The sequence below is a fragment of the Lithobates pipiens genome, unplaced genomic scaffold, assembly GCF_037356315.1.
Source record: "Lithobates pipiens isolate NorthernLeopardFrog02 unplaced genomic scaffold, aLitPip1_a1.2 Scaffold_8, whole genome shotgun sequence".
NCBI classification, from domain to species: Eukaryota; Metazoa; Chordata; class Amphibia; order Anura; family Ranidae; genus Lithobates; species Lithobates pipiens.
Window position 1 is genome coordinate 630,465,816 of NW_027507903.1, and position 72,089 is coordinate 630,537,904.

Genomic DNA, 72,089 nt, shown 5'->3' on the forward strand with positions numbered 1-72,089 from the left:
GCACTAACATCAGCACTGTGATAGAGTGCACTGACACCAGCACCGTGATATAGAGCACTGACACCAGCACCGTGATGTAGAGCACTGACACCATCACCGTGATATAGAGCACTGACACCAGCACCGTGATAGAGTGCACTGACACCAGCACCGTGATATAGAGCACTGACACCAGCACCGTGATATAGAGCACTGACACCAGCACCGTGATACAGAGCACTGACACCAGCACCGTGATACAGAGCACTGACACCAGCACCGTGATATAGAGCACTGACACCAGCACCGTGATATAGAGCACTGACACCAGCACCGTGATATAGAGCACTGACACCAGCACCGTGATAGAGTGCACTGACACCAGCACCATGCTATAGAGCACTGACACCAGCACCGTGATATAGAGCACTGACACCAGCACCGTGATAGAGTGCACTGACACCAGCACCGTGATATAGAGCACTGACACCAGCACCGTGATATAAAGCGCTGACACCAGCACCGTAATAGAGTGCACTGACACCAGCACCGTGATATAGAGCACTGACACCAGCACCGTGATATAGAGCGCTGAACCCAGCACCGTGATATAGAGCACTGACACCAGCACAGTGATATACAGCACTGACACCAGCACTGAGATAGAGAGCACTAACAACAGCACTGATACCAGCAACTTGCTACTGGGCCCCAAAAATATGACACCGCTCAACCTCTTCAAACAGGAGGGTACGGGCCGGCAGATTGTGTCGCCGCTGAATGTCAGCACAGCGAGTCATGGCCATGTAAGATCTTCTGAAATGGGCCTAGATTTTCATTGCCTGCCGCAAGATGTCCTAGACCCCAGGGTATTTGACAACGAATCACTGCACGACCAAGTTTAAGACGTGTGCCATGCATGGCACGTGCGTAATTTTGCCCTGTTTCAATGCGCTAAGCACTTTACCAACTGTCAAATTGAGTGGTGTTAGCCACTGATCTGCCTGTGAACGCAAAGCTGAAAGGAGTGCCGTGCCAGTGTGGCTCTTGGCTTCCAGGCACAACAGACGCAGCACGGCATGGCAACGTTTCACCTGGCATGTCAAATAGGTTCTGGGGAGCTTGGGCGGCGCAGCGGAAGAGACGCTAGCAGCGGAAAAGGAGGAGTCAGCCGAGAAAGAGAGGGAGGAGGATGGAGTAGGAGGAGGAGAAGAAGAGGCAGGCCTGCATGCAATCTGTGGCGGTAAAACCAAATCTACACGGGTGCCAGGGGGTAAAATGCTTGACGGCCATCAGAAGGTTCACCCAGTGGGCAGTAAAAGTGGTATACCTTCCCTGCCCGTGTTTGCTAGACCACGTGTCTGTAGTCAGTTGTATCTTGGCACTGCTGAACATGGCCATATAGCTCTGGGATGCCCTTCTGTGAGAAATACTTCCTTTCTGGGACCTTCCACTGTGGTGTTCCAATGGCCACAAATTTTCGAAAGGCCTCCGAGTCCACTAGTTTATATGGCAGTAGTTGGCAGGCTATCAGTTCTGACAAGCCAGCCGTCAACCGTTGGGCAAGAGGGTTATCCGGTGTACTAATTTTTTTTACGCTCGAACATTTGGCCCACGGAAGCCTGCCTTTTTGCAGAAAAATGTGAGCTTGGCGTGATGGAAGGTGGAGTGGAGGACAATTGTGAGGAGAGAGGAGAAGGAGAAGTAGAAGACAAGGCTGGACGGTGAGAGCCTGGGGTGTGGCTTTGTGTGTTCCGTTGCTCACACTGGGCATGGTGATGGCAGCTCATGTGCCTTCTTAAGGTGGTCGTCCCTAGGTGAGTGTTCGGCTTACCGCGACTTATGCGTTGACTGCAAAGATTGCAGATGGCAACAGTATTGTCAGCAGCGGACACGTAAAAAAAAAAGCCCACACTGCGGAGCCATGTGCCGGCATCCTGGGAGCTCCAGATGTGACCGTACATGGTTGATGCCTCGCTCCTGATACAGTCGCAGTCTGCTTTGTCCCTCCTGTGCAATCTAAGTTCTTCCTGCTTCCCCTCCCTATCTGCTGGTCCATATCTCCCTCTGAACTCCCCTCCTCTTCCTCTCTTGTGGGCACCCACGTGACATCACTAGACACGTCATCATCGACGTCACCTTCCCCACCGCTATAATTAGGGATCTCGGAGTAGGCAGCAACAGTGGGGACCAACCTCCTCCTTGGGCTGATCTGGGTACTGTCGCCAGACTGCTGAGTGGCGGTTGTTGCTACCTCCTCTTCCTGATCCAATGCCAAGAGTGGCTGCGCATCGGAAATGTCTTGATATGGATCGGAAAATAATTCCTGTGACTCAAGCTGAAGGTATATGGTGGTGGTGGTGTTGGTGTTAGTGTCTTTGGGGGTGCACAATCAGAGCAGAGAGTGAAGAAGAGGGTGCAGATAGAGAGGATGAGGAGGGTGCAGAAGAGTAAGGCTGAGTGAGCCACTCAACCAAGTCTGGTGTGTCCTTTGACGTAACCGCACGCACCTTCTGCAATTTGCCACTTTTGCTCAAGCCTGTTGCTCCTGCCCTACCCCTACCACCCCTGCGGAAGGCCTGCCTCTTCCTCTGCCTGTCATTTTTTAAATTACCCTGTGACAAAAGTCTCTAGAGAAGTGCAGTATGTATGTGAAAGAAGGTATATAACACCCCGCTTCAATCTGTTGTTTTTGGGGGCCACTGGTCTATCACACCAGTTATAATACTTTTTTTTTACTGCGTTTGTCACTCTTTGTAGTATCGCTGCAGAACCACTCAGCAGTCACAATGCTGCACAGTGGAAACGCACTATACTATGCTTTCTATATGTGCAAGTATTTTATAGGTGTATTACACAACTATATACTGCACACCAAATAGTACACCTATACCAGTCCTTATAAGGACCTTTGTGGAACTAGTAGCTAGTGATTAGCAGACTGTACCTCAGTCCCCACACTGATAAAGGACTGCTGCAGAATAGGCCAGCAGTAGTGCACCACAACCCTATATATTGTGGACCTATACCAGTCCTTATAAGGACCTCTGTGGAACTAGTAGCTAGTGATTAGCAGACTGTACCTTAGTCCCTACACTGATAAAGGACTGCTGCGGAATAGGGCAGCAATCTGCAGTAGTGCACCACAACCCTATATATTGTGGACCTATACCAGTCCTTATAAGGACCTTTGTGGAACTAGTAGCTAGTGATTAGCAGACTGTACCTCAGTCCCTACACTGATAAAGGACTGCTGCAGAATATGGCAGCAGTCAGCAGTAGTGCACCACAACCCTATATATTGTGGACCTATACCAGTCCTTATAAGGACCTTTGTGGAACTAGTAGCTAGTGATTAGCATACTGTACCTTAGTCCCTACACTGATAATGGACTGCTGCAGAATAGGGCAACAATCTGCAGTAGTGCACCACAACCCTATATATTGTTGACCTATACCAGTCCTTATAAGGACCTCTGTGGAACTAGTAGCTAGTGATTAGCAGACTGTACCCCAGTCCCTACACTGATAAAGGACTGCTGCAGAATAGGGCAGCAGTCAGCAGTAGTGCACCACAACCCTTTAGATTGTGGACCTATACCAGTCCTTATAAGGACCTTTGTGGAACTAGTAGCTATTGATTAGCAGACTGTACCTTAGTCCCTACACTGATAAAGGACTGCTGCACAATAGGGCATCAATCTGCAGTAGTGCACCACAACCCTATATATTGTGGACCTATACCAGTCCTTATAAGGACATTTGTGGAACTAGTAGCTAGTGATTAGCAGACTGTACCTCAGTCCCTACACTGATAAAGGACTGCTGCAGAATAGGGCAGCAATCTGCAGTAGTGCACCACAACCCTATATATTGTGGACCTATACCAGTCCTTATAAGGACCTTTGTGGAACTAGTAGCTAGTGATTAGCAGACTGTACCTCAGTCTCTACACTGATAATGGACTGCTGCAGAATAGGGCAGCAATCTGCAGTAGTGCACCACAACCATATATATTGTGGACCTATACCAGTCCTTATAAGGACCTTTGTGGAACTAGTAGCTAGTGATTAGCAGACTGTACCTCAGTCCCTACACTGATAAAGGACTGCTACAGAATAGGGCAGCAATCTGCAGTAGTGCACCACAACCCTATATATTGTGGACCTATACCAGTCCTTATAAGGACCTTTGTGGAACTAGTAGCTAGTGATTAGCAGACTGTACCTCAGTCCCTACACTGATAAAGGACTGCTGCAGAATAGGGCAGCAGTCAGCAGTAGTGCACCACAACCCTATATATTGTGGACCTTTACCAGTCCTTATAAGGACCTTTGTGGAACTAGTAGCTAGTGATTAGCAGACTGTACTTCAGTCCCTACATTGATAAAGGACTGCTGCAGAATAGGGCAGCAGTCAAGTATAATATTTTTTTATATTTGGAAGAAAGAATATTATACGTGTACAACCCTATGTACTGTACTACACCTATACCATACCAGTCCTTAAAAGGACCTTTGTGGACCTAATAGTAATAGCTAATGATTAACCACTTGCCGACCGCCTCACGCCGATCTACGTCATCAGAATGGCACGGGCAGGCATAAGCACATATATGTACGTCCTTTGCCTCCCGCGGGTCGGGGGCCCGATCGGGCCCCCGCCCGGTGCCTGCGGCGGTCGGTTTTCGTTCGGGAGCGATCCCGGACGAGGGGACGGCCATTCATTCATGGCCACCCCCTCGCGATCGCTCCCGACGAATGGAAATCCCCGGTGACATCACTTCCTCTCCTGTAATGTAAACACAGGAGAGGAAGTGATGTATTCTCTCCTCCGTGTCGGTATTTTTCGTTCCGACACGGAGGAGAGCGGATCAGTGAGTTGCACCAACACATCCCACACACAGTAGAACATGCCAGGCACACTCACACCCCCCCTTTACCCCCCGATCACCCCCCCAATTACCCCTGCCCCCCAGTCACAGTGACACCAATGTCATTTTTTTTTTTTTTTTTTTTTTTTTTGCATTGGTGTCATTTGTGACTGTAATAACTGTTAGGGCAGTTAGGGTTAGCCCCCTTTAGTTCTAATGTACCCCCCTAACCCCCCCAATAAAGGTTTAACCCCGTGATCACCCCCCGTCGCCAGTGTCACTAAGGCTGGGTTCACATTGCAGCGGTTTATGAGAACGAATGTGATTCGCACCGCACTGCAGTGCAAATCACATCCGATCTCTGTGCGATTCGAGTTCAGCCATTCGCCGCACCCGCCGCACCCGCCACACCCGCCGCACCCGCCGCAAATTCGCACGGGACCCTTTTTTTGGCCCGCAGCAGAATCGGATCGCATGGGTGTTCACACCATGCGATCCGAGTTTGCAGATCGCACTGCGATATGCGAACTGATCTGGGGGTGTCAGTAACATTTCACTGACACTCCCAGCAGTTCGCATAGGGCAGTGTGAACTGCCGCCGGGAGGCATGCGATGCGGGAACCCGCCGCGGATTCGCGGCGTTTCCGCATCGCTCCAGTGTGAACCCAGCCTAATAAGCGATCATTTTTCTGATCGCCGTATTAGTGTCACAGGTGACGCTAGTTAGGCAGGTAGGTATTTAGGTTCGCCGCAGCTTTTTATAGCGCTAGGGACCCCCATATACTACCGCATAAAGCCCCCTGATTGCCCCCTAGTTAACCCTTTCACCAGTGATCACCATATAACTGTTACAGGTGACGCTGGTTGGTTAGTTATTTTTTTATAGTTTCAGGGCACCCGCCATTTATTACCTAATAAAGGTTTAACCCCCTGATCACCCGGCAGGTGTCATTTGTGACTAATAACTGTTAGGGCAGTTAGGGTTAGCCCCCTTTAGTTCTAAGGTACCCCCCTAACCCCCCCAATAAAGGTTTAACCCCGTGATCACCCCCCGTCGCCAGTGTCACTAAGGCTGGGTTCACATTGCAGCGGTTTATGAGAACGGATGTGATTCGCACCGCACTGCAGTGCAAATCACATCCGATCTCTGTGCGATTCGAGTTCAGCTATACAGATAGTATGGCTGAATTCGTGTCGCACCCGCCGCAAACTCGCACGGGACCCTTTTTTTGGTCCGCAGCAGAATCGGATCGCATGGGTGTTCACACCATGCGATCCAAGTTTGCAGATCGCACTGCGATATGCGAACTGATCTGGGGGTGTCATTAACATTTCACTGACACTCCCAGCAGTTCGCATAGGGCAGTGTGAACTGCCGCCGGGAGGCATGCGATGCGGGAACCCGCCGCGCATTCGTGGCGTTCCCGCATCGCTCCAGTGTGAACCCAGCCTAATAAGCGATCGTTTTTCTGATCGCTGTATTAGTGTCACAGGTGACGCTAGTTAGGCAGGTAGGTATTTAGGTTCGCCGCAGCTTTTTATAGCGCCAGGGACCCCCATATACTACCGCATAAAGCCCCCTGATTGCCCCCTAGTTAACCCTTTCACCAGTGATCACCATATAACTGTTACAGGTGACGCTGGTTGGTTAGTTATTTTTTTATAGTTTCAGGGCACCCGCCATTTATTACCTAGTCTCACTAGTGTACCCCTAAATTTAGGGGTGTCTACTTTCTAAAATGGGGTCATTTGGGGGGGGGGGTTTGTGCCATCTTGGCATTTTATGGCCTTCAAAACTGTAACGCCCTTAGAAAGCCTGAAGGCGGTGCTTGGTTTTTGGGGCCCCGTACGCGGCTAGGCTCCCAAAAAGTCCCACATATGTGGTATCCCCGTACTCAGGAGAAGCAGCAGAATTTATTTTGGGGTGTCATTTCACATATGCCCATGGCATGCGTGAGCAATATATCATTTAGTGACAACTTTGTGAAAAAAAAAAAAAGTTTGTAATTTTCCCGCAACTTGTGGCAAAATATAAAATATTCCATGGACTCAACATGCCTCTCAGCAAATAGCTTGGGGTGTCTACTTTCTAAAATGGGGTCATTTGTGGGGGTTTTGTGCCATCTTGGCATTTTATGGCCTTCAAAACTGTAATAGGTAGTGAGAAGTGAACTCAAAAAATTACGCCCTTAGAAAGCCTGAAGGCGGTGCTTGGTTTTCGGGGCCCCGTACGCGGCTAGGCTCCCAAAAAGTCCCACATATGTGGTATCCCCGTACTCAGGAGAAGCAGCAGAATTTATTTTGGGGTGTCATTTCACATATGCCCATGGCATGCATGAGCAATATATCATTTAGTGACAACTTTGTGAAAAAAAAAAAAAAAAAAAAAAAGTTTGTAATTTTCCCGCAACTTGTGGCAAAATATAAAATATTCCATGGACTCAACATGCCTCTCAGCAAATAGCTTGGGGTGTCTACTTTCTAAAATGGGGTCATTTGTGGGGGTTTTGTGCCATCTTGGCATTTTATGGCCTTCAAAACTGTAATAGGTAGTGAGGCGTGAAATCAAAAATTGACGCCCTTAGAAAGCCTGAAGGCGGTGCTTGGTTTTCGGGGCCCTGTACGCGGCTAGGCTCCCAAAAAGTCCCACATATGTGGTATCCCCGTACTCAGGAGAAGCAGCAGAATTTATTTTGGGGTGTCATTTCACATACGCCCATAGCATGTGTGAGCAATATATCATTTAGTGACAACTTTGTGTAAAAAAAAAAAAAAAATTTTTTTTTTGTCATTATTCAATCGCTTGAGGCAAAAAAATAAAATATTCAATGGGCTCAACATGCCTCTTATCAATTTCCTTAGGGGGTCTACTTTCCAAAATGGGGTCATTTGGGGGGGTTTTGTACTGCCCTGTCATTTTAGCACCTCAAGAAATGAGATAGGCAGTCGTAAACTAAAAGCTGCGTAAATTCCAGAAAACGTACCTTAGTTTGTAGATGTGACAACTTTTGCGCAAACCAATAAATATACAATTATTGACTTTTTTTTTACCAAAGACATGTGGCTGAATACATTTTGTCCTAAATGTATGACTAAAATTGAGTTTATTGGATTTTTCTAATAACAAAAAGTAGAAAATATCATTTTTTTTCAAAATTTGCGGTCTTTTTACGTTTATATCGCAAAAAATAAAAATCGCAGAGGCAATCAAATACCATCAAAAGAAAGCTCTATTTGTGGGAAGAAAAGGACGCAAATTTTGTTTGGGTACAACATTGCATGACCGCGCAATTACCAGTTAAAGCAGCGCAGTGCCAAAGTGTAAAAAGACCTCTGGTCATTTACCAGCAAAATGGTCCGGTCTGAAAGTGGTTAAACTGACTGTCCCTGCTACACACAGTGTCCTGTCCCTCCCTGCACTCACAAAAGACAGGCGACTGCAATCACAAGCACAGCAGTGCACTGAACCCTATATACTGCACTACACATGTACCATACCAGTCCTTAAAAGGACCTTTGTGGACCTAATAGTAATAGCTACTGATTAAACTAACTGTCCCTGCTAAACACAGCGTCCTGTCCCTCCCTGCACTCACTAAAAACAGGCTGCTGCAATCACAAGCATAGCAGTGCACTTAACCCTATATGCTGTACTACACCTATACCATACCAATCCTTAAAAGGACTTTTGTGGACCTAATAGCTAGAGATTTGTGTCACTGCAGTCTCTCCCTGCTCCACACAGCAACCTCTCCCTATAGTGACATACAAAAGAATGTAAAATGGCCGCTGGATCGGGTCTATTTATAAGTTAGGGGGAGTTTCCAATTGTCCATGTGCTGAAATGTCTCAATTGGCTGTCCTGTACCTCATGATGGATGTGTCATCATGGGTCAAAGTTCTTTCACACTGTAAACACATAAGTCCACCGGGCGAACAGCGACAATAGTCCGCCGATCGGACGAATCGCGAACAGGCAAAATTCGCAGCGAACCGACCGCCGGGCAAACCGTTCGGCCCATTCCTAATTGTAAGCCCTGATTGGCTTAAGCAGTGAAAGCTTCAGCCAATCAGGGCACAGACCACTGTCATGATTGGACACTGTCATCATGACTTTATCCAATCATGGCTCATTCCCATCCCACAGTATAAAAATATTCTTTCAATGGCAGCCATTTTCAGCATGATTTCGGCGTGGAGAGAGATAGAACAGGACTCTGTTCAGTGGTATTAGTTAGTGTGCTATACTGTGCTTTTTTGCTTCAATTGTCAGTTTAGAATATTAGGTTAGTGTCAGTCGAGGGATAGTGTGAGTGTAGTGAGGAGGACCATCATTCAGCTTTGCATAGTGTGCAGCTAGTGTAGGGACAGCTCAGATAGTTTCACTGTAGCGAAGTGTGAGACTGAGTCAGTAATCTTTACATTAGTGTATAGCTAGAGTAGGGACAGTTTAGGTAGTGTCAGTGTTGTGACAGTTGAACATTGTCTATTTGATTGCATTACTACCAGTTTACTGTGTGTTACTGCCAGTTTAACAGCATATAGTTCTGTGTGTGTTACTGTCAGTTTAACGGCATGTAGTTTTGTGTGCGTTATTGCTTGTTTAACGCCATATACATTTCTGTGTGTTACTGCCAGTTTAACGCCATATAGTTTTGTTTACGTTACTGCTAGTTTAACGCCATATCATTTTGTGTGCGTTACTGCCAGTTTAACGACACATAGTTCTGTGTGTGTTACTGCTAGTTTAACGCCATTTACTTTGGGGGGGTTACTGCAAGTTTTAAACCTTATAGTTCTGTGCGTCCCTGTACCTTTAGCACATTATATTGCAGTATATTATAGTGTATTCGTGGAATGTGTTTGTGTCTTGTGAGTACACAAATTAAAGTGAACCAAAAATCACTTTACATTGATTAAAGTGCATCCACATACAGATTTCAACTTCTTCTTTACATTTGCTAATAAGCATCGCCCCCTTCCTCCCAATAAAGTCTGGGAGGACAGCAAGGTGAGGCAAACGTTCCCATGGCTATGTAAGGGGGGCAGCAACAAATGTGTCTACGGGCAAATGTGGCAAATGTGGTAATTTGGACAGGGTATAATCCCCAATTCTCATTAAATTAGTAGGTACGATGCCTGGCGGGTGTGGAGATGCGACTCGCTGTACATCTTGCGGCATGTATGCATTTCTTGATCATCTGATTGAGGGCAAATACTCCTGTGCAAAATGTAAGCACATTGTCTCCCTGAAAGCCCAGGTTCTGAATCTAGGGGAGCAACTGCCCATACTAAGAAGACCCTCCATACTAAAGGAGAGCCGGGAATGTACCCGACAGGTGCCGGAAGGGGCCAGCAGAGAGGCGGGTGGGGACAAAGAGGTGCAGGCACCAGAAAAGAGTAGATGGGTGACAGTGCACTGATGGTCTAGCCATTCATTATGGCGGATTCCACGGGCATTCAAATTTCCCACAAACGCCCCATAATGTTCAGTATTCGACGAACAGACAAACATTGGGCTCATCCCTAGTTGTAACTCTTATGAAAACTCAATAAAATTTATTGAACCAGAAATATTCCAGGAAAAATACAGCATTATGGCCACTAAATGGAACTTATGAAACAATCATATTATGGGGATGAGTGATGTGGTTTAAACATTTCTTAAGTGTAGTGTTGATAAAATGGGTAAAAGTGTTTCTTATGCAGCATTGTCATTGTCACACATGACATTGTTGGGTAAAGATGGCATGGGGTTAGCCACCTCTTGGTCTAAGCCTGGAGATCTGCCAGAAGTTTGGCCCAGTGTAGCTCCTGTCCCCAAAACAGCATTGCTGCATTTAGCTTGGGATGTTCTGTAGGCTCTGGGATGCTTGGGGGGACTAATTATTCTGAGTAGCTAGATGATGGTGCTAGTGAGGAGAAGGCTATGCAAGTGACTGTACAGGACACAATTTGCAACCACCTGCTCCAGAGGTGTTCCCCATCCTGCATCCTTCCCAGCCATCAGTATATTGACCCAGTGTACCATAAAGCATATGTATGTAGCACCCTGGGGTTTAGGCAGGGAGCTCCTCCCAAATGTACTTGTCAGGAGTAGTTATCCCAGTCAATTGATAGAGATCTATTGATTTCTCCCTACGTTTGGCCTTATTGCACTTTTCTCTTCCACCACTAGGTGGCCAGGTACTTGGTGGTACTAGATATGAGAAGGGCAACCCAAGGTCAGGTTATGGATATATGGGGTATCTCGGCCAATGGGCAGGGGTTTTCTTGGATCCCTTGGCCTGCTGGGAGAGCCTATACATTCGGGTGAGCTCAGGTGATCTATGTTCTGTGCCACCTGGATGGCTGTCTGGGAGGACATGTGTCGTATGCCCCGGGCTACTAGGCCGAAGATTGGCCTATCCCAGCGGCATACAGCTTCTAGGTTGTGTGAGGGCCTATCCAGGAGTAAGAGAGCAGTGTAGGGTTGGTATTGCAGCTAGCAGTCCAACCAGAAGTGACGGTTCTGTCAGCTGGAGAACCTGTCAGTGGTCGGAGGTATAGGGTAGCTGTCACCACAAAGGGTACAATCACCTTTACTAGGAACCACAGTGAGTAACTGAAGCAAGTACTGGAACCATATTCCCACCTGAAAGGGTACGGTGGAGAATCGGGAAACTTCAAGCGGTGATCAAGTCAGGGACCCAACACGTGGAGGAGATGCTTGCAGAGTAGCCTTGTGAGTCATGTCAGGGACCTCACCAATTAGCAAGGGTGAAGCTTGAGAAGTATCTGGGGTGCTAGAGACCCAGCAGAGAAGTGGGGGTGACGCTTAAGGGGATACCACCGCAAACCTTGGAGGAGCTCAAGGAATTCAGAATCAGTGAATGAGTGGGTTTAGTGAGAGACCGGGAGTTCAGTGTTGAAGACCTACAAGAGGCAGTTGTAGTGAAGATGAAAGGACTGTTACATTTGAGTTAGGAACTGTTAAAGATTGTTACCATAGGAGACAGCATTCCTGCAAGTGCAGATGTAGTTTCTTGCTGGGGCCTTTCCCTTCACTACTGTTCTCTTATTGAAGTCTCGGAGTCTGCCAATTGAGTTTGCAACTATCATTTTTTTTTCACAATCAAAGTTTATTGAAAGTTAACATAACATACAGTTGACTTTTAAGATTTGTCAAGTAGAATACAAAGAAAAAAAATAATGTAATTTTACACTTTAACATTGCTCAATTTACAATTGGTGGTATAGTAATAGTGCATTGGTTGAAGGAAATTTGACTTGTTGGGAAAAAAAGGGTAAGTTAGGGGTAGAGGATAGGGCAATAGAAATATAGAGGAAGAATAAAAGAAAATAAACTAGGGTTACAGGATGATTGGTCATAGTAGATTAACTTAAATCGTAAAGCAGTGTCAGGTATATATAGTATTTGAATGGACAGATAGTATATGCTTATATTTTAGGACTGTGGTGTTGTTACTCAGGACTGGGAGTACCGGGGGTGTTGTTTTTATACATTTGCTGTTATGAACTCATCTGAGTGTGTGAAAAGCCACCAAGGTTGCACATCTTATTGAAATTGATGCTGTTTTCTTTTTCCATTGCTAGTATTTCTTCCATTCTGTATATATAATGTACTTTGTCCAGCCAATCCTTGACTTTCAGAGTGTGGTGAATTTCCAGTGTAGGGGGATAAGGGTCTTTGCTGCAATTTAATAGGTGCCTGGTGAGGGTTTTCTTGTATTTACTTAGTGTGTCGGAAGTAACATGAATTAAGCAGGCTGCAGCATTTAGATTTAGTGTGGTTTCAGTGATGTGTTTGATCCAATTTATTATTTTTTGCCAGTAGTCAAGGATTGGGGGACAATTCCACCAGATGTGTAGGAATGAACCTATGTCTGTGCCATATCTCCACCATGGGCAGCACAGTGGTATAGTGGTGAGCACTTTCACCTAGCAGCAATAGGGTTGCTGGTTCAAATCCCGACCACGACACCATCTGCCTGGAGTTTGCATGTTCTCCCTGTGCCTGCGTGGGTTTCCTCCGGGTACTCCGGTTTCCTCCCACACTCCAAAGACATGCTGGTAGGTTAATTAGACCCTGTCCAAAAAAATTGGCCATAATATGTGTATGTCAATGTTGTAAGTGTGTCGGGACTCTACAGGTTAAAGGACCGCATAAATAGCCACAGATGGACACCGGTGGCAAGAAAAGCACCCTGAGGCGATTCAGTTTGTATAGGTAGTGCTATACAAGTCATTCATTCATGTATCCAGGGTTGTTGGGAACCATTTCCTGGTCTTTTGTGGTGTCACATATCCCTAGCTTAATATTTTTTATGATATTTCTTGGGATTTAGTGAACATTTGTGGGCTAAAATAAATGCCTTTTTCCCATTGAGCATCAATGATTTTGATTCCCAGGTCTAATTCCCATTTTCCTCTATGCTTGTTACTGGTTTTGTGTTTTGACTGGTTCAACCAGGTGTATGCAAGGGAGGTTGTTTTAGCACCCAGGATCTTTTGTAGCATAAAGATTCTAAGGGTGCCATGGATAAGCAGTATGAAGCCTTCTGTTTACTATTCAGCAGGAAATCTTTCAATTGCATGTAGAATCAGAAGCCAGGAAATTTTTCACCATACTCTTCTTAAAGTGAATCTAGTGTTCCGATCCTGTTTCCAAGGAAACAGCGGGTTACTAGGAAGTTGGAGCTATAGTTAGGACTCTGAAGTTTTCTGTGATATAGGCCAGGGATTAAGTCAGGATTGTTGGCGTTTGGTGTTAGTGGGCCTGTCATTGAGGCCAATTTGTGCGGAAGGACTATCTTATGCAATATGTCTATCATGTTTGTAATCAAAGGATGTTTTATGTTTCTGGTTGATTTAGAGTGGATTGTCCAAGGGTAATAGAGTAGCTGTTGTTTATTGTGTGTACTAATTGTACCCAGTCTTTGTTATTACTGTGGCAGTGCCAGTCAATGAGTCTGGTAATGTGGGTGGCTTGATAATATTTTCTGAAATCTGGGAGGCCAATGCTTCCTTTATTTTTGGGGAGGGTAAGCCCGCGGAAGTTTATTCTGAGATTTATATCTGGCCATAAAAATCATCTTTGTAGTCCTATAAGTTTAATGAAAAATGAGTTAGGTATTTATATAGGTAATGCATTAAAGAAATACAGTAGCCTTGTGAGAATTGTAATTTTCAGTATTTATGCTCTACTGAACCATGAGAATAGTTTTGGGGTCCATTTTCTGAGGTCTTTTGTTATTGAGATTAATAAAGGTTTAAAATTGGTTTCATGGATGGATTCAATGTTTGGTGTAAAGTTAATCCCTAGATATTTGAGAGAGTTTTGTTCCCACTTATAGGTGCACTTTCTTTTTTGTCAAGTGTAATTGATCGGGGTAGGGTTAAGTTAAGTGCTTCAGATTTGGTTTGGTTGATTTTAAAGTTTTAGATATATCCAAATGTTTTAAAAATGTCATTGAGGTTAGGGATCGACATGTGGGGTTGTATGAGGAAAAGCAAGAGATCATCTGCATAAGCAACTATTTTGTATTATCTTTTATTAATTTGGAAACTGTAGATGTCAGTGGTCAATTGATAGATCTGATAAATGGTTCTAGTGTTAGGATAAACAGAGGAGGTGACAAGGGGCATCCCTGATGGGTACCATTCTATATGTTGATTGGGTTTGATGGAATATTATTTATTTTGATTTTGGCTTGGGGATTTTGATAAAGGGCCCTTATCCAATTTAACATGTTGTTTCCTAGGCCAACATAAGAGCATGTAGTCAACATATAGTCCCGCGAGACTCTATCAAAGGCCTTTTCGGTATCTGTGGACAGAAAAAGGCCCTTGATCTCGGAGTCCTTGGCGTAGAGGATTGGGTTTAATGATTTTATTATGTTGTCTCTGGCTTCTTTCCCTGGCATAAAACCCACTTGTTCTGGGCCAATGATTTTTAAAAGGAGGGGTTTTATTCTGTTTGCAAGAATTTTAGCTAAGAGTTTCATATCCACATTGAGGAGAGAAATAGGTCTGAAGTTAGTGCATTCTGTGTGGTCTTTGTCTGGTTTGGGGACTACTGCTATGTATGCCATTAGGAAGGAGTTGGATTTTTTTTTGCTTTGTGCTAAGTAGGCATGAACCGAAACACCCCCTGGTTCGGTTCGCATCAGAACTTTTGAACGGACCGCAAATTCGTACGAACTTTAGAACCCCATTGAAGTCTATGGGACTCGAACGTTCAAAATAAAAAGTGCGAATTTTAATGGCTAATATGCAAGATACTGTCCTAAAAAGGGTTTGGGGACATGGCTCCTGCCCCAGGGGACATGGGTCAATGCCTAAATTTTTTTAAAACTGTCCGTTTTGGCGGGAGCACTGATTTTAATGATGATTAAAGTTAAAAAAAAGTGAAATATTCCTTTATGGGGTGTCTATAGTATGCCTGGGAAGTGCCACGTGTTTCCCGTGTTTAGAACAGTCCCTGCACAAAATGACTTTAACGGAAAGAAAAGTCATTTAAAACTGCTTGCGTTTTTAATGTAATATCTAGTTCCGACAATATGGATGAAAATAATTGAGAGAAATGGCATGGGTAGCCCCCCCCCCCCCCACCCATTACCAGCCCCTTTGGGTCTTGTACAGATATTAAGGGGAACCCCGTACCCATATTAAAAAAAGGAAAGACATGGGGCCCCCAGGCCCTATATACTCAGAACAGCAGTATACAGGCGGTGCAAACAAGACAGGGACTATGTAGGTTTGTTGTGTTAAGTAGAATCTGTTTGTAATTTTGAACTGGTACATTTTTAAAGTTTAGCTCCAGTCAAAAAATCTATTTTTAAGCTTTTTGAAAAACATAGGGAAGGGTTCTCACCCCTGTATAATTTGTTTTGCCGTCCGTCTTTTTTCATCTCACTTCCTGATGTCTCCTTCCGTTTGCAAGTAGGAGACGTTTGTAAGTTGAATGTTTGGAAGTAGGGGCCTGCCCTATATGCTCTGTAGAAATGGCGGAACAAGGTGTTGGTGTTGCCACAACATTGTAAGCCCTCAAAGTGACTCTTGGTGGGCGCTGGAGCGCCCTGCTTTGAACGATTATATCAAGAATTGTAATTGCATGCCATTGTTGAACAGTGGTAGAAAAATTGGGCCTTTGGTGGTTGTGGTGCTGCTGCTGGTGCCACAACACTATAAGTCCTCACAGTTACTCTCGGTGGGCACAGGAATGGGCCCTGCTGTGAAATATTATATCAAGAACTGTAATTGCATGCCCCTGTTAAACAGGGGCAGAAAAATTTGGCCTTAGGCACTGCTGCTGGTGCCACCACACTGCAACCTCTCCCATATACTCTAGTTGTAGTGCAGGAATGAGCCCTGCTGCAAAGCATTGCATCAAATATTGTAATTAAACATCCCTGTTAAACAGGGGCTGAAAAATTGGGCCTTAGGCACTGGTGCTGGTGCCACGACACTGCAACTTCTCCCATATACTCTAGTTGTAGTGCAGGAATGAGCCCTGCTGCAAAGCATTGCATCAAAAATTGTAATTAACCGCCCCTGTTAAACAGGGGCTGAAAAATTGGGCCTTAGGCACTGGTGCTGGTGCCACGACACTGCAACCTCTCCCATATACTCTAGTTGTGGTGCAGGAATGAGCCCTGCTGCAAAGCATTGCATCAAAAATTGTAATTAAATGCCCCTGTTAAACAGGGGCTGAAAAATTGGGCCTTAGGCACTGGTGCTGGTGCCACGACACTGCAACTTCTCCCATATACTCTAGTTGTAGTGCAGGAATGAGCCCTGCTGCAAAGCATTGCATCAAAAATTGTAATTAAATGCCCCTGTTAAACAGGGGCTGAAAAATTGGGCTGGTGGCACTGGTGCTATGACACTGCGACCTCTCCCATATACTCTAGTTGTAGTACAGGAATGAGCCCTGCTGCAACACATTGCATCAAAAATTGTAATTAAATGCCCCTGTTAAACAGGGGCTGAAAAATTGGGCTGGTGGCACTGGTGCTGGTGCCACGACACTGCAACCTCTCCCATATACTCTAGTTGTGGTGCAGGAATGAGCCCTGCTGCAAAGCATTGCATCAAAAATTGTAATTAAACACCCCTGTTAAACAGGGGCTGAAAAATTGGGCTGCTGGCACTGGTGCTGGTGCCGCGACACTGCAACCTCTCCCATATACTCTAGTTGTGGTGCAGGAATGAGCCCTGCTGCAAAGCATTGCATCAAAAATTGTAATTAAACTCCCCTGTTAAACAGGGGCAGAAAAATTGGGCTGGTGGCATCACCCAGAACCAAAAATGTTCTTCCGACATATCAGCGAAGGAGAAAGAGGATAGACAATCAACATAACAGGACAGTCACTCAGCATCAGCATAGGCAGTCTTGAAGGGATGTGATATTTCAAAATAAAATTATTCAGTTACATCAGCTTCAGGTGCTTGGTAGCTGTGGGTGATCCAAGACTGATTCATCTTTATGAAGGTCAGTCGATCAACCGAGTCGGTGGACAGGCGCACCCTATGATTGGTAACAAAGCCACCAGCAGCACTGAAGGTGCGTTCCGAAAGAACGCTGGATGCAGGACAGGCCAGTAGCTCAATTGCATACTGTGCAAGCTCTGGTCAGTGATCCATCCTCAAGACCCAGTAAGCCAGAGGATTTTCGGTGGGAAAGGTGTCCAAGTCTGACCTTGCCCCTAGGTATTCCTGCACCATGTAAATTAGACGCTGGCAATGGTTGCTGGAACCGATCATACCTTGGGGCTGCGGACTAAAAAATTGTCTGAACGCATCGGTCAGACGGCCACCTTCTCCACCGCTCCTTCTGACCGATGCCTCAGCAACACGTTGTCCAGGACCAGGAGTTTGTAACCTCCCAGTCTCTGGGAACGCGTTGCACAGATCTTTCTGCAAGGCCTCCCGGAGATGTCTCATCCTCTGCTCCCTCTGCAATGGCAAGATAAGGTCAGCAACCTTACCCTTGTACCGTGGATCAAGGAGAGTGGCTAGCCAGTAATGGTCCCTCTCCTTGATCCGAAGAATACAAGGATCCTTCCGCAGGCTTTGCAGGATCAGGGAGGCCATGCAGCGTAGGATAGCTGAGGCATTCAGTCCTCTGGGTCACTAAGGGCAACACGATCCGCAGCTACCCCCTCCCAACCACGTACAAGGACACGGGTTTCTTAGGACTGCAAATCATCCCTACAAGACTGCTGCTGCTGCTGCTGATGCCCAGTGCCAGCCTCCACAGCCTGACACAATCCTCCTCCTTGTCCTCTTCCTGTGTGATGGGTGGAACAGCAGGAACACTGTCTGGATAAAGGGGGCCTTGAGAGGCAAGGAAGTCCTCCTCTTCCTGCCTCTGTTCTGCCTCAAGTGCCCTGTCCATTATTCCACGCAGCGTATGCTCCAACAGGTGGACAAGAGGTACAGTGTCACTGATGCATGCACTGTCACTGCTCACCATCCTTGTGGCCTGCTCAAACGGTGACAGGACAGTGCATGCATCCCTGATCATGCCCCACTGGCGTGGTGAGAAAAAACCGAGCTCCCCTGACCCTGTACTGGTGCCGTAGTCACACAGGTACTCATTGATGGCCCTCTGCTGCATGTGCAGATGCTGCAGCATGGCCAATGTTGAGTTCCACCTGGTGGGCATGTCACATATAAGGTGGTTCTTGGGCAGGTTCAACTCCTTTTGGAGCTCAGCCAGCCGAGCACAGGCATTAAATGATTGGTGGAAATGCACACAGACTTTCCTGGCCTGCTTCAGGACATCCTGTAAGCCGGGGTACCTGCCCAAGAACCGCTGCACCACCAGGTTAAGGACGTGAGCTACACAGGGCACATGGGTCAGTTGTCCTGCATCCTTCCCAGCTGCCAGAAGAGTGACCAAATGGGCCGTGAAAGACAGGTAATATCCCTGCCCATGCCTGCTGGACCATGAGTCAGCGGTTATATGCACCTTACCGCTGTCCAGCGAGGCAAGGACATTGCCTTCCACATGCCGGTAGAGAGCCGGATTCGCCTTCCGTGAGCAAAAGTGGCGTTTGAGGACCTGCCACTGAGGAACCGCACATTGTACAAACTCACGGAAGGGGGCCGAGTCTACCAACTGAAAAGGCAGCAGTTGAAGTGCTAGCAAATTAGCCAAGCTAGCATTCAACCGCTGGGCATGTGGATGGCTGGGAGTGAACTTCTTTCAACGGTCCAGCAGCTGGGGCAGGGAAAATTGCCTGCTATAATCAGATGTGGGTGTACTGCTAGCAGAGTGCCCGGAAGCACTTGGCTGTGACACACCTAATTCTACACCTTCATTCCTCTCAGAGCAGGTTTCAGAGAGGACTGAAGGTCTAGTGGGGTTGGAGATCCCAGCTGATGAGGAGCAAGGAGAGGTCCGCTTTGTTCTTTGGTGTGGATCTTTGAGGTACAACTGACTGCAAGCTCTATTACAGAAGAGCAATATAGCTAGCTATATAGGTGGATATAATAGTGTATACTGCGGTCAGGGCACGCAGACAACACGCACAATCTCCTACAACTGACTGCAAGCTCTATTACAGAAGAGCAATATAGCTAGATATATATGAGGATATAATGGTGTATAGTGCACTCAGGGCACACAGACAACACCCACAAACTCCTGCAGATTGCTAAAAGCTCAATTACAGAAGAGCAAGAACGCTAAATCGGACGATAACGAACGGTGTATACTGTGTTGAAGGTAAACAGAGAACACCCACTAACTCCTACAGATGCCAACATACTACACAAGGCTGCCGCGCAGGCGGCCTTATATAGTGTGGGGCGTGTACTACACAGCCTGAGCTATGATTGGCCACAGGCATCCTGCCTGTGGCCAATCATGGCTGTCCTCGCTGCTGGCGCTGTGATTGGCCAAGCATGGGGGGTCACAGTGCATGCTTGGCCAATCATGAGCCAGCAATGCACTGCGATGGCGCAGTGCATTGTGGGCCGTGAGCGCCACACGAATTTGGCGCGAACGGTCCATAACGTTCGGTATTCACCAAATGTGCGAACAGCCAATGTTGGTGTCGAACGTATGTTTGAGTCGAACATCAAGCTCATCCCTAGTGCTAAGTAGTTAAAGGCTGATATGAGGTGTTTAGAAAGTAGTTGTGTTTAAATTTTGTAATATTGGGATGTGAATCCATCTGGGCCTGGACTTTTCCCGGGTTTTAAAACCTTAATTACTGCTTGTCTTTCTGCAATGGGTTCTTCTATTTTTCAGGAATTCTTGAATTGTTTCTTCTTTCGTATGCATTATGTGTGGGGGTTTGTGTTGGGTTGTAGGTCGTATAAGAAGGTCCCTTCTTTATTATGTATGGTGTGGATATGACCCTCAAATGTAAAAGAGGGTAGATAGATTGGGGTTCTGCAGAGGGGAGGAGGTTGGTTCTTTGAGAACCGTTTGTGAGTTTTAGCTCAGAAAAAACACCCAAGGGGTTCCGAGCTAGCTAGCGTTTTTGCCACTCAACTCCAGATGCAACTCTGGGGGGGTAGGTGAAAGGTGCATTAGTGGATAGGAGAAATACTGTAATATGTGACAGTTATTTTGTCTGGACTCTTGAAATTCCGGGAGTACCTGGAAGTTTGCATATCTTGATATAAATGTTTGTATTCTTTGACGTTAATAGTTTAAGATTTTATCATTAATAGCATGAATAAGATGGACAACAAATACATTTAGAAATATATAACTTTTTTCTGAGAAAAGTACAACTGTATGGTCAATAATAAGAAAAAAACTATAATCCTTTTTTAAGCTAATTATACTCTAAGGCAGGGATCTTCAAACTATGGTCCTCCAGTTGTTGCGTAACTTTACGTCCCATGAGGCATTGTAAAACTCTGACATTTACAGACATGACTAGGCATGATGAGAATTGTAGTTCCTGAACAACGGGAGGGCCATAGTTTGAAGACCCCTGCTCTAAGGGAACCAGCAACCAGCTTTTGTCTCCATTGGGACTCACCACCCCTCAGTCCTGTTAATAGTATACTGGGTGCAGGTTTCCTGTAAGTGAGTGTAACTCTTGTAGTGGAGTAATATCTTAAATAACATAACTCTAGAAATCTTAATAATATAACTAATGTTATAGGGTGCTAGGCTGGGTGATAAAAATATACCAAGCTTGTTATCCCAGATGGATGATTGTCATTGGACTCTGTTGTTGTAGTGGGTATTAAAAGGTGTTAAACCCTATTTGGTTTTTGTGGTCCAATAACCTTCTCCTGGGTCTATTTTTGCGGCATAGTTTTTGGAGTGTTGAGGCTTTTATCAGTTGGCTTACCCACTGATGAGTGAACTCAGACAGGAGGTTCCTGAGGTGGAGTTCTTTGGTAGGGTTGGTCTGGTGTGTGGAGTTCGTCCATCTTGATTGGAAAAGGTAATCTAGGATACAGCTGCATCACTCATTAATATTTGTTTTTAACTGTGTAAATAAAGTCAACAGGTGAACAAAAGTCTTAAAGTGGGTGATAAGTGTAGCGTTGCTATGTTTAAGGTGCCATCTAATGTTATGACATTCTTAGATCAAGAAATCTCTAGAGTTCATAAAGCAGAATTTTTAACAAAAACAAAACACAGTTTAAAGTGCGTTGTAAGAGGTACCATGGAATGAAAGTTTGAAGGGTGGAAGCCTTCTTTAGGAACCAAATTAAACTCTAATACCAATTTATTATTAAGCAATGCTTCAGTACGGTAGAAGTATAATATTTGGAGACCAGTGCACATCAAGTTCTGTACAAGTTTAAACAGATACATCTTAATAATGTAACTTTTACCAAAAGTTTTGAATAAAAAGCCTTTTGTTTATATACAACATCTTTAAACTGTCCTTGATCTCTCTATTCCTCAAGCTGTATATGAAAGGGTTTACAAAGGGAGTAAACACTGTATATAACAAGGACATGATCTTACTGATCGTTTGTGATTGTCCTTTCTTTGGAATCAGATATACAGCAATTAGGGTTCCATAAAATATAAACACAACAGAGAGATGGGAGCTACAAGTGGGAAAGGATTTCAGTCTTCCCGAAAAGGAAGAGGACATTTTTAATATTGTTAAAACAATATAAATATATGAAACCACTATCACTAGAAAGGGTAATATTAGCACAGAGACACACAACAAGGTGGCTTCTAATTTAACTCTGGATGTATCCGAACAAGAAAGTTCCAGAAGAGGATTGAAATCACAAAATAAATAGTCAATAACATTCGATCCACAGAATTCTAGTTGACTTATTTCAAGTGTTGGTATTAATCCCATATAACAACTTAAAATCCAGGATGCAAGAACTAGTTTAATGCAAAGTGTTTGTTTCATAATGGAGGTATAATGCAGAGGAGAGCAGATGGCAAGATAGCGGTCATAGGACATCACTGTCAGAAGATAACATTCAAATGCTTCTATTGTGGCAAAGACATAATATTGAGTGATGCAACCAGAAAAGGACATGGAGGTCAGCTCATGCAGAACAATATTTAAAATGTTAGGAGCAATATCTGTGGTCAGTATGATGTCAGATACAGAGAGTTGGGAGAGGAAGAAGTACATGGGAGAATGAAGGGTCTTGCTGTAATATACCAACATGATGATCAAAAAGTTTCCACATATTGTCACAATGTATATAATAAGGACCAAGGTGAAGAGCAGCAGATTATATACAGCATTGTTATTGAATCCCAAAAATAAGAATGCGGTGACATTACCTTTATGTGTGGTCTGTGTGGAAGCAGAAAATATTTAAATAACTTTTTTTTTATGTATTAACCATAGCAGAACAAATATATGTTGACTTTGCAAAATAATTGATAGCAAATAAGGTGAACCTGGAAAAAAATTAAATAATAAAATAAAAATGTCTTTCTAACACTAATATTTGGTTGATTGAAGTAACCTTGGCTTCATCCTTTTTAATAAGCTCAGTAAATGTTTGGTTTGCTAACTGGACAGTCTCTATTTTGTAGTAATTTTTCATACACGAAAGTGAGTACACCCCTCACATTTTTTTGTAAATATGTTATTATATCTTTTCATGTGACAACACTGAAGAAATGACACTTTGCTACAATGTAAAGTAGTGAGTGTACAGCTTGTATAACAGTGTAAATTTGCTGTCCCCTCAAAATAACTAAACACACAGCCATTAATGTCTAAACCTCTGGCAACAAAAGTGAGTACACCCCTAAGTGATAATGTCCAAATTGGGCCCAGATAGCCATTTTCCCTCCCCCGGTGTCATGTGACTCATTAGTGTTACAAGGTCTCAGCTGTGAATGGGGAGCAGGTGTGTTAAATTTGGTGTTATTGCTCTCACTCTCTCATACTGGTCACTGGAAGTTCAACATGGCACCTCATGGCAAAGAACTCTTTGAGGATCTGAAAAAAAATTATTGTTGCTCTACATAAAGATGGCCTAGGCGATAAGAAGAGTGCCAAGACCCTGAAAATGAGCTGCAGCATGGTGGCCAAGACCATACAGCCATTTAACAGGACAGGGTCTACTCAGAACAGGCCTCGCCATGGTCGACTAAAGATGTTTAGTGCACATGCTCAGCGCCATATCCAGAGGTTGTCTTTGGGAAATAGATGTATGAGTCCTGCCAGAATTGCTGCAGAGGTTGAAGGGGTGGGGGGGTCAACCTATCGATGCTCAGACCATACGCCACACACTGCATCAAATTGATCTACATGGCTGTCATCCCAGAAGGAAGCCTCTTCTAAAAATGATGCACAAGAAAGTCTGAAAACAGTTTGCTGAAGACAAGCAGACTAAGAACATGGATTACTGGAACCATGTCCTGTGGGAGAGATCAAGATAAACCTATTTGGTTCAGATGGTATTAAGCGTGTGTGGCAGCAACCAACTGAGGAGTACAAAGACAAGTGTGTCTTGTCTACAATCAAGCATATTTGTGGGAGTGTCATGGTCTGGGGCTGCATGAGTGCTGACGGCTACAGTTCATTAAGGAAACCATGAATGCCAACACGGGAACCATAATGACTGAAGCAGAGCATGAAGCATGACCCCTTCCCTTCAGAGACTGGGCCGCAGGGCAGTATTCCAACATGATAACAAACCCAAACATACTTCCAAGATGACCACTGCCTTCCTAAAGAAGCTAAGAGTAAATGTGATGGACTGGCCAAGCATGTCTCTAGACCTAAACAATATTGAGCATCTGTGGGGCATCCGCAAACGGAAGGTGGAGGAGCGCAAGGTCTCTAACATCCACCAGCTCCGTGATGTCATCAAGGAGGAGTGAAAGAGGACTCCAGTGGCAACCTGTGAAGCTCTGGTGAACTCCATGCCCATGAGGGTTAAGGCAGTGCTGGAAAATAATAGTGGCTACACAAAATATTGACACTTTGGGCCCAATTTGGACATTTTCACTTAGGGGTGTACTCACTTTTGTTGCTAGCAATTTAGACATTAATGACTGTGCTGAGTTATTTTGAGGGGACAGCAAATTTCTTTTTTTTAGATCTTCAGGTAGTTTTTTGCCATGAGGTGCCATGTTGAACTTCCAGTGACCAGTATGAGAGAGTGAGAGCGACAACACCAAATTGAACACACCTGCTCCCCTTTCACACCTGAGACCTTGTAACACTAACGAGTCACATGACAAGGAGGAGGGAAAATGGCTAATTGGGCCCAATTTGGACATTTTCTGTTATGGGTGTACTCACTTTTGTTGCCAGTGGTTTAGACATTAATGGCTGTGTGTTTAGTTATTTTGAGGGCACAGCAAATTGACACTGTTATACAAGCTGTACACTCACTACTTTACATTGTAGCAAAGTGTCGTTTCTTCAGTGTTGTCACATGAAAAGATATAATAAAATATTTACAAAAATGTGAGGGGTGTACTCACTTTTTGCAAGATACTGCATATATATATATATATATATATATATATATATATATATATATATATATATATATATATATATACAGTATATAGTATTTGGCTTTAGGTATACTTAATGTCATGACAGACAGTAATGGAAAACTACGCTACACAATGCAAAGAAAACGGATGGTTCAAGTTATAGAATTTCTCATTTGTCTTAATGATTACTATTTCAATCAATTAAAGCATTATAACTTGGTAAATTTAGTCTGAAATTAAAAAAATGTACTTACTCGATTTACTAATGATCTCTGATGAAAATCCATATTTTCTGATAATGTAACTTAATTTTAAGTAAACCAAAAAAAAAATGTAGATTCTTATTTTTTTGATAACATAAAATTAAAGTCTCAATATTAAAAATGTAGCAATGTTACATACATTTCTTCATGAGAGAGCTTTCTTTTTTTTATATTTAACATGTAATAAAAGCAGAATGTCATGAATGAAAAGAATAAAAAAATAAAATAAAAATAAAAACAAAGGGAGTGAAAATATTTCAAATATGTCAAAATAGTGTAAAAAATGAATATGTAGTTCTGGTTCAATTAATCTTCTTCATAGGAGTTTTGTTTTTTGTTTTTTTCTTTCCTTTTTACCAGTGTTTCTATTTAACAGGGAAAAAAATTAGACCTAGATAAAGTCATGAATTGAAAGAAAAAAATAGAAAAAGGAAGAAATAAAATAATAATAAGTATCGTATCTATCTATTGTAAGTGTAAAGCATATGATGTGTATCGGTGGATAAGCTCAGTTGACTGAACAGGAAACCTTTTTTTTCACACAAACATTTATATGTTTCTTTGTAGATTAAAGATTCCATAGAGAGTAATCAAGATCTCTTTGGATTTATGTTTGTGACTGTAAAATATAATAATAATAATAATAATAAATGTATTTTTTTCAAAATACAATGCTCTTGTAAATAATTTGCCTTTGAACTATTTAAAGTTAAATGGAAGCTAGAGGTAAGCTTTAAAACCTAACTCCAGCTTTCCTTTCACTTTAAATAGTTCATTTTGGCCAAGCTGGCCCAAACAACTTTTTCCTTTACTAATTGCTGTGGTCACCGTCAGCACATTTTTTCTTTTTTTTCAACACAGTGTGAAGGGATATGAACCATCAGATTGCAACACTGCTGAGGTGAATGGAAAAGTTTTACATTTCATTCATATTTTTTGGAAGTAAACATGTGCAATGTACTGATGTCATCACTGGGATGGGTTCAGCATGACTTGCTTGTGTGTGAGTTCTTAGTAAATCTGAGTCAATGAATTCACACTGTATCCAGAAGATATGATCTGTGTAGTTAGCTTTAGGTCAGTAGTTCAATATACATTATATTACCAAAAGTATTGTGACACCTGCCTTTACACGCACATAAACTTTAACCCCCCTGGCGGTATTTCCGAGTCTGGCTCAGGGTGGAGATTTTATACCAAAAGCGGTAACCCCGAGCCAGACTCGGGATCGCATCGCTGAATGCAGGGAGATTTTACTTACCTTGTCCCCTGGATCCTGCGATGTCTCCCCGCAGTGTGAGCGGCTCGTCCTCTGCTCGATGTATCACGGAGCCGATCTCCGTTCCCTGCGAGCGTTGCGACGCACGGGGACGGAGAACGGCGCCAAATTCAAAAAGTGAAACACACACATTACATATGTATAATGTAATCTTACAGATGACATTGCTGGTTGTAATTATTTCACATCCCCTTTGTCCCTAGTGTTCTGTCCAGTGTCCTGCATGCAGTTTTATAATATAAAAACTGTTCTTTATGCCTGGAAACTGGAGATTGTCCATAGCAACCAAAACTGTCCCTTTACATCAAAAGTGGTTTTAGACCAGCTAGAAAACAGCGATAATAAATTAGAATCACTTGCAGAATTGAGCGTTAGCAATTTGTGGGGAGATCCGTCATCAAATATTGAAAAGTAATGACAGTGACAATTCTGCAACTGAGCAAATTCCAGCGTTTTTGATTTGATTACATTATTGAATAATTTTTGAATATTATTATTATATTATTATTTTGTATAATTATTTATAGTTATTTATTATATTATAATTTATGATTACATTTTTTAAACGTTATCATACCCGGGATGTCTACTAGACTCTGGTTTGGACAGATTTAAGTGAGTTATTCCTAAGAATTACAGGACTACAATATAAAACGCCAAATTTCCATGCAAAATAACTGTACTGTTTTCAGCACCTAAAATATGAAATAATCGTACCGCCAGGGAGGTTAATGGCATCCCTGTCTTAGTCTGTAGGTTTTCATATTGAGTTGGCCCACCCTTTACAGCTATAACAGCTTCAACTCTTCTGGGCAGGTGTTCTATTGGGTTGAGGTCAGAACTCGCTCATCCATGTCTTTATGGACCCTGCTTTGTGCAGGGGTTCAAATCATTTTGTGGAGGGGAGATTTTGGTGTTGGGATGTTTTTCAGGGGTTAGCATACCAAGACATTTTGGACAATATAATGCTCCTTACTTTGTGGGAACAGTTTGGGGGTGGCCCCTTCCTGTTCCAACATGACTCCTTACCAGTGCACAAACAAGGTCCATAAAGACATGGATGAGCGAGTTTGGGGTGGAGGAACTTGGCTGGCCTGCACAGAGTTCTGACCTCAACCCGATAGAACACCTTTGGTATGAATTAGAGTGGAGACTGCGAGCCAGGCCTTCTCGAGCCTGACCTTACAAATGCACTTCTGAAAGAATGGTCAAACATTCCCATAGACACACTCCTAAACCTTGTGGACAGCCTTCTCAGAAGAGTTGAAGCTGTTATAGCTGCAAAGGGTGGGCCAACTCAATATTGAACCCTATGGACTAAGACTGTGATGCCATTAAAGTTCGTGTGCGTGTAAATGCAGGTGTCCCAATACTTTTGGTAATATAGTGTATTACATGAATTTGGCACAAAACATTAATAAGAGGGATTCCTCCCAGAAGAGTGGTGCAGTAGCTTTATTGAATTTGCCGCCTAAAAGTCATAAACCCCGGAGCCCCTCACCATATCTATGTGATAAACCCGGAGCCCCTCACTGTGTGTATGTGATAAACCCCGGAGCCCCTCACCATATCTATGTGATAAACCCCGGAGCCCCTCACCGTGTGTATGTGATAAACCCCGGAGCCCCTCACCATATCTATGTGATAAACCCCGGAGCCCCTCACCGTGTGTATGTGATAAACCCCGGAGCCCCTCACCATATCTATGTGATAAATTCTGGAAGAATGGTGAAACATTCACATAGACACACTCCTACCTAAACATTTGTGGACAGCCTTCCCAGAAGAGTTGAAGCTGTTATAGCTGTAATGTGTGATGCAACTCAATGTTGAACCCTACAGACGAAGACTGGGATGCCAATAAAGCTCATGTGCCGTGAAGACTGATACCTCAACTCTGGATTACTCCCAGGGTCCCCACCAGGCAACAATGGATTGAGCGGGTAAACAAAATGTTAATACTAGAAAAACTGACATACCAACACAGAAATGCACCGCATAAATTTTACACGATGTGGCAGGAATGGTTGGATGTACCGGGCCTAGCACCCCACCAGCTGGTCAAAGACCGATTGTTACAGGAATAGGCGTCAAGTTAAAGTGGATAAGTCCGGGCTAATTGATAGTTATATGACTTGTACATGGGGGACTGCTAATGAGGATGGGCTGGGCAGCCTAATTGGTTGAGATATGTTCCCAGGGCTCTAGGAATAGGTCCAACTCTCTGTTGTACTTCATGTGTTGTGTTTAAAATGTTTCTGTGTTTTCTTCTTTTCTGTTTTCTTTTTTTTTGCTTCGCACTGCCACTCAAAATATGGGACTTTTTATGTTTAACCGCTTTTTGATGGATTCAAAGAAACTCATATACTGTATATTGTTTCCTATCTCTATGTCATTGCTTTGTATAACCTGTATGTGGCATTGTGCAAAACCAAATAAAACGTTTTCTGATTTAAAAAAAAAAGCTCATGTGCATTTTTATGTCAATACTTTTGACAATATAGTGTACATTTAAACAGAAGTAAATTCTAGGTAAAAGAAAATTCTTGATAATAATTCTTTATCAACTGTACACTGACAACCATGCAAGCACAGCTCAGTGTACAATCCAGAATCTGTAAGATGGTGGGAGTACGAGTATAGTGCCAGGACGAGGTAACTCTATGTGCATGTGCCATAGTTATGTAATATATGGCCCAACAGTAGAGAAGACTGACTTAAGACTCATGATAAGATGCTAAGATTGTGATTACATAGTTACATAGTTACATTGTTGTGATATGGCTGAACCAGAGTGACTCCATCTTTATAAGTTCATATAAGATTAACTTGGGTTAACCTTACTAGTTACCTTAAACTCTGTATCTGCAGACTGTAGCAGTTTTTCTATAAAACATGCATATAGGAAAATATAGCTTGCATAGGCAGTTTTATTCTGTACTGTCCAAATAAAGAAATTGTGTCACAATATGTCTGGCCACATATCTCATAACTGTGATTCAGAAGCAGATGACATAATTAATGATATGTAATGATATGTAATGATGATATGTAATGTACGCCCCTGTATTATCCACACCCATTTTCTATGCAATGATTGGCTGATGAGGGTGCATATAAAATGCAGCCCCTCCCACAATAAACCAGACAACTGCTGAACTGTAATCTTAACTCATCACCTTCTTGTGTAGGCCAAGATGTTGTCTCCTTAATACTGCAGTGTTAAGTAAAGGGTTTCGTGAGTATTGTAATTGCGTTAGTTATACCTCTAGCTGGTCTTTTTCAGGTATATAGAAATACCATTTTAATCACAACATACATAGTTACATAGTTAGTAAGGTTGAATAAAGACACCAGTCCATCCAGTTCAACCTGAGTGAGTGTCTACAATTGTCCCTATCCCTGTACATTGCACACTCACATCGGTCCCTACCCTCAAGGAGCCCACAATCCAAGGTCCCCATTCATATACTAGGGCCAATTTTGGACAGAAGCCAATGAACCTATCTGGAAGAGGCAGCAACTTAACATCAAGGAAGAGCACACATCAATGTACAAGGGCAATTTGGAGGTAAGTCTACCATAATATGCCTCTATGGCACAGATCTGCTTAAAATCTTAACTCCAAACTCAGCTATCCTGCACATTGGAAGGCTTCAAAAAGAGCATGTTTTATAATTGTTATACCTTTTTCAGCAGTCCTCAGGCCATTTACATGATGTGCTGATGCTTCTTTCTCCTTGTCTCTTCCCTGGTCCAGACAGTCCTCTCCTGATGCAGAGAGTTATACTATTGTGAGTGATGTCCCTGCTTCATTATACAGTAAATAAAGGGCACTGTAAAGAAGGTCATTTGGGAGGTGGAGTCATGACCCCTATTCATTCAAAGTATGTCCTTAGACTTTGGGGTTGAATGATACTGGGTGTCATTCAATTTTTTTTAATTTTGAGAAATGCAAACGTAAAAAACTCACAATACAGATAGAAAAAAAATACACAAAAAAATAATAATAACAGGTTCAAGAAAAGACGGATATAACTGTGGGAATGATGGATAGAAGTGCTCCGCATGATCCAACAGATAAATCAAAGACTTATTGAACAAATAATTGATTACAGTTCTGCTGACGATAAGGGAGCTCAGTCTCAGACGCCCTTCGACCTATCAAGGTTGGAGTTTGGCCTTTCAAGTAATTGGAGAGAATCTGATAATATCCATTCGTGTTTGGAAGAAACTTTTCCCTTTAAGTTTGGGAATCCAGTACTTGGGAGTTCCACTTACCTGCTGTTACTATAAAAGTGTGTATGACCCTTGGAATATACATTCTTTTGGGTCAGAATCATCTGGTAAGCCCACATCTATTAAGGTGGTGGTATCAACACACGGGTGGCTGCATGTTGCATCTCTATGATTGGATTGTCCGTCTGATATTGAACCGCACATGTGGGACTTGAATTTTCTTCTTTTGGAAAGGACTTTTCACATTTTAGATTCTTTTCACACTTATTTTTCATGTATATATATTTGGACACATAAAAGTATACTGTTATACTGAAGTGGTACAACATTTATGGTATGCTAATTAATGCAATATATGTTATATGAATCACTGTAGTTTTATGCAGTTTTGCACTTATGTGTGATATTTGTCTATAGATGTGCGTACAATATTTACTTTTTTAGCGCTACACTTTGCGTAACTTTTTCAGATATAACAGTAGGAATGATGGATAGAAGTGTTCAGCGTGATCCAACAGATAAATCAAACACTTATTGAACAAATCTCTGATTCTCTATTTTTTTTTTACTTAAAATTTTAGGTCAAAAACCACTAAACATATAAGGAGTACCCATCCTTTGATCCTATAATGTGTTTATAATTTTAATACAATGAGGTAGATTTGATATTAAAGTGATGAATGCTCACACTTGCTCTCAAAACAGTGCAAGTACCTAATACTTTAATAATAAATCTACCTCATTGAAACCAAAATATAATAATATGTAGGGAAGAGCAGTATCCCTTTTAAATGTAGTGAAGTGGACCTAAAATAAAAAATAAAAAAAGTTGGGTGAGGCAAAAAGTGAAGACATCCTGTAGTTTTTCTCATGTTCCTCGCAAGAGGTGAAAAAGGTGAGGGTTAAGCTGAATAGTTTCCCCCAAACTGAAAATAAAATTGTTGTTTGCTATACAATAACCCATACACTGACATGAATCCGAGGATACCTGTATAAGTATAAGTTAATAGTATTTTGCCCATCTAGAAGATCAAACGAAGAACACAGTTTACTAAAGGGCTGAGCCTTAATAAGGTTCAGAAACCTAAAGCCTAGTACATATCACTAGTATTTTTTCGTTCAACCCGAAAAAAGGTACAGCTCAGGTTGGAGCTGCTGTACTAACAATCCAATGTTAGTACAATGTTCTCCCCTGCTGTGCTATTGTGTTCTGACAGGGGGATGACCCTCCCCCCCGCCAAAAAAATCCAGTCAGTGCTCTCAGCCATTGGCTGAGAGTGTTGATTGGGAGCAGGTCAACTGATAGTTTTCAAGCAGGATTGTGGGCTTCTGTTGGACCATCTGCCACACACGGGCTAAATGTCGGCTGTTTTTTAATTGAACCAGCCAATGGCACCCGACATTCGGCCCGTGTGTACTAGGCTTCAGGATGATACACATGGAGAGGCGACTGTTGAGTTTTTAACTGCTTGCCTACAAGCTGCCGTTATTATACTGTGGCAGGTCGGCATGATCCCGCGAACCGCTGTAGCTATATGTCGGCTCACGGGATTGGGATAGAAGGCCTTGTGGCCATGAGCGATTGCGAGCAGGACACGGAAGTGTGTGTATAAACACACGAATCCGTGTTTTGTTCTGAGAGGGATGACAGATTGTGTGTTCCTATTAGCTAAGAACAATGATCTGTCACTTCTACTAGTCAGGGGGGGGGGGGCTTCAGTTAGAATCTCCTCCCAGGGAACACAGTTAATCCCTTGATCACCCCCTAGTGTTAACCCCTTCCCTGCCAGTGACATTTTTACAGTAATCAGTGCATTTTAATAGCACTGATCGCTTAAATGTCAATGTCCCAAAAATGTGTCAAAATTGTCCGATGTGTCCGCCATAATGTCGCAGTCATGATAAAAATCTCAGATCGCCGCCATTACTAGTAAAAAAAATAATAATAAAAAAATGCTATAAATCTATCCCCTATATTGTAGCCGCTATAACTTTTGGGCAAACCAATCAATAAATGCTTAATTTTGCCAAAAATATGTAGAAGAATACGTATCAGCCTAAACTGAGAAAAAAATTAGCTTTTTCTAAAAAAAAATATTAAAAAATTGGGAATATTTATTACAGCAAAAAGTACAAAATATAGTTTTTTTTCTAAATTGTCACTCTTTTTTTGTTTATAGCGCAAAAAATAAAAACCACAGATGCGATCAAATACCACCAAAAGAAATCTCAATTTGTGGGAAAGAAAGGACATCAATTTTGTTTGGGAGCAACATTGCACGAATGCGCAATTGTCAGTTAAAGTGAGAAGTGCCAAATCACAACCAAATCTTCCTGGGCTGAAGTGGTTAATGTCATATCCGATCAGCCCCTAACCTATCCACCTTTAGGAGATTCCTGAAAACTCACTTTTTCAGGAAAGCTTTGGTACGCTAGGTAGAATTGTATATAACACCTCTTAAATATATTAAAATATAATTAAAATACAACTACCCACATATCTTTGTGGAGTATAATGGCAGCAGCCTTTATTATAGGTTTTAATAATATTATATAAAAGCCATTTAATCTTTGAATTATAAAGCAAAACATATTTAAATTATCAATAACATCACTGAGGCTTAGCTATCAGAAGCTCAAGCCAAATAAACAATCAATAAAGTCCCTTTTTTCTTCAAAGGAAAAAAGGACACACCACCTCATAACAGGCCTGCGACATGGGAAAGGAAGGTGGGATGTGTTCTGATCTTCTTTGTCCGGTATACTGCAGCTTCTGACGCACTTTTTTCTATTTTATAGGGCATCAGCTCGTGGCAAAACCGTTACTGATCCCGTGGACCAATCAAAGGTAAGTACATTAAAAAACATTTAACTGTAAAATAATTTATTTAATTAAATCCCTCTACCAGCGTCCCATACATAGTGGGCGGGGACAATGCTTGCCCCTCCCACTATCATTATGGTACGCTAGGTAGAATTGTATATAACACCTCTTAAATATATTAAAATATCATTAAAATACAACTACATACATATCTTTGTGGAGTATAATGGCAGTGCCCTTTATTATAGGTTTTAATAATATTATATAAAAGCCATTTAATCTTTGAATTATAAAGCAAAACATATTTAAATTATCAATAACATCACTGAGGCTTAGCTATCAAAAGCTCAAGCCAAATAAACAATCAATAAAGTCCCATAAGCTGGACTTATTATAAATGAGCATGGCACCCCAACCGGCCCAGGGCCAACTCCACACTAGACTGTATATTCATATTAAATATATCCAAGCTATATCAGACAGGTGAATATAATCAGGACGGTAAAAGCCAAGTACACCGCCCTCCAATTCCACGTGTCGATATGAGATACCTCCAATAAGAGGCATAAATTTAGCCATAGCTCTATTAACCTTTTTCTTTTTTTCCTTTTCAAAATACTTCAAAGAAGGAGAAAACCAATGGAAACGAGGAACGATTTCCGAAAAAAACAAAATACACTCAGGCAGCAAAGCATGAAGGCACAAAAAATCAGCTTTAATACTAGCTACCAAGTCCAAGGTTTGTCGGAAACCGATGTCATTCCCAGATAAATTAAAAACTACAACATTGGGACTAGGCCATTCAGAATTCAATAAAGAAAACCCACCCCTCAAATCAGTCCATTTCATACCCCTATGCCCATACCAATGAAGAACATATTTGCATAGAAGAGGGCAAATCCAAATTTGCACCATAACATCTGGAGTTTGCTCTTTCGTGGGCCCAATACACAAATGAATGGCCGATGATCCAGACGATGAGAGGCTGATCTGAAATCAAACAAAATTGTTAGGATGAATATATTTGCTAAAACAATTTGAATTCCACCTACCAATCTTTTTAATGTCAGTAGCTGAAAAACCAATTTCGGCTGTGGCCGTAGCCGCACCAATACAAAAGGAATGGGAAGATATAGCCAAATGGTCTAAATTTAAAAAACTTAGACATTTTTTAAAAACTGCATTAAATTGAAATACGGTCAACGGGTGACCATTATCATGAATCAAGAATTGCTTGTCGATGGGAGGTCTCAAAGACAAGTAATTCCTAGAAAGATAAACAGCACATATAGAAAAGTTCACATTAGACCTAATAGTAATCCAATTTCCCCGTCCAATCTGATCACATTTGCTCTTGGGTACATACAAACGAAGAACGTCTGGAGCCAAATGCACAGACGACCTTGCCAAGCCCAAATGAGAACATCGATTAGGCGGAAGGAGTTCAGAAATCCTTAGAGCTCCATAAAAGCAGACACAAAAAGAAACCTTGAATAACAAAGCTTCAAAAGGCGAAAAACAAACTCTATCAGCGGCAGAGCAAAGCTTACCTAACAGGTCAACAGAGATAGGTAGTCTCTTATCTGGAACTGAAAATCGCCTACGATAACCCCGTAATGCCAATTTTACAGAAAAATAAGAATTGCAAGAAGATCTGTCGTGCAAACGTCTAAAAAATGAAATACCAGCTAATGTTTTAACAATAATGAATGTGAATACTGTTGAAACATCAAGGAATTCAAAAAGGCCAAAACTAAACCTTCAGAAATAACATCATCGTTCAAATTGAATTGCTAGCAAAAAACAGCACCACCTATGCCTCGCGGCCTTATAAAATGCCCACGTGGAGGGTGCAATAGAATTGTGCAGAGCAGACCGCACCAGCATCAAATCAACGTCCATAAATGAGGACGACACGACTCCCCAACCGCTTCTACATCTGCAACCAATGTGCGGAATTTTGACATCTGTTGACGAGATAGAGAATCAGCCACAACATTTCAAAAACCTTTTATAAATTTCGCCTTCAACCAAATATTTAGAGTAAGACACTCAAAAACTAAATAACGTAGAATAGCAATAACAGGAATGGATTTTGACACCAAACAATTTACTGCATACACAACACCCTTATTATCAGAATGTAAAAGTATTATTTTATTTCTGAAATGGTCTCCCCATAATTCAAGCGCCACAACAACTGGAAAATTTTCTAAAAGAACAATATTGTTCACAAAACCTTTTGAAACCCAAGAACGGTGCAACAGTTCAGTCGACCATCTACCTTGCCAAAATGCACCATAGCCAAAACCCCCTGCAGCATCAGTATATAAATGAAGAGCAGAAGCCGCACAGAAGGGGGACTGCCACAGTGAGTGACCATTAAAAGAAATTAAAAATCTATTCCAAATCAATAAATCCTCATAAACATCCGAAGTTATCCGAATAAAATGTGTAGGTGAAGTAACTCCCACAATCGTTCTATAAAGACGCCTAGAGAAAACTCGTCCCATAGGAATAACTCTAGTAGCGAAAGCCAACAAACCTAACATTGGATAGTTTTCAATAGAATTTTCTGTTTAGACAGAAAAAAATCCAACAATAACCATGTTTTTGCAATTTTTTCAACAGGAAGGCGAAATTCCATCCTAACCGTATCAATTTGTATACCCAAAAATTCTAAACAAGTACAAGGAAAAACTGATTTTTCTTCCGCTAAAGGTATTCCAACAAATTCACATAATAATCGAAATTCATTAAAAATATTCAAACAATCCAAACTATCCCTTTTTCCAATAAACAAAAAATCATCCAAATAATGTATACAATTATTGGAACCCGTTCTGTAACACACAACCCACTCTAAAAAAGAAGAAAAAATCTCAAAGCAATAACACGATATAGAACAGCCTATAGGCAAACATTTATCAAAATAAAACTGATTCTCAAAAACAAAACCCAAAGAATTAAACGTGGAAGGACGTACTGGCAAAAGACGAAATGCTGATTTTATGTCAGCTTTTGCCAATAGAGCCGACTCACCAACACATCTAATCTTTTCGATAGCATCTTCAAATGAAGAGTACGAAACTGAACACAATGTAGGATCAATTTCATCATTCAAAGAAAAACCATCAGGGTAGGACAAATGATGAATCATTCTAAAAGAACCAACTTCTTTTTTAGCAATGACCCCTAATGGAGAAACCCTGAAATTGTCAAATGGCGGACTATTAAATGGGCCAGCAACCATGCCATCTTCAATTTCTTTACAAATCTTCTTACGAACAACATCAGCATGCAACGAAACTGAAATTAAATTCTGAAAAACAACACACCCAGAACCATATAAAGTGGGCAAAATAAAACCTAAACCAAACCCATTATTTAAAATCTCCGCTTTCTTGGGTTCTGGATACAGAAGGAGCCAATGTAAAAAAAAAATCCAAATTCACCGGCGTTGTTGCTTTTAAGAAATGTATCCTTCATAATAGCAGAATTCATTTGCATTTGCTTCTTAAAACAACGATTAGCTGGGTGCACCCCACCACAATGAGCGCATTCGTGTTTATACTTACAATTTTGAAGCCATTTGCAATGGCCTCCATTGAAATGGAAGCATAATCCTTTGTGAAAAAGGCCCACCAATAGGTACAAAAGGTTTAACCACAGCTTTTTGAGGTAATAACAAGTTCATCCACAGCCCTACATCTTTCATACCCCATTTCAAAGACTTATGAACCGAAAGTTTCTGTCGAAAGGCCTCACCATAAGAGAACCAAGCTAAACCTGGACAATTTTTATAAGCTTCTAAAATGATTTCAACACGTTGAAACATGAAGTAGAAAAGATGTAGCTGGATAGCCGCACTCCAAATTATTCAACTTTATTTCAAAAATGTAATTAAAATCATAGCATCTAGGCTGGCAAACAGACTAACTGCACAGCCGCTGACATGTTTCACACCGAACACGGTGCTTAGTCATAGCTACTTCAGTTCCTGTTGCAAACAGAGCCAGCACCCTGTGGGATTGTGGAGACAGCTGTTTTGGGAGAAGTCATTACCTTAGAGCGGTAATTCTTTGTATTTCTTTGTAACACGTTGAAACATACCGCCACATAACTCAGGATGATGTTCGCCCATGATACTAGCATAAATACAAAATTACTGTAACCAATTATTAAAATTGTGGGTGCCTAAACGTCTCCTGTCCTCATCTGATTTCTCACCATCCTTCTTATCAAACCTATTTTCTTTAAATGACGGTAACAATGAAAGCAATTCAAGTTAATCTCCTTTCCAAATTTTTTCTTTAACAGAAATAGGTAAATGAAAGCCCAACGGAGATAATTCACATGCAAGTACTTCTTTAAAGTAAGGTTTAGGAACATTAGAAACAGTAGCACAAGAGGGAATTATAGGTAAACCAAAGGAATTCAAATCAACATTATGTAAAACAGTAGAATTCGGAGCATTATGCACACCATCTTTCCAAACTGATACAAGAGCAGCGTCATCAGCAGTGTTAGGCAACAAATTTGACAAAAGTTGCGACATATTCAACACAAAGTTTTGCAAAAGAGAGGCATCAAATGACTCACCTCTAGGTAAATGTGAAACATCTGGAGTCTGAGGAACAGAAGGATGCTGAACAGCATCAGAAAGGGAGCAATCTGCAGTCATCCTAGAAGCCTTGTCAGTTGCCATGGCAACATTGTCAAGCACAAGTGAAGCATCATCAACCACAGCAGTCACTGTATCAGCACCATGTAAAGCACTTGAGCCTATGTTCCCAGCAGTAGCAGTATGCCCAGCAACATTTAAATGCTTTGTTTTCTTATCCTTCTTTAAACTAGCACTAACAGTACCTTTTTCGTTTTGCAGGGGCGAATCAATCGATTCAAATCTTCGCGGTCGTCTCCACGTACGTTTATGGGCAGCCCGAGGGTCCACTGCGCATGCGCTGTCCTTGGAGATCGGAGAATAGGCCGAACAGCTGCGTATATCTCCGAAAGAGCCTTGCGTCACCGGGTCAAGAGGAGGGACCCACTGGGAGGAAGAGGAAGCCCCCGTAACAGGAACATCCGAGGGCACTTGAGAGAGGGCACCATGGAAAGCAAACCGCTCCACCGGAGGTACATCCACAGACGGAATATGACCGGCACCAGCCTCCGGAGACGCCGACAGACACGACCGAAGCCACCGTTCTCCATCCTCGACACCAGCCCTTTCGATCATTTGGCGCAGTTAATCCCACACCCACGTAACAACTGTCCCTGAGCCACCCCCATCAAATTATTCACTGCATCTATTACCTTTTGTACCACCACCCCCCTCCCTTAAGAATGAAAGCTCTACGAGCCGGGCCCTCCTGCCCCATCTGTATTGAACCGTACTGTAATTGTGATGTCCCCCCTCTACATTGTAAAGCGCTGAGTAAACTGTTAGCGCTATATAAAGTGTGTATAATAATTAGCAGTGGCTGGCAAGTAAAAAGGGATATTGCTAAGAAGGGTCCAGTAAGTAACTAAAAACCCATTCTTACATCAGGAAATCTCTAGAGGTCATAAAGCAAAATTTTAACAAAAACAAACCACAGACATTAGAGAAAATTTTGAGAGAAAAGGAATCAAATCATTGAGGATACCATGTCCCAGTAATTATGTAGAGAGAAAGGGGAGGGGGGCCAAAAAGAGGGGCTGGGGAATCACCAACCCCAGGGACTTTTAAGGTATCAAATCACAGAATTAACAATAAAATAGATACAAAGGTATAATTTTATTCATATTATACAGAAACAATAACATAACTTTGTTGTTACATTCATAAAAGTAGTTTTGCACATTACAGCGTGGAAAAGCACTCCAGGATTACCCAGCTTTGTCCATGCAGGGAAAGAAAAAAGCTGCGATTTTCAACATGTTTCGCTCAATTTGAGCTTCTTCAGGAAATTTAAGCAGCCAATAATTAACACTAAAATGATAAAGGTATACAATAAATGTTTAGTTAATTACTACAATTAGATAAGATAAACGTATCAAAAGTACAAATTAAGGCATAAATTGGTCTATAGAAAAGATAAGATAAGATAATGTCAGTGTTCAATAAATACATATTTAGGTTCAGTTGTGGTTATAGATTGGATATAGTACAAAGATACATAAAAAATAAGATCTCACCAAAATCGCCAGGACTCCCCGTATCAATAATAAATTCATGTGATATCATTGGAAAATCAATTAGATTTGGGTATAAGCCTATAGTGGCTCATGACCAAGAAAAAGAGAGCGTATCGCCATTTGGGTCTGCAGAGAAGAATAATAAATAGTAATTCAATAAATAGATAGTATCTAACCAGAAATGAAAAAGCCAGATAAATTCAACTGAAATTTATAGGTAGAATAAATAAATAAATAAATGGGAAAATGGAATAGGCAACGGAATAAGTATTAGTCACCTGAGAAGGTTAATTGAATCAATACAAATGCCACAAAGTCATGGTAGCATTAAATTGTGTGTCAGGGTCATCCAAGAACTAAAAGTTGTTAGGGGTTCATATAATGACTGAAAAAGAGAAAAAGAACGCAAAAAAAAGGAATGAGTAAAGTATGCCATGCAGGGATCCCCAAAGGGTCTGGCTTAGGCAATTGTAGAGAAATTTTTTCGAGATAAGAGTAAATAAAGGTTTGTTGTATATGGGTTAGCCTACCTTTACGGTAAGAGGAGTTCCTGGATATAGGTACAGGAGGTGTTATAGACGTCTGGTCTCGTCAAGCCTGTCAGACATAGACTAATGTCAGGATTTTCTAAAATGGCCGCGACGGCGCTCTCACGCGACTTGCGTCATGCGCAATATGTCTACTCACTGCCAGACAAGCCTGTCAGATATAGACTACTGTCAGGATTTTCCAAAATGGCCACGATGGCGTTCTCACGCGACCTGCGTCATGCGCAGCGCGGTGACGCACCTCGCGCATGCGCACTAACAAACTCGGCTCCGAGGCAAGATGGGCAGCCCTCCCCTTTTTTCCTCCCGCCGAGCTGGAGAGGCTTATAATTCCTCTTCTCAATCAGTTGCCTCTTGGCAATTGACGAGACCAGACGTCTATAACACCTCCTGTACCTATATCCAGGAACTCCTCTTACCGTAAAGGTACGCTAACCCATATACAACAAACCTTTATTTACTCTTATCTAGACAAAAATTTCGGTTTTCTCTTTTCTCTACAATTGCCTAAGCCAGACCCTTTGGGAATCCCTGCATGGCATACTTTACTCATTCCTTTTTTTGCGTTCTTTTTCTCTTTTTCAGTCATTATATGAACCCCTAACAACTTTTAGTTCTTGAATGACCCTGACACACAATTTAATGCTACCATGACTTTGTGGCATTTGTATTGATTCAATTAACCTTCTCAGGTAACTAATACTGATTCCGTTGCCTATTCCATTTTCCCATTTATTTATTTAAATTATTCTACCTATAAATTTCAGTTAAATTTATCTGGCTTTTTCATTTCTGGTCAGATACTATCTATTTAACTATTTACTATTTATTATTCTTCTCTGCAGACCCAAATGGCGACACGCTCTCTTTTTCTTGGTCATGAGCCACTATAGGCTTATAGACAAATCTAATTGATTTTCCAATGATATCACATGAATTTATTATCGATACGGGGAGCCCTGGCGATTTTGGTGAGATCTTATTATCATGTATCTTTGTACTATATCCAATCTATAACCGCAAGTGAACTTAAATATGAATTTATTGAACACTGACATTATCTTATCTTATCTTTTCTATAGACCAATTTATGCCTTAATTTGTACTTTTGCTACGTTTATCTTATCTAATTGTAGTAATTAACTAAACATTTATTGTATATCTTTATCATTTTAGTGTTAATTATTGGCTGCTTAAATTTCCTGAAAAAGCTCAAATTGAGCGAAACATGTTGAAAATCGCAGCTTTTTTCTTTCCCTGCATGGACAAAGCTGGGTAATCCTGGAGTGCTTTTCCACGCTGTAATGTGCAAAACTACTTTTATGAATGTAACAACAAAGTTATGTTATTGTTTCTGTATAATATGAATAAAATTATACCTTTTTATCTATTTTATTGTTAATTCTGTGATTTGATACCCTAAAAGTCCCTGGGGTTGGTGATTCCCCAGCCCCTCTTTTTGGCCCCCCTCCCTTTTCTCTCTCCAAAAACAAACCACAGTTTAAGTGGAGTTGTAAGAGGTACCATGGAATGAAGGTCTGAAGGGTGTTAGCCCTTGTACACATGGTTGGACATTCCGACAACAAAATCCGTCGGATTTTGTCTGACGGATTTTGTCCGAAACTTGTGTTGCACACACACGGTCGGACAAAGTTGTCGGAAAATCCGATCGTACGTAACGTGATGACGTTATTTCGTTACGACGGGACTACGATCAGGCTAGTAGCCAATAGCTTTGGTCTAGGAATTTGATCTGAGCATGCGTGGCACTTTGTCCGATCGGTATTCTCTACACACAATCGGACAAAGTCCAATCAGATCATGTGGTCGGAAAGTTTTATAGCCCGGCTCTAAAACTTTGTTCGTCGGATATTGCAACGGAAACAGTCCGATGGAGCCCACACACAGTCGGATTATCCAACAACACAGTCCGATTGGACATTTTCTGTCGGAACGTCTGACCGTGTGTACAAGGGCTTAGCCTTTTTTAGGAACCTAATTTGGGCAATTGAACTCTAATACCAATTTATTATTAAGCAATGCTTCAGTAGGGTAGAAGTCTAAATTTTGGAGACTGGTGCACACCAAGTTGTCTACTAGTTGAAACAGATATATCTTAATAATTTAACTTTTACCAAAGGTTTTGAATAAAATGCCTTTTGTCAATATACACCATCTTCAAATTGTCCTTGATATCTTTATTCCTCAAGCTGTATATGAAAGGGTTTACAAAGGGAGTGAAAACCGTGTACAACAAGGACATTATCTTACTGATCATTTGTGATTGTCCTTCCTTTGGAAACAGATATGCAGCAATTAGGGTTCCATAAAATATAAACACAACAATGAGATGGGAGCTACAAGTGGAAAAGGATTTCAGTCTTCCAGAAAAGGAGGAGGACATCTTTAATATTGTTAAAACAATGTAAGTATATGAAACCACTATCACTAGGAAGGGTAATATTAGTACAGGACAGGACAACAAGGTGGCTTCTATTTGAACTTTGGATGTATCTGAACAGGAAAGTTCCACAAGAGGATTCAAATCACAAAATAAATAGTCAATGACATTCGATCCACAGAATTCTAGTTGACATATGCTGAGTGTTGGTATTAATGCCATAGAACAGCTGAAAATCCAGGATGCAAGAACTAGTTGAATGCAAAGTGATTGTTTCATAATGGAGGTATAATGCAGAGGAGAGCAGATGGCCAGATAGCGGTCATAGGACATCACTGTCAGAATGTAACATTCAAATGATTCTATTGTGCTGTAGATATAAAATTGAGTGATGCAACCAGAAAAGGATATGGAGGTCCTCTCTTGCAGAACAATATGTAAAATGTTAGGAGCAATATCTGTGGTCAGTATGATGTCAGATATAGAGAGTTGGGAGAGGAAGAAGTACATGGGAGAATGAAGGGTCTTTCTGTAATATACCAACATGATGATCAAAAGGTTTCCAAATATGGTTACAATGTATATAATGAGGACCAAGGTGAAGAGCAGCAGATTATATACGGCATTGCTGTTAAATCCCAAAAATATGAATTTATTGACATTACTTTTATGTGTGGTCTGTGTGAAAGCAAAAAAAAGATTTATATAACTTTTTATGTATGAACTATAGCAGGAAAAATGTATATTGACTTTGCAACATGATTGATAGCAAATAATGTGAACCTGTGACTTTGAATACCCTTTGAATACAGCTTGGGAAATGGGAAATTAAAAAAAGAACACCATTTTTGTTTTCTAACAGATATTTGGTTGATTGAAGTGACCATGGTCTCATCTTATTTAATAAACTCAGTGAATGTTTTCTTTGCTAATTGGAAAGTCTTTATTTGTTTAGTTAATTTTCCATATAAGAAAAATTACATGAACATTCAGAAGAAGTGGAACTTTGGTCAAATAAAAAATGACATATCTCAAAAAAAAGCTTTGCAAAACTACATTTACATAGCAAGAAAGAGGTTAATATATATATATATATATATATATATATATATATATATATATATATATATATATATATATATACAGTGCCTTGCAAAAGTATTCACCCTCCTTGGTATTTTTCGTGTTTTGCTGCCTCACAACCTGGAATTAACATGGATTGTTTGAGGATGTGCATCATTTAATTTACAGAACATGCCCACAACATTGAAGATTTTTATTTTTTCATAGTGAAGCAAACAACAAACAGAAAAAAAGTCAATGTGCATAACTATTCACCCTTCTAAAGTCAATACTTTGTAGAGCCACCTTTTGAGGCTATCACAGCTTCAAGTCGCTTTGGACAAGTCTCTATGAGCTTGCCAAATCTTACCACTGGGATTTTTGCCCATTCCTACTTGCAAAACTGCGCCAGCTCCTTCAAGTTGGATTGTTTGAGCTTGTGAACAGTAATCTTTAAGTCTGACCACAGATTATCTATTGGATTGAGGTCTGGACGTTGACTAGGCCATTCCAACACATTTACATGTTTCCCCTTAAACCACTCAAGTGTTTCTTTAGCAGTGTGTTTGGGGTCATTGTCTTGCTGGAAGGTGAACCTCCATCCTAGCATCAAATCATGTGGTGCAGGTTTTGCTCAAGAATATCCCTTATTTAGCACCATCCAGCTTTCCCTCAACTCTGATCAGTTTCCCAGTCCCTACTGCTGAAAAACATCCCCCCAACATGATGCTACCACCACCATGTTTCACTGGTTTCACTGTGGGGATGGTTTTCTTTGGGGGATGTGATGTGTTGGGTTTGCACCATACATAGTATTTTCTTTGATGGATGGCCAAAAAGTTAAATTTTAGTCTCATCAGACCAGAGAACCTTCCTCCATACATTTTGGGAATCTCCCACATGCCTTTTCACAAACTCAAAACCTGCCATTTTTTTTTTTTTTTGCAGAAATTAATGGCTTTCTTCTGGCCACTCTGCCATAAAACCCAACTCTATGGAGCGTGCGGCTTATTGTCGTCCTATGTAAAGATACTCCAGTCTCTGCTGTGGAACTCTGCAGCTCCTCCAGGGTTACCTTAGGTCTCTGTGCTGCCTCTATGATTAATGCCCTCCTTGCCCTGTCCGTCAATTTTGGTGTGCGGATGTTGATTGGTAGGTTTGCTGTTGTGCCATGTTCTCTCCATTTGGTTATGATAGATTTGATGGTGCTCCTAGGGATCATCAAAGATTTGAATTTTTTTTATAACCTAACCCTGACTTGTACTTCTCAACAACATTATCCCTTATTTGTTTGGAGAGTTCCTTGGTCTTCATGGCAGTGTTTGGTTAGTGGTGCCTCTTGCTTAGGTGTTGCAGCCTCTGGGGCCTTTCAAAAGGGTGGGTATATGTAATGACAGACCGTGTGACACTTAGGCCGCGTACACACGCGGGGACTGTTCGCTCAACTTTGTCCGCTGAACAGTGTTTCGGCGGACAGTCCGCTCGTGTGTGGGCTTTCAGCGGACAGTTTCAGCGGACAGTCTGACGAACAACGTTTTTCGGAAATTCCGTAAAACTGTCCGCTGAAACTTGGTTTGAGCGGACAGTCCGCCCGTGTGTAGGCTTGTTCGTCAAACTATGTCTCGCGCATGCTCAGAAAGAATTTACACGCCGAAGGTTGCATTGCAGTGTATAGGACGTCGTTTTCTAGTCCCGTCGTACGTGCCGTTCACGTCATCGCGCACGGTTTCAGCGGACTGTTCGTTCGTCGTGTGTGGCCAAGTCCGTCCATGCTAATTTTGAGCGGACTGTCCGCTGAAACTGTTTGACGAACAAAGTTGAGCGAACAGTCCCCGCGTGTGTACGCGGCCTTAGATTGCACACAGATGGACATCATTTCACTAATTATGTGACTTCTGAAGGTAATTGGTTGCACCAGAGCTTTTTATGGGCTTCATAACAAAGGGGGAGAATGCATACGCACATGCCAATTATCATTTTTTTATTTCTGAAAAATTGTTTTATGTATATATTTTTCTAATTTTAATTCACCAAATTAGACTATTGTGTTCTGATCTATAACATACAATTCCTATTAAAAAAACATTGAACTAAAGACTGCAATGTAACAAAATAGGTAACAAGTCAATGGGGGGTGAATACTTTTGCAAGACACTGTATATATAATTATATAACACATAATAGCTTGGTGAATTTAGTCTGAAATTTAAAGAAAAATTACTTACTCTATTTGCTAATGATCTCTCATCAAAACCCATAATTTTTTGATAATTTAAATAAATTTTAAATAAACAAACAAAAAACAATGTCGATTTGTTTTTCTTTTTTTGATAACAGAAAATTAAAGTGTCAATATTAAAAGTGTAACAATAGTACATGATTTTCCTCATGAGAGAATTGTCTATCAGTTTTTCTATTGAGCATGGAATAAAAGCAGAATGTCATAAATGGAAATAATAAAAAAACAAAAAAAAAAAACAAAGGGAGTGAAAATACTGTCAAATATGTCAAATAATGTCAACAATGAAATATATAGTCCTGGTTCAACAAATCTTCTTCATAGGAGTTTTTTTGGAAAGAAAAAATAGAAAGAGAGGGAGAGATAAAATAATAATAAGTATCTTATATATCTGGTGTAAATGTAAAGTATACGATGTGTATCGGTGGATAAGCTCAGTTGACTGAACAGGAAACCTTTATTCACATTTATATGTTTCTTTGCAGATTAAAGATTCCATAGAGATTAAGTAAGATCTCTTTGGATTTATGTTTGTGACTGTAATAAAAATAAATGTATTTTTTTTTTTCAAAATACAATACTCAATACAATACTAGTAAATAATTGCTTAGAAACTATTTAAAGTTAAAGGAAAGCTAGAGTTAGGCTTTAAAGCCTAACTTCAGCTTTCCTTTCACTTTATATACACTATATTCCTTTACACACACATGGACTTTAATGGCATCCCAGTCTTTGTCCGTAGGGTTCAATGTTGAGTTAGCCCACCCTTTGCAGCTGTAACAACTTTAACTCTTCTGGGAAGGCTGTCCACAAGGTTTAGGAGTATGTCTATGGAAATGTTTGACCATCCTTCCAGAAGCACATTTGTGAGGCCAGGCACTGATGTTGGACAAGAAGGTCGTGTTCGCAGTCTGTGCTCAAATTCCTCCCAAAGGTGTTCTATCAGGCTGAGGTCAGGACTCTGTGCAGGCCCGTCGAGTTCCTCCAACCCAAACTTGCTCATGTATGTCTTTATGGACCTTGCTTTGTGCACTGGTCCAAATCATTTGGTGGAAGGGGATTATGGTATGGGCTTGTTTTTCAGGGGTTGGGCATGGCCCCTTAGTGCCAGTGATCAGCTTAAAGCATTTTGGACAATTTCATGCTCTCAACTTTGTGGGAACAGTTTTGGGATGGCCCTTTCCAGTTCCAACATGACTGTACATCTGTGCACAAAGCAAGGTCCATAAAGATATGGATCTGTGCTCCATCAAAGTCTATGAGTCCCCTGCGCCTAGCCCGCTGGAGGATATCTTCCTTTAGAGAGTAATTGTGCAGGCAGCAGAGGACATCTCTAGGTCAGTCTTCGGCTGGATTCTTGGGTCCTAAGGTCCTGTGGACCCTGTCAATAGCAGTGGTGGTCTCAGGGGGTGCTACAAGTACGCGTTAAATATGGCGGTTACAGTTGTTTTAAGGTCTGTTTGTCGAGTGGCTTCTAAAAGGCCACAAATTCTGATGTTGCATCTGTGACTGCGATTTTCCAAATCATCCAGGAACAGATGCAGCTGTGCAACTTGGTCTGATACATCACCATGTGCAACTTGTAAACTGTGGACTTCTTGATGGAGGATGGTAGTGTCAGTTTCCAATGAGGAGACAAGTGGCTACCTCGGCTACCTCTTGTTTAAGCCCTGTTAGCGCTCTGCGGAGTGCTGCCTCTACACGTGAGGCTAATGAGTCAAAGTTCTCTCTGGTAGGCAATTTCTGCAAGAGAGCCTATAGGGTCGGATTGTTGATAAGTGTAGAAGGGGGCTCTTGTGAGGGCAATACAGTATAGGTAGTACTTACTGTGGAAGCCGTTAGTGCTGCTGAGATTAGTGGCATGCCTGAAGTTCTGATGCTGGGAGGTCTGGGACCACAATGAAGCCCCGTACCTTGCCAATGTGTGGAGTGGTAGTTGCCAACCCCCTCCCAAGGGCTGTAGGGAGTTTTAAGGGAGAGTGAGGGGGGTAGGCAAGGAGAGAGGTAGCTTGGTGGTGAAAATGGTGGCATGTCATTGCCATGATAAGACCTCTCTTTTTCCCCTTCAGCTGCAGGCAGGCTGAGCTCAGTCCTTGCAGCAGGGGGCGGCGCCATCTCGGCTGGGTCCGGGGTAGAGGCGACCAGGTTCACCAGGATCAGGAACTGCTCCATGGAGGCAGTGGGATCAAGACAGTTGTGGTACGACTTCCCTGTCTTGCAGAGCGACTTTGGTAGAAGGAAATGTGGGGCAAGTCTGATCAATGAAGCTGCAGGTCGGGCCGCGGGTCGGGAGCTCAGCGACCACGCCCCAATCCATTTAGGGCTTTCTTTTTCATAGAGTGTGGAAAGACAAATTTGACATTTTTTATTCATACTTTTAAAAAAATGTCTACTTTTTGGGAGATTGCACCTTACAGTTTTTTTTTTTTTTTTACATACAGCAGATGGAAAAATGTAAGTACTTGAGAGCACAGCTTTTATAACATTTTAACATTTTTTGTGAACAGAGGGTGCAGAGTTAACATTTAAATACCTTCATTAGACTGTATTTTTGCAGATTTATGATTTAAATAGTGTACCTATTTAGGCAAAAACTCTCATCCTTATTAATGAGAGAGAGACTGTTATTTTTCTGACACATAGAAATAACATAGATTTCTTGCCCTTATCATAAATAGTGCTCGTCAGAGGCAATTCAAGAATGACAAAGCAGGCAGGCTCCATCCGTAAATGCAAAAATTAAATGTAATGCTTTCTGGGACAAAGGGGAGACATGTTTTCAGTAATTAGCTGCACATACTTCAGAGCACGCTTCATAGGCGTAATTAAGGAAGGTAAAGAGTTAGACCAGACAGTTTTCATGTAAGGTATCACTATTATGTCACACTACTTGGAGACATCATATTCCAAATTTATAATTTAATTAACATTTTGTGATTTTCCAAATAACCCAAGACAAAAATTCTTAGAGAAGAAAAAGATAGACCCTGGGCAAACATTGCATGTTTTGTGCTACTGTCAGATAGCAAAAATATTGGATGATGGGTGTTGGTGGTGACCAAACACTGTGAACACAAAAAAAGAAATTCCTGCAGAGCACCAGATGGATCTTGCTTTAGCAAACATTCACTATATCTGCAATTATGATACAGCAGTGAAAAAAAATGGGTTTTGGGTGTTGCTGGTGCCCAAATGCCATAAACCCACAGAATAATTCCTGTAGGGCATATGATGGACCCTGCTTTTACAAACATTCAGGTATGTGCAGCTGTGACATGGCTGTAAAAATTTTTTTTTTAGGTTTGGATGGTGCCTAAACACCATAGTCCCACAGAACAATTCTTGCAGAGCACAGGATGGACCCTTTTAAACAAATTTCATGGCATTTGCAACTGCGAAAAAGCTGCTAAATGTTGTGGATGTCACATTAAAATTGCTTTTGCAAATATAATAAGAACAGTTATTTCCATATTTTTCTACTATAATTGTAGCAGACAGTGGCAGGAGATGTTAATGTAGCACTATCCCCGAAGGAGCTGCTGGTTAGATTTGGGCTTACCGTTTCCTTCTTCTCTCCACACTTCACGTCTAGGGGTGTCCCATGGTAGATGACCCAGTAACTCGAGAGACTGACAACAGATCCACTTGAATGGATTTTATTTGCAAAATGTAGACAAGGAACAGTCTCTTAAATTGGCATCAGAGGGTTGGAAAAGGAAGTTCAGGTACTCTTAAGCCCCGTATACACTATCAGATTGTCTGCTGAGTTTTTCCTTCAGATATTCAAAACCATATAATATGAGGTCAAACCTTAGGAGTTTCAATGTGTATGCAATCAGGCAGACCCTTCTACTACATGGTTTTGGTAAATCTGAAGGAAAAACTCAGCAGACAATCTGATAGTGTGTATGGGGCTTTAGTGTCAAAGTCAATGATGAAGAACTTTCTTACTTTGTCTAAATCCAGAGAATAGCCATTCACAACTGGGTGTTCACTCAAGTTGGATAGTCCCTCTCTCACAAGACCTAGCAGCCAACAAGGTGCTTACTCAGGAACAAGTCTCTGCCACAGATGTTGTTGTAGAACGTACAAGATAATGTCTCTGCCACAGACGTTGTTGTAGAACACGTAGGAAAACTAAACTTGAAGATCACTCGTGGGATACCTGGATCTTTCAGCCAGCTTGGCGATATCCACAAGACCGTATTCTCTTGGGTACTTCAGCCCTTCCAGGCTCCTACTAAGAAACCAACCCGTATGTGGTCTTCTTCTGAAGAGTCCTCCCCTGGAATGCTTGAAGTCACTGGGTCTCTCCCAAACCAGAGACGGCACCCTAACACCTCAGAATCCTACTTTAGTTTCCTTCCCTCGGGCTAGCCAGCCCAGAAACATCACAATTGGGTGGATCCGCATCCCAGGTCATAGCCTTCCTGGGGGCTGGTCAGGAGGACCAGGACCATGAAGTCAATACATCCTTCTGGACCGGGTCACCGATCCATGTGACGTCCGCATCTTAAATACCCTCTCCCAGAAAGCACAGCAAGTGCACCACTCCCACTGAGCAGGCTATGAGAGAGAGTAACTTAAGCACCCAACCAGACCATAGGTCCATACCTGCCAGGAGAGACAGTGCCCCTTGTTGTCAGGCGGAACATCTCACAGTCCAGTCAGACTGATGCTGAAGTCCAAATTTAGACAATTGTACCCAAACCAAACTACAGTTTAGGTATAACACTAACTTTGAAAAACACATAGCGCATGCTCTTCAGGAGCCGTCGCTACATTAACATTGGCAGATAGTGGGATGTACTAACAGTGGCTGGGCATGTTCAAAGACTGGACATTGACAGAAATTGTGTCAGCATGTTATATATGTCTGTGGCCTGGAACAGTGAATGGTTCAGCATTGAATGAAGCAAAAAAATTCAAATAAATAATAATATTTGATGGTGGCGGGATCCCCAAATATTTACAAATTGCCCACTGGGCACTGTTGTAATATGTTGGCCGATTCATGTAGGATGTTGTATTAAAGTACCATAATGACCAGAAATTCAGTTGAGTTGTCCAAGCCAACTGAATTTTAACATATCAAAGGGACAGCTGAAGACCCTATCGTGTGTTGATCTTATGCAAGTCTACCGAGGTGTGTGAGGTATGGCCTGTTAACCTAATTGAACATTTCAAAGATTCAAAGAATACATTGTTTTAACTTAAGGATGATTTAAGACCATAGAAGAAGTATTTATTGATGGTAATTAGACTTGAGGGGGGTATTCATGGGAAACATTTGGTTGACCTAGAAGAAACCCCCCCCCCCCCATTGTCGGAGAAGTACTTGAGGGGACATTCAAGCTAACGCTCAGTCAGTCTTGTCTGGGTGTGTGATTATAAAGACACAGGTCTAGGAGACATGTCATAGTACTCTGTTGGATTTTGTCATCTGTTGCAAGGATTTGTTCTGTGTTGGAAGTCAGTAAAGTGCATCTCTCTGGAAGAATTGAGTTGCTGCAGAAGAGTACTTATAATAACTACTAATCATCTACCCACTATAAAATATATCACTACAGGCACCTCAACCCCCTTCCTAACCAGACCAATTTTCAGCTTTCAGTATTCTCACATTTTGAATGAAATTACTCAATCATGCAACACTGTACCCATATGAATCTGTTGTGCATTTTTCAAACAAAAAGAGCTTTCTTTGGTGGAATTTAATCACCACTGGGTTTTTTATTTGTTGCACTATAAATGAAAAAAGACTGAAAATTTGGTTAAAAAAAAAAATCTTTCTTTGTTTTTGTTATAACATTTTGCAAATTAGTAATTTTGGCCAAAAGAGATAACAAACCAGGTGGATGGCTGCGAGTTATTGAATTTCAAAATAGAGGAACATTGGCATTAATATATGTCTTAACTTCTTCATTATATAACATTATCAGAAGGATGCTATACAGTGAACATACTCCATCATCGAACTATCCTCTTTTTTTTTTTCAAATTCTTTATTTGCAAAATAACAATACAGTAGCTGTAAACATACTTGGTTACAAAGGGCAGAACTTGTTGTATTTACAATGTCTGCACATCTCGACTTCCAGAGCATATGAAAAACAAAACATTTTACGTCCCTGGGTCGAGACTACTGTATTCCCATTCTGGGATAACAGTCTCATGAGTATGAAGCTGCTTATGTCCCTTGTGTTGGTACTTTTGGTTCATTAGCAAGTATGGGGTGAAATTTGATGTCGACTCAGGAGTCAATGTTCCTTTAAAGGGATAGATAGAGAAAGAAATGTGAGGGTAAAGTACGCTAAAGAGGGGGAAAGAGATAGGGAAGGAGGAAGGGGTAGGCTCCAGCAGGGAGGGTAGGCCCAGGGGGTAAGAAGAAGGATGGGGAGTGGGGGGGGATTCGCCCATCCTCCAGCCCCCCCATCGGTGTCGCTACACCTGATTAGGGGTCCCTGAGCCCTCCCATTTATGTTGTCAACCTTGCATATTCCTCTGAGTAGTAGAATTCCAGCCAATAGTACAATTTTTTGAGGAACTGCTCCCTGAGGCCCCTGTCTGTGGCCACAAGGTCTTCCATAGTCTGCATTTCCGCTACTTGCTTCAACCACACAGCCACTCTCGGAGGCTCCGTCTGTTTCCAGAAAAGGGGGATGCAACTTTTTGCTGCCGTGATCAGTGCTAGGAGGATGGACCTTCTGTACGTTTTGCTTGGTATGTCATGGTGGTGTATTAAAAAGAGCTCAGGGGTCTTGGGTAGTTTCCTGCCTATGAACTTTTGTATAATGCAATGTATCTCTGTCCAGTATGGTGTCAGAAGCTTGCAGGACCAGAAGACATGAAGGAGGCTGCCTGCCTCTTCGCCACATCTCCAACAGCGGTCCGAGCTCTGGGGGAACATGCCGTGTATTCTGACTGGGGTGTAGTACCAGCGTGACAAGATTTTGTATCCTGCCTCCTGTTGATTGGCACTCATCGATGTTTTGTACGTGAAGAGAAGTATTCTCTCCACTTGCCTCTCAGTCAGCTGTATTCCCAGGTCCCGTTCCCATTTAGCTATACAAGGAAGTCTAAATTCCTTGGGGGGTGTGACCAAGATTTGATAAGCTAGCGATATCGTGTGCCTAATCAGCTCCAGTTCCGAGCAAAGGAGCACGAAGGGTATAAGGTTTCTCAAAAATAGCTGTGGTTGGGGTTGCGCTCTAATAAAGTGTGCTAGTTGTATTTTCTGCCAAGTATTATATCATCTCTAGACATCCACCTGCCGCCTCTGATGAATTGGTGCAGTAGATGTCTATCTTTATCTCTGAGAACCTGAAACCTGGTATCTGTCAATTCCAGTATAAAGTCTGGGTTCCCTATTATTGGGGTCAGTGGTGAGGGCAGAGACGCAATCGATTGGTCTCGGTAGGTTTTTTGAGCTAGTCTCAAGGTCTCGCCCACCGTAGGGTGTTTTGTCAGTTGTTCTGGGAGGCCTTTCTGGCACCAGGGCAGCCCCACCAGGGTTGCCCTTGTCAGGTATTGTTCCATTTGGATCCACTGCTTGAGCGTCCCGTGTCGACACCAGTCAATGATCCTTGTCAGGTGGCACGCTGCGCGATATAGTGAGGCATCCGGAAAAGCCATTCCCCCAGCGCTTTTGGTAAACGCAGGATGGACTGTGCCAAGCGCGGATGCCTACCTGCCCAGATGAACATAGTCAGTGCTCTGTTTGTTGCTCTGAGGAAGGTATTTGGGATCCTAACCAGGAGGGCTTGAAGGTGGTATAGTATTCTGGGCTTAATGTTCATTTTTATTATATTACACCTCCCGAACCACGAGAACATGCCTTGTTGCCACCTCTGAAGGTCCTTTTTAATGTTTTGCAGTAGGGGAGGGAAGTTGATGGAGAAGATGTCCTCCAGTTTGTTGGGCAGTCGGATGCCCAGGTACTTAATGTGGGAACTTGCCCACTTAAAAGGAAAATCCTCTCATAGCAAGGAGTACAAGAAGGCTGGCATTGAAACATTTAATACTTCAGATTTCTGGAAGTTGACCTTAAAAAAGGACAACCCTCCATACTTCATCAATTACGACATTAAGTTGGGCATTGAGATCAGGGGATTAGATATGAAGAAGAACAGGTCATCAGCGAAAGCTTCTACTTTCGGGAAGAGGGAATCACTCAGTTTAATGCCGGATATGTTGGGATTATCCCTCACCGTGCGCAAGAAGGGTTCTAAAGAGAGGATGAAGATCAGCGGGGACAAGGGGCAACCCTGCCTCGTACCATTGGTTATGTCAAAGGCAGAGGAGAGCCACCCATTGACCTTCACCTGGGTAGAAGGTTTGGAGTAGATGGCCTGGACCCAATTTAGCATTCTCTGTCCCAGTCCTATGTGGCGGAGGGTTTCCATTAGAAAAGGCCAGTGAACCCTATCGAACGCCTTTTTTGCGTCGGTCGAGAGCAGTAACATCGGGGTATTCCGTGTTTTAGCAGCGTAAATCAGATTAATGGCTTTCGTAGTATTGTCTCTCGCCTCTCTTGATGTCACAAACCCAACCTGGTCGGAGTGTACTAGTGAGGGGATCCATTCTGAAAGCCTTATTGATAAAAACGTTGTGAAGATCTTCAAGTCGACATTCAGATAAGATATCGGCCTATAGTTTTGGCACAGCAGGGGGTCTTTGTCCTCCTTGGGTATTACAGAAATAAAGGCCCTTAATGAGTCCACCGGGGGGATTGCTCCTTCACCAGTCGCATTGTAAGCAGCTAAGAAATGAGGTATCAGAATGTCGCCAAAGGTTTTGTAATACGCCAACGAGTATCCGTCTGGTCCCGGGGCTTTGCCATTTTGCATTCTGGCTATTGCTAGTGTCACCTTGCCCCTCGATTGCGGTTCCTCTAGTACCCCTAAGGCTTCTTCCGGCAATTGCGGGAGGCCCAACTTCCGGATATAGTCCCGTCTCTTTCTAGGGATTGCCCTCTGGCAGAGTGTTGTCGCGGTAGGTTGTAGAGGGAGGTATAGTATTTGCAAAACTGGTCTGCAATCTCTTCGGTGGTGTGCACCTTAGTTCCTCCCTTCTTCTTAAGTTCTGGAATGAAGGTTTGTGCCCATTGGGCCCTCAAGGCCCTTGCCAGCAGTTTTCCACATTTATTGCTGTGTTCATAAAAAGTGCGTCTACATTTTGCTATGACTGCTTTAGCCCTGAACAGTGCCAAAGTTTTCAGTTGATTCCTTAGGCCCGTACTGCCTCCAGTGTCCTGATCCTACTCAAAAGGTTGGAAGTCTGTTGGGCCCTTGCTTTCTTGAGACGGGTGCCTATTTTTTATGAGGACACCCCTAATGGTGCATTTGTGGGCCTCCCAGACTATCAGTGGCGAACTGCCCATGTCCGTGTTTGAGGTGAAGAAGTTTTTCAACTCCCTGGAGATCTCCTCCGCTACCTCGGGGGACTGTATCAAAGTTTCGTTGAGCTTCCATTGCCATTGTTTGCTAACTGGGTCAAGAATGTCTGTGTCCATAAACACTGGGGCGTGGTCTGAGAAGGGGATAGGCCCTATGGAGGCTGATTTCACTCTGGTGAGCAGTGACTGGGGTAGCATCCATAGATCGATCCTAGTGTAAGAATCGTGGGGATGGGAATAGAAGGAATAGTCCCTCTGGGTGGGGTTCAGTACCCTCCAAACATCAACCAAGTGGAAAGCATGGAAGTGCCTCTTAAGACGTTTTAGGGTTGAGTATGAAACCTGGGACGCTTGCCTGGAAGAGTCCAAGGAAGGGTCTAGGGTAAAGTTAAGGTCTCCCCCCAGGACCACCGCCCCCTCCGACAATTCCTGCAGTCTAGTCAGTGTGGGTTTGAGGAAACCTATCTGTCCCGTATTGGGGAAATATAAGTTGACCAAATTCACCATGGTGTCACCCAGAGTTCCTTTGACAAACAGGGCCCTTCCCTCCCCATCACTCCACTGGTCATGCAGTTTCCAGGGCACCGTGGCCCGGATCATCATGCTAACCCCCTTGGACTTGGACTCGGAGGAGCAGCCTTGGAAGACGGTCGGGAAGTACCGGTCGTGGAGTTTCGGTATTTTTTCGGCTCAAAAGTGGGTCTCCTGGATTAAACATATATGTGCTTTGGAATGTCTCAGGTTGGATAAGACCATGGAACGTTGATGGACATAAGTCGGAGAGTGTTTGTGGGCACCATGTGGACTGGGCTGGAGGATGGGGATCTGGGGCAACGAGAGTGGGGGGGTGTGGAGGGGGGGATAGTAGAAAGGGGTGACTAGGTTTTGCTGTGGGGAGTACTACAGGGAAAGGAAGAGGGAGGTAGCAGAGGAGAAGTAGGGGGGGAAATGATAGAAAGAAGCAGAAAAGTGGTCAGACGGGCTCTGAGATGTCAGTGAGCCCTGTTACCTAAAACGCCCACGGCGTTTGCAAGACTATATCTTGATACACCCTTAGGGCTCTCAAACAGAGCCCCAGAGGGGTGTCGTCCTATTAGGGTGAGTGACTGGGCACAACGAGGGTCAGGAGCTCCCTACCCAGACCCATAGCATTAATTAAACTGTGCATAAAACACCAGCACAACAACAAATTAATTTCCTACACAAAAAAGGCCAAGCCAGCCTTTACTGCATCAACCCAGATGTTAGGCAGAGGACATAACTTGTGTGCCTGCGGAAGGACCCATACCGCCCACCAAACATCCATCACCGTTAACTGTGAGTCTCTGGTAAATAGAGCCTCGAAGGAATTCTCTGTAAGGTCATCCCAGCGTGGCAGGCGGCCGATATCCTCCCAGCCAGCATCAGAAATAAGCAGTAGGACAGTAATTGTTAAGGGCACAGGTATAGCCACGTTATAGTGGCAAAACAAATATTATTTCGTAGACAGCACCCTTATGCAAGTTTATAACATTCCTGTACATTCCCCTAATGTGTCACACATATCACAGCCCGGAGCCAACCATCCCGCCCACGCATCCAGCAAACCAATCACTGCTTAAACCACCTGGAGGGCCCACTGCCCATGGCAGCATGAGCAGGGGGGCTAACCAAAGACCAAAGAGGTGTTTCTCCCCAGTCTCCGACAGCTGTACCAGATGGCGCCTAGCACTGGGCTGCTCAAACCAGCACTCTGACATAAACCCCACTCCCTCCCCCCTCAAGGCGCTGATTGCCAGCAATAACTCAAGCATGTTTCCTGTATTCCCTGATTATGTTGAGTCAAGGTTTGCTAGCCCACATGAGGTCTCCCTGCGGGCCCCCTCTTAATTCACAACCCATGTCTGTGTCGTCTCATGCATTGGGGAGTCCACTGCAGGACTGTTCTCCTCCGAGTGCCACGGTCTCCCCCGGTGGTTCAGTCTCCTTTTCAGGGGGTCGCCGGCCTGGCTGTCCTCTGGGTGGCCCCCCTTCTACCTGGCCTGAGATGATAAGAGAATCCCCCCCAAGAGCACCGTGGCCACGGGAGAGGAGGGGGGAGGCTCAGGGCTGGTGTTGTTCGCCTCTCCTCCCACCCGGTCCGGCAGCGATTTGGGGGAGAGAATACTGAAAGCAAAGGAGGCGGCACACCCAGGAGGGGAAAAAGCCATCCAAGTTGTGCACACAGGGAAAATCATTATCTAGGTCCCAATGCTTGCGGTAGGTACTATCCGTCTCAACATAGCAGCGGCCTGTGTCCCCAACTCACGTATAGGGGCTGTCCATCCTACTGCTCCGAATCGCCTCCCCCAATCGAGGTAGGCTCCCTCTGCCTGTGTCTCGAAGATCGCCGGGGCAAACCCCTTAAAGCACCCTGGTGGGCTGGACGGTGATCTCTGCTAGATAGAGGGCTCAGCCAGTCTTGCAGCGGGAACGGTTCCATCCCGAGGAATCTGAATAGCTCGGGGAGGTCCACATGGCGTCGCAGGGTGAAGGAAGCACTTACTTTCCGGATCGTCGGTTGGAGGGGGAATCCCCACCTGTAAGTCAGTTCTGCTCGGCACAACCTTTCTAGCAGTGGCTTTAGCATAGCCCTTCTAATCAATGTAGAGCGAGCCACATCCGGGTATATTGAGATCTGCGCTCCTTCAAAGCCCACCGGTCCATTAAGCCTTGCTGCTTGCAGGATTTGTTCCTTGTGGCTGTAACGGTGAATGCGACATATTACATCCCATGGCCGATCCATGTCTGTGGGCTTTGGGCCGAGCGATCTGTGTACCCTGTCAAATTCCAGTGAAGCAGGCAGGTCTCCCCCCAACAGCTTATGAGCAATCGCCCGCACAGTCTCTACCAGATTCTCCGTGCCCGTTGCTTCTGGTATTCCCCGAAGCGGCAAATTTTTGCCACGGCTGCGGTTCTCCAGGTCTTTCGCATGCAATTGGGCCTCTGACAGCTGCTCCTGATGCTTCAGGTGGTCTCTCTCCAGTTGCGAAATACAAGACTCCAGGGACCCCACCGTGGCCTCTTCTCTGGTCAGCCGCTCGTCTATCTCCTGTACCTCAGATCGGATCTCCTGGAGGTCCCGGCGTTGCTGCTCCTCCACCCGGAGCACCAGGGCCTCCATGTCCGCCTTGGTAGGAAGGGCCTCCAGGTCTGTTTTCGTTGGGAGGGCCCGCAATAGTGCTCGGATGTCTGAATCATCTCCCAGTTGTTGAGAAGGGAGAGTAGTCCCCGCCTGGCTGGGTGGTGAAGGAGTCAGGAGAGCCGGGAGTCCCGACAAGGGCTGGGAGCTGGATACCAGTGGGGACGCCATGTTTTCCGGGGACAGCGACGGCCGGGCCTCTCTACGCGGCAGCTCCGTGCTGGTCTCCGTGTTGGGTCTGGATCATTCTGTGAGGTACCTGTCGATCTGAGAGGTCGTAGTCTTCTTGGCAGGTCCTTTGTTTTTTCCCCTTTTGCAATAGCTCATGGCAGGTTAAGTTGTGGCTGTTGCGCTGGCATTCCTACTCTATTTGTTGGGTCTGGTATCGGGAGCTCAGGCGTACCCCGACATTATCCGGCCATGTCCAGGCCACTTCCCCAGGGCAGCGATTTCAACATTAGTCAAAGAGTAAAGTCAAGCTGACCATCCCTAACCGGCCGGTCAGAGTGCTCCAGCCTCCAGAGACCGCCGACCAGTCTCAGGGGGGGGGCAGAGTGGTGAGCAAGGTGGCTGCCAGGTGAAGCAAGATGGCCTCTGTTCATAGGACCGGAGCCTTTTTTTCCCCCCTCGTGGAGGGGTGTAGATGGTATTCCCAGATGGCGAGTGGTCCTCAGGTGCCGTAGGGAGGAAGAACCGGTATCCAGGGGCCCCCTTATTAAAGTGACGTCTCCTTCGCGGACCCCGCCTACCTGGAGACGCGCTCGAAATTAGCGGACTTTCCTCCGCGTGTGTGGGCGAGTCCGTTCATTTCAAAAGTAGGGCGGATAGTATGGTGGACTTAGTACGCCGTATTAGTCCGCTGAAAAAGTGCCGTGTGTGGGCAAGTAGCCCATTCGGAAAGTCGGACGGACAGTCTGGCGGGAAGTCCGCCAGACTAAGTCCGTCAGATAGTCGGCTACGTGTGTACGCGGCATTAGATCCAAAGTTGGGCTAAGGGCTTGTTCAATATTAGTCCAGAGAATATCTGGGGACGGTGAGATCCAGTATCTGAGTTGGGTAAGCACCGTAGCTAAATAATAGTCTTTTATATCAATTGAGCCCATTCCTCCTACTATTCTATGTTTAACCAGGAGTTTCTTGGAGCACCTTGGTTTGCTTGTTTTCCAAAGATACTGTTTAAGAAGAGAGTTTAATGTTTTAAAGTGAGTATTTTTGAGCGGAATAGGTAGAGTCCTGAATATATAGAGTATTTGGGGGAGTAGTATCATTTTAAAGGATGCCAGATGGCCTAACCAGGTTAGGTCAGTCTTATGCTGTGTACACACGATCAGACTGTCCAGCGGACTTAGCCTGGCGGACAAACCGCCGGACTTTGAAGCGATGGTCCGCCAGACTTTCTGAACGAGCGGACCTGCCCAAACGCAACCGGACTTTTCTGGCGGACTAGGTCCACCGGACTTTTGGCGGGAGTCCGCCGTACTTTTGAAAATGAATGGACTTGCCCACACACGGAGGAAAGTCAGTTTTGAACGCGGCTCCAGGTAGCCAGGACTAGCGAAGTAGGTCAATGATACTGGCCCCCCACCCTATGTGAATGAGTATGGGGTACAATGTACCCCTACCCATTCACCTGGTGAAAAAAATGTAAAAAAAAAAAAAAAACAACACAAGGGTTCAAAATAATTTATTGCACAGCTCCGGGGTCTTCTTACATCTTGGAGGTCTTGTCCCCCTCTTCGGGGGTCTTTTCCCCCTCTTTGGTTCTTCTTGCCGGACCTCTGCTTTCTTCCTTTAGCTCTTTTACTAGCGGTGGCCCGGTCTTCTGTCGCCGCCGCCTCTTCTTCCGACTTCGGGGGTCTTGTCCCCCTCTTAGGTTCTTCTTGCTGGGCCTCCGTTCCTTCTTCCAGCTCTTTTACTAGCGGTGGCCCGGTCTTCTGTCGCCGCTGTCGCCGCCACCTCCTTCTCTTCTTCTTCCTTGAGATGTTGACTCAACGCTGTCTCTGGCCGCAATGACAGGGAGGTGTTGCGTGGTGACTTATATAGGGACAATGGGCGGGGTCATCGGGTGATGTTCCAGCCCCTTATGATGTCACAGTCCCAGAGGATTTTTAGTTGATCTCTGCTTGGTTCTCCGGATCAGCTGTTATTTGTAGTCCTAGGTATGGTATATCTGTTGTGTTCCATGTATATGGGACGTTTTGTTGTAAGTGGGATTGGAGGGAGGGAGGAATACTGAGATCTAGTATTAGGGATTTTGTGAAATTGACGTTATAGTATGATACCTGACTGAAATTGTTGAGAATTTTGTGTGCGGAATGTAGGGCAATGTGTTGGAACGTTAGAAAAAGAATTATATTGTCTGCGAAAAGGTTAATATTATGTGAGTTTCCTAATAGAGAGAATCCTGGAGTTCTCGTGGGTACTGATTTTTTCTGGCAAGGGTTCAATAATGAGGTTGAATATGGAAGGGGACAGTGGGCACCCTTGTCTCGTGCCATTTGTTATAAAGAAAGGAGACGATAATGTATTAGAGGTATATACTTGCGCTGACAGTATTGGGCCTGTAAAGCCAAACTTTTTAAGCATCTGTCTCATGTAGCCCCAGTGTACCCTGTTGAATGCCTTCTCTGCATCCAAAGAGAGTAGCAGAGAAGGCACTCGACAGGACCTTGCATAATGTACAAGGTCAATAACTCTTCTAGTGGCGTCTGAGGCTTGTCTACCTCTTGTAAAGCCTGTTTGGTCTGGTCCGATTAGAGTCGGCAGAACTGACGAGAGTCTATGGGCCAGTAATTTTCCATATAGCTTAACGTCAGTGTTTAACAAGGAAATAGGCCTAAAATTAGCAGGTGTATTGGGGTCCTTACCCGGTTTGGGGATAGTAACAACATACGCTTTCAGCAAATCGTCGGGGAAAGAGGCGGAGGACACTGCTTCTGAGCACATCTCTCTCAAGTAGGGTGAGAGGATCTCTTGAAAAGTTTTATAATAGCTATTCAGGATTTTTGTGATTCAGGTGATTTACCTCCGGGAAGGGTTTTGATTATTTTTCAGATCTCAGGCTCAGTAATCTGTGAGTTGAGAAAATCAAGGTGCTCCTGTGTCAGCCAAGAAAGCTTGAATAGTGGCTTCTAACGGTTGTGGTGTGTCATTTTCTTCCTTGAGGCTATAAAGGGAAGAGTAATATTCTGCAAATGCATTTGCAATTTCTTTTGTGTTGAAAATGTTGCTATTGTCCTATTTGCGAATGAGAAAAGGAATTTTTGTTTGTGCTTTATGTTCTTTCAGTCTATTGGCAAGGAGCTTTCCCGCCCGGTTACCTGCAGAATAATGATTAACCTTCAGATAATGTATGTGTCAAATTGTTCTATTAGCTTGAGCCTGAGATTCGAGTGCAACTTAAGCCCCGTACACACGATCAAACAATCCGGTGGAAAAGTCCGGCGGACAATCCACCCATGTGTTGGCTCCGGCGGACTTTTTTTACCCAAAAGTCCAGCGGACTAAGAAAGTAGATTTGCACACCAATCTGTCCGCCGGACTCGCATTTCGGCGGACAATTCGGCCGTGTGTGTGCTAGTCCGCTGTACTTTTGAAATGAACAGACTTTTCCCTCTCTGAGAAAAGTCTGCTCATTTTGAGCGCGGCTCCAGGTAGCCGGGACCAGTGAAGGAGGCATCGCTGGCCCTGTCACCTGGTATGGATATGATATATATAGAGGATGCTGGGACTGTGACATCATAATGGGCGGGGACATCATCCGGCGATGTCCCTATATAAGTCGCTGCACGCTGCATCCTTGTCATTGTGACCAGAGACAGCGACGAGGCAACAGCTCAAGAAGAGAAGAGAAGAACAGAAGAACAGAAGGCCAGAAGACAGCGGTGACAGAAGACCGGGCCACCGCTTGTAAAAGAACTAGAAGAAGGTGTGGTGGCCCAGCAAGAAGAACCAAAGAGGGGGACAAGACCCTTTGAAGAGGGGGACAATTCCCCAAAGTCTGAAGAAGAGGGCGGCGGCGGCGAAGAAAGCCTGGTTCCTTCGCTAGTAAAAGACATAGCAGAAGATAGCGGAGGAGTCCGGCAAGAAGACCCCCAAAGATGGAAGAAGACCCCCGGAGCTGTGCAATAAACTATTTTAACCCTTGTGTGTTGTGTTTTTTTTTTGTTTCACAGGTGAATGGGTAGGGGTACATTCAGCAGACCGGGGCATGGCGCAGACATCATGGCTCTTTCCTGAGTGGCTCTGTCACGAGTGATGCGCAGTTTCAGCAACGCAGTTATCAATCCTGATCATGTCTTTTCTTCTGCTTTCTTACAGGTAAATGACTTATCCATCTGTACACTCTACTCTACTCTGCTGAACTGTCATTGCTGTAACATATTTGGTAAATGACTTATCCATCTGTACACTCTACTCTACTCTGCTGAACTGTCATTGCTGTAACATATTTGGTAAATGACTTATCCATCTGTACACTCTACTCTACTCTGCTGAACTGTCATTGCTGTAACATATTTGGTAAATGACTTATCCATCTGTACACTCTACTCTACTCTGCTGAACTGTCATTGCTGTAACATATTTGGTAAATGACTTATCCATCTGTACACTCTACTCTACTCTGCTGAACTGTCATTGCTGTAACATATTTGGTAAATGACTTCTACTGTCATATCTTTAAACTTCCATATTTAATGCTAGCTATATAACAACCACACTACAATAGCAACATTACTGGTTACTGGTGACTGATTCTAAACCCCATGTACTTCTCTTGATCATTGAAGCAATTAGCTTTACGACCCTAGTCTGTGTCTGGTTTTGGACATCTTCTCTCCCATATTCAGGTGTCTTAAATCAGACCCTATGATGACCAATAGAGAAATGCATGCCTTCTCACTCTCCCTATAAATTGAAATCATTCTATGGGGTGGCGCAGACATCATGGCTCTTTCCTGAGTGGCTCTGTCACGAGTGATGCGCAGTTTCAGCAACGCAGTTTAACGAAAGCAGGATAACTAGAACTGGATGAAGACACAACAAGAACTCTGCAAGACAACAAGCAAACCAGCATTTCTCATTTATTTTGTATCAAGTCAGATTCCCACTCTATCTAGTATGATGCTCCTCATTCTCTTCCTTCTCACATCAGTGTCTTCTATCCTCAAATTCTCCTTACTCTATCCCTCCCCTCTACCCTGCAGCATGCACATATCACCCTCACTCCTGCCCTCTCCCTACTACTGCACCCATCATCTCCTGCATTTGCTGCATCCATATGCTGGCATAAACTCCAAAGCCACGAGACACATGCACTCATGCTCATCTCACTCCCATCTTGTGTTCCTCACCCTCCTCCTTCTCCTAGTCTCAGGTGACATTTCTCCTAATCCTGGGCCGCCACTCTCAAACTGCAAGCCACATCTTCAAAACCCCTCCCCCTCTGGCAACCACCGCAATCCACTTAATTTAGTTTCTATCCCCCTGCTTCCTCAAAGCAGCCCCCTATCTCATGCGCCCTTTGGAATGCCCGCTCCATCTGTAACAAGCTAACATCTGTACATGACCTCTTCATCTCTCATAGCTTCAACATACTTGCCATAACTGAAACCTGGCTTCAAAATTTGGACTCAGCTTCTCCTGCTGCCCTCTCCCATGGTGGTCTCCATTGGACTCACTCCCCCAGACCCAATGGACAGAAAGGAGGTGGAGTTGGATTGCTCCTATCCCCACAATACACCTTCCAAGTCCTTCCCATCCCGCCCTTTCTTTCCCTCTCTTCTTTCGAGATGCACTGTATTCGCCTGTTTTCTCCTATTTCTCTGAGGATTGCAGCAATTTATCGGCCTCCTGGACCGGTGTCACGCTTTCTTGATGACTTTGCTGCCTGGCTACCCTACTTTCTCTCCTCTGAAATACCCACCATCATTCTTGGTGACTTTAACATTCCTATCAACGTTAACAACCCAACTACAGCTAAACTTCTTGACTTAACCTCATCTTTTGACCTAACCCAATGGTTACATATTTCCACTCACTCTAATGGTAATACCCTTGACCTTGTATTCTCTCATCTCTGCAACCCTAGCAACCTCACAAACACCCCCTTTCCTCTCTCTGATCACAACCTCATTAGTTTCACTGTATCTTTGTCTCCAACCACCCATCCTTCCAAGCAGCAAACTATCACTTGTAGAAACCTTCGCCACCTTAAGCCTTCTCTTCTCTATTCTGCTACTGACCACCTATATGATATAATCTCTCCCCTGTCCTGTCCTGACCTTGCCATCTCTGTCTACAACAGTTCACTCTCTTCATCACTAGATGCACTTGCTCCTCTAACCACACGCAGAATCAGGCCCCAACCATTACAACCCTGGCAAACTGACAACACTAGAAATCTCAAGAGACGTTGTCGTGCTCTTGAACGGCTGTGGCGTAAAACCACCATATATAAATCTGCCCTTCTAAAATACAATTCCTGCCTCCATGCTGCCAAACAAGCCTACTTTGTATCTCTTATTAATACGTTGTCATCCAATCCTCGTCGGCTCTTCTCAACTTTTAACTCTCTGCTTCGTCCCCCACCCCCTCTACCCACGAACTCACTCACTGCCCAAGAGATTGCCAATCACTTCAAAGACAAGATTGATGCAATTCGCGAGGACACCTCCGCTGTGCGTACATCTTCCCCACCCAACATACCTGGCCCAATAGCACATTCAACACTCTCCTCTTTTGAATTGGCTACTACTGAAGAGGTTGCAAAACTTTTCTCAGATGCTCACCTAACCAATTGTCCCTTGGACCCTATTCCCTCACAACTATTAAGGTCACCCTCTAATTCTATCCTATGCTCCCTCACTCACATCTACAATCTCTCCCCCCTTTTAAGTGGCTCCTTCCCCTCCCCTCTAAAACATGCGCAGTTCACCCCCATACTTAAAAAACCCTCTCTGGACCCCACCAACCTGAACAACTTAAGACCTATCTCATTGCTCCCATTCACCTCTAAACTTCTAGAACGCTTAGTCTACAACCGCCTTAGCTCCTACCTCAGTGAAAATAACCTTCTTGACCCATTACAGTCTGGCTTTCGCTCTCAGCACTCCACAGAAACTGCCTTACTAAAACTCACTAACGATCTACTAACTGCTAAAACCAACAGCCAGTACTCCATACTCCTACTACTTGACCTCTCTGCTGCCTTTGATACTGTTGACCACCCGCTCCTCCTCAATAAACTACATTCCCTTGGCCTCCAAGATTCTGCGCTTTCCTGGTTCTCTGCCTATCTATCACAGCGCTCCTTCAGTGTCACCTACAACTCTGTATCCTCCTCTCCATTGCCCCTTTCTGTGGGGGTCCCCCAAGGCTCTGTTCTTGGACCCCTTCTCTTCTCTATTTATACCTCCTCCCTTGGTCACCTGATAACCGCCCATGGCTTCCAATACCACTTATACGCCGATGACACCCAAATCTATCTGTCTACTCCTCACCTCACTCCTTCAGTCTCCTCTCGCATTACTAACCTGCTAACTGACATATCAGCATGTATGTCACACCATTTCCTTAAACTAAACCTCTCTAAAACTGAGCTATTAATAATCCCCCCTGCACATGCCCCCCTCCATGACTTTTCCATCAAAATCAACAATGCAACCATCAGGCCCTCCCCTCACGCCAGGGTACTAGGTGTAACCCTAGACTCTGACTTGTCATTTCAGCCCCAAGTCCAATCGTTGTCAAAAGTTTGTAGATTTCACCTCCGTAACATCTCTAAAATTCGCCCCTTTTTAACAATTAAAACTACCAAGATCCTCATTCACTCCCTTGTTATCTCTCGTCTTGACTATTGCAACTCCCTTCTCATTGGCCTGCCTCTCCATAGGCTATCTCCTCTTCAGTCTATCATGAATGCTGCTGCCAGACTTATCCACCTTACCAACCGCTCAGTGTCTGCCAACCCTCTCCTCCAATCCCTACACTGGCTCCCAATCACCCAGCGAATTAAATTCAAAATACTAACCACCACATACAAAGCCATTCACAACTCTGCCCCGAGCTACATCACCAATCTTGTCTCCAAATATCACCCAAACCGTCCCCTCCGTTCTTCTCAAGACCTCCTACTCTCAAGCTCTCTCGTCTCCTCCTCCCACACTCGTCTCCAGGATTTCTCCAGAGCCTCTCCAATCCTCTGGAACTCGCTACCTCCACTGGTCCGGCTATCCCCTACTCTTGCTACCTTCAGACGATCCCTGAAAACTCATCTATTCAGGGAAGCCTATCACGTCTCAAACTAATCTCCTACCACTTCCATAAACTCATTCCCAACAGTTATAACCTTCTGTACCACCTGCCCCACCCTTTTAGATTGTAAGCTCTTCTGAGCAGGGTCCTCTTAATCCTCTTGTATTTAATTGTATTGTAACTGTATTGTCTCCCTTTTATATTGTAAAGCACTGCGTAAATTGCTGGCGCTATATAAATCCTGAATAATAATAATAATAATACCCCATACCCATTCACATAGTGTGGGGGGCCGGGATCCGGGAGCCCCCTTTTTAAAGGGGTTTACGGATTCCGATAAGCCCCCCGCCCGCAGACCCCGACAACCAACAGCCAGGGTTTTCGGGAAGAGGCCCTTGTCCTCATCAACATGGGGACAAGGTGCTTTGGGGTCTGGGGGCTGTGTGACCCCCCCTTCCCCAAAGCACCCCCCATGTTGAGGGCACGCGGCCTGGTACGGTTCAGGAGGGGGGGGCACTCGCTCACCCCCACCCCCTTTCCTGACCGGCTGGGTAGCGTGCTCGGATGAGGGTCTGATATGGACCTGGGGTGGGACCCCCACACCGTTTTTTCGGCGTAGGGATTCCCCTTTAAGTCCATACCAGGTGACAGGGCCAGCAATGCTTCCTTCGCTGGTCCCGGCTACCTGGAGCCGTGCTCAAAATGAACGGACTTTCCTCCATGTGTGTGGGCGAGTCCGTTCATTTCAAAAGTACAGCGGATAGTCCGCTGGACCTAGTCCACCGCAAAAGTACCGTGTGTGGGCAGGTAGCTCGTTCGGAAAGTCCGGCGGACAGTCCGGCGGTTTGTCCACCAGACCCCAAAGTCCGCCGGATAGTCTGATACGTGTGTACGCAGCATTAGTCAATCTATTAGTTATAATATGGTCTGGGGTGTTCTTATTTTGGATCTCAAGAGACTTAATATCGGCAAGGAGGGTATCTATTTCTTGTGTCCTCCGCCTCTTCGCCCGCGATGCCATCTGAAACAGTATGCCTATAATAAATGCCTTATGGGCACACCATAATGGAAAACGTTTTTTCACCGAATCCACATTATGAACAAAGAATTCTTTTAAATTCTTAGTGATCAGAGCAATCTGTGAGGTCTGTTGAAATAGACGAGGGTTAGCTCGCCAGATGTAAGCCGGTTCCACATTGGGTCTCCCGTCCATCACAATGGGCACTGGGGTGTGGTCTGACCATGTAATGTCATGGATGGTAGACGAGGAGACCCTCTGCAGCAGGACTCTATCCACTATCACTATATCAATACAGGGGTATGAACCATGTCTGGAGGAGTGAAAGGTGTAATCCAGCTCAGTAGCGTGTTGACACCTCCACACATCGTACATCTCCTCTACATGGAACAGTGGTTGCAATGAGGGCAAGGGTCTTTTTGCAGTAGATTTTGTGTCCACCGCATAGTCTGCCGTGAGGTTGTAATCACCACACATAATGACCAAACCTTTTTTAATTAAGTTAACCTTACGGAACTGTTTCCTCATGAAGCGGAGTTGGTGGGCATTAGGCGCGTATAAGTTCATTGTTGTATATAAGCAGTTATTGACTTCTCCTACCAATATCAAATATCTACCTTCAGGGTCAGAGTGTGCTACCTGTAGGGAGAGGGTCATTGAGTCCTTGATTGCTATTAACACACATTTCTGTTTTTTGGGTGCCGATGCTGTGTATATATGAGGGAATCTCCTGTGTTGAAACTTAGGGGTTGAGGAGATTTCCCAATGTGTCTCCTGTATGCACAGAATGTCTGTCTGTAGGTTAAGAGCTTCCCTCTAAACTATTGCTCTTTTGGCCGGATGGTTGGTCAGTGTATGTGTCAGGTAGGTAGGTCAGTGTGTGTGTAATGGCCAGGTAGGTGGGTTAGTGTAAGTGTAATGGTCAGGTGGGTCAGTGTATGTGTCAGGTAGGTTGATAAGTGTATTGTCAGGTAGGTAGGTCAGTGTATGTGTGTGTAATGGTCAGGTAGGTCAGTGTGTGTCAGGTAAGTAGGTCAGTGTGTGACTGTAATGGTCAGGTAGGTGGGTCAGTGTATGTGTAATGGTCAGGTAGGTCAGCGTATGTGTGAGGTAAGTGGGTCAGTGTATGTATCAGGTAGGTAGGTCAGTGTGTGTGTAATAGTCGGGTGGGTCAGTGTATTGTGTCCGGTAGGTGGGTCAGTGTATGTGCAATGGTCAGGTAGGTGGGTCAGTGTATGTGCAATGGTCAGGTAGGTGGGTCAATGTATGTGTCAAGTAGGTGGGTCAGTGTATGTGTAATGGTCAGGTAGGTGGGTCAGTGTATGTGTAATGGTCAGATAGGTGGGTCAGTGTATGTGTCAAGTAGGTGGGTCAGTGTATGTGTAATGGTCAGGTAGGTCAGTGTATGTGTCAGGTAGGTAGGTCAGTGTGTTGTGTCAGGTAGGTGGGTCAGTGTATGTGTAATGGTCAGGTGGGTCACATATTGCAAAGGGGGTGGGGTCATGGGCGGGGCCAATAGGGAAGCGGCAAAATGAGGTTTCGTCTAGGGTGTGAAAAATTCTTGCACCAGCCCTGCTTCTGTTGGACCAGTTGCCATACTCACAGGCCGTACATTGGCCATTTTTTATTGAAGCGGCTGATGTCGCCCGACATTCAGCCTGTGTGTACTAGGCTTAAGGACGATACACACAGAAAGGAGACTGTTGAGTTTTTAATGTCATTAGCAGTGACTGGCATGTAAAAAGGGATATTTCTAAGAAGGGTCCATTAAGTAGCTAAGAACCCATTCTTAGATCAAGAAACCTCTAGAGGTCATAACGCAGACATTTTAACAAAAACAAAACACAGTTTAAGTGGAGTTGTAAGAGGTACCATGGAATGAAGGTCTGAAGGGTGGAAGCCTTCTTTAGGAACCTAATTTGATCAATTGAACTCTAATACCAATTTATTATTAAGCATGGCTTCAGTACGGTAGAAGGCTAATATTTGGATACCAGTGCAAATCAAGTTCTCTACAAGTTTAAACAGATATATTTTAATAATTTAACTTTTACCAAAAGTTTTGAATAAAAGACCTTTTGTTTATATACAACATCTTTAAATTGTCTTTAATCTCTTTATTCCTCAAGCTGTATATGAAAGGGTTTACAAAGGGAGTAAACACTGTATACAACAAGGACATTATCTTACTGATCATTTGTGATTGTCCTTTCTTTGGAATCAGATACATGGCAATCAGGGTTCCATAAAATATAAACACAACAGTGAGATGGGAGCTACAAGTGGAAAAGGATTTAATTCTTCCCGAAAAGGAGGATATCTTTAATATTGTTAAAACAATGTAAGTATATGAAACCACTATCACTAGGAAGGGGAATATTAGCACAGGAAAGCACAACAAGGTCATTTCCATTTGAACTGTGGATATATCTGAACAAGAAAGTTCCACAAGAGGATTGAAATCACAAAATAAATAGTCAATAACATTTGACCCACAGAATTCTAGTTGACTTAGTTCAAGTGTTGGTATTAATCCTATAGAACAGCTGAAAAGCCAGGATGCAAGAACTAATTCAATGCAAAGTGATTGTTTCATAATGGAGGTATAATGCAGAGGAGAGCAGATGGCCAGATAGCGGTCATAGGACATCACTGTCAGAAGGAAACATTCAAATGTTTCTATTGTCCCATAGACATAATACTGAGTGATGCAACCAACAAAGGATATGGAGGTCCTCTCATGTAGAATAATATTTAACATGTTAGGAGAAATACCTGTGGTCAACATGATGTCAGAGATAGAGAGTTGGGAGAGGAAGAAGTACATGGGAGAATGAAGGGTCTTGCTGTAATATATCAGAATGATTGTCAAAAAGTTTCCAAATATTGTCACCATGTATATAATAAGGACCAAGGTGAAGAGCAGCAGATTATATACAACATTGTTATTGAATCCCAAAAATAAGAATGCAGTGTGTGCGGTCTGTGTGGAAGCAGAAAATATTTAAATGACTTTTTTTTTATGTATTAACCATAGCAGAACAAATATGTGTTGACTTTGCAAAATGATAGCAAATAAGGTGAACCTGGAAAAAATAAATAAAATACATTTTTTTTTCTTTTTAACACTAATATTTGGTTGATTGAAGTAACCTTGGCTTCATCCTTTTTAATAAGCTCAATAAATGTATTGTTTGCCAATTTGGACATTCTCTATTTTGTAGTTATTTATTTATAGTTATTTTGTAGTAAATTTTTCATACACGAAAGTGAGTACACCCCTCATATTTTTGTAAATATTTCCTTCTATCTTTTCATGTAACAACACCGAAGAAATGACACTTTGCTACACTGTAAAGTACTGAGTGTTCAGCTTGCATAAGCCCCTGTACACATGGTCGGACATTCGGCAACCAAATCTGTCGGATTAATTCTGACTAATTTAGTCTGGAAGTGGTGTCGCATACACACGGTCGGACTAAGTTGTCGGAAGTTCTGGTTGGCAAGAACGCGGTGACGTAAGCCGCGTACGACGGGACTAGAAAAAGGAAGTTCAGCACCATGTCCGGCACCCTTTGGGCTCCTTCTGCTGATCTCGTGTGTATCGCGTGTTAGTAGAAGTTTGGTGAGAGACGATTCGCACTTTTCAGATTTGTGCTTCAGTTCGGTACTGTTCTTCAGTTTGTGCTTGTCGGTGCGTATCTGATTATCGGTGCGTGTAGTCAGTAAGCATTTGTTTCTCATTGTGGACTATATCTTGGTATAGTAAGCTTTGATTTGCATTGTTTATTGTCTGCTCGCTTCTGCTTTTCAGGTCGTTCATTCAGGCATTGCTGTTTATTGGTGCTTTCTGTTGTCCGTTCTGACCAGCCGACTGTTTTAAACCATGTTTCATGTACGTACTCATCATAGAATTTGTGCTGTGCAGGGGCTTCGTGTTGGGCTTTTAGCTTTGACACAAGCCCAGTCCATGAACAGGGAGGGGAGGCGTTTGTGGACCAAGAATTGGTTGCGCCAGCGTGACCAGTTCTCACACATGCCTTTGCTCCGTGAGATCCGGGAGAATAATCCTGATGATTTCAGGAATTATCTCCGGATGAGGGACCCCGTTTTTCACCATCTGCTGGCTTTGCTGTCCCCTTATATCACCAGGCAGGATACCTGCATGCGGCAAGCCATCACTCCGGAGCAGAGGTTTATAGCCACGTTGCGCTAGTTGCCGACAGGGAGAAGCCTTCAGGACCTTAAGTTCTCCACGGGCATCTCCCCCCAGGCTCTGGGGATCATTATTCAAGAGACCTGTTCTGCCATCATTCAGATCCTGCAGAAGGACTATATGAAGGTAAGTTTTATCCTTTAACATCACATGTATGTAACATCTATGTATTTAATGATTGCTAATGTCTCAGGTTTCTTTCCTCATTCCCTAATTACC

At 43.3% G+C, this 72,089-nt stretch overlaps 2 protein-coding genes and 1 pseudogene across 2 annotated transcripts; all 3 read right to left on the bottom strand.

Annotated features, from left to right (window-relative positions):
- Positions 1 to 20,509: 20,509 nt before the first annotated feature.
- Positions 20,510 to 22,718, bottom strand: LOC143964059 (olfactory receptor 1468-like; annotated as a pseudogene).
- Positions 22,719 to 41,637: 18,919 nt separating this feature from the next.
- LOC143961508 (olfactory receptor 1468-like) lies at positions 41,638 to 46,163 on the bottom strand. Its single transcript, XM_077470802.1, has 2 exons — positions 45,810 to 46,163; positions 41,638 to 43,200 (listed from the first exon to the last, which is right to left on the bottom strand). The coding sequence occupies exons 1-2, from the start codon at positions 45,972 to 45,974 to the stop codon at positions 42,253 to 42,255; spliced, it is 1,113 nt and encodes a 370-aa protein (XP_077326928.1). The 5' UTR covers positions 45,975 to 46,163; the 3' UTR covers positions 41,638 to 42,252.
- Positions 46,164 to 69,704: 23,541 nt separating this feature from the next.
- On the bottom strand, positions 69,705 to 70,731 carry LOC143964061 (olfactory receptor 1468-like). The gene has a single exon (XM_077473768.1). It carries the CDS (start codon positions 70,548 to 70,550, stop codon positions 69,705 to 69,707), a length of 846 nt encoding a protein of 281 aa, XP_077329894.1. The 5' UTR covers positions 70,551 to 70,731.
- Between the last annotated feature and the right edge of the window lie 1,358 nt (positions 70,732 to 72,089).

Bases quoted from the DNA above. Each gene is read 5' to 3' on its own strand.
- LOC143961508 (XM_077470802.1), bottom strand. From the start codon at position 45,974: ATGAGGAAAATCATGTACTATTGTTACACTTTTAATATTGACACTTTA. The intron at 43,201-45,809 runs GTAAGTAATTTT...GCTTTCACACAG, and splicing joins AGAGATCATTAGCAAATAGA to ACCACACATAAAAGTAATGT.
- LOC143964061 (XM_077473768.1), bottom strand. From the start codon at position 70,550: ATGGTGACAATATTTGGAAACTTTTTGACAATCATTCTGATATATTAC.